Consider the following 72,089-nt stretch of genomic DNA (forward strand, 5'->3'; position numbering starts at 1 on the left):
GAAGAAAGGGGCTGAAAAAAAATTAAGAGAGCAGGTTGAACCTTAAGTTTATTGGTTTAACTTTCTAATTCTTAAAATTAAATTAACAGATAAAGACTTAATGACATGCCATTCATATAATATTACAACTGATACTGACTCTCGCGATAATGATTTTGAAAACAATGAGCCTCAAATTTCAAAAAAGGGTAATTTGTTGGCGCTTGTCTGGTTTCGCACCACCACCCCTCCTTTTTTTTTTTTTTTTTTTTGCAGGTGCTGGAAGATCTTTGTCTGAAACAGAAAAAATGAAAAAGAAAAAACACTCTAATTCACATTTGAATATTCCATTTTTCCGTTAAAAACGACGCTGCTTTTAACTCCATTTTGAAACTTTTTAATGACAGTTTTAAAACCATTAATTCAAATCGCTAAAAATATTTACCTGGTTTTTACAAGCGTTAAGAAATACAAAGAACAAAAAAACAATCATATATTATATATATACCTATGGTTTTGCTTAGGGTTGGGAATACCTGGGATCCCGGTATTTTGAACAATTTATAGTAGCCAAAATATTAAAAATGTCTAATACCGTTATTAAGGCATTCGAAATAATTTCCCCATTAGAAAGTTTAAAAAGTTTACAATTTTAGTTGATTTTATAAGAAACAAAATTCATCATACAAAACCCTAGTTTTGCTATTATAGCTAAAAGTATTTTTTTGCTCTATTAGACCAAGATTTTAATATGTTACTTTCTTATTTTTGAAAAACTTTGAACTTATGAATGTTAACGTTATAGTCTTATGTTTAAAACATTTCAATGAGGCTAACATTTTCTTTTCTTTCAGGTCAGACAACTCTAACGCATTGGTAAAAAGTCGCCTAAACACATGGTCAAGAAGTGCAAAGGTTATTTTTGTAATTTTTCATCTGTGTGTGTCAAAGAAACATTTTTTTTACGTTACTACTACATTATGATAAGCATAAAATATTTAATGAAGCTTTATTTGTTTATTTATCTTTATCAAAGAATGATGTCGAATGAACTTCAATCAAACTTTAATATGATAGGTTTAAAAGGAAAGCTAAAGTTTGAGAACACTTTATTGTATAACGCAATAAATAGTAAGTTTATTTACAGCATTTTATTTGTTGTTATGAAAATTTTTTGTTTTTATAACTTTCAGCTTTTATAAGGAATAAAGTTACAATGGTTTATACTAATATTCTTTGTTATTAATATTATTATTTAGTAAGCACTCCATTTTAGCAACTATTTTATATTATTATTTATCTCAGAAGCAGTATTAAATGTCTTTTCTGATGCCACCACTGGAGCGGTACGGATAGAAGTGATGAATCATTTGAAATATGCTGAAGATTGTAAAGACCGAAGTCCACTACGTGCAAACACCTGTAATGAGGCTAAATCTGCCAGTTTTAATCTGGCTGCAACAGATAGTGAAATTATGATATATTGTAAATTTTCTTGTTTCTTTTTTATTTCTTGTGACTTTTTTTTTTGTTATAATTTGATATAAACTAAAATTATAAATTATCTTATGTTTATGTAATGTTTTGTTTATATTTAATTTAAAAAATACATAACTTTTTTTTTACTTTAACTCAGATATCTAAAAACTTATGAATTATTAAACAGTATTTTTGTCATCACTTGCAGTGGCGGTATTAGCATAAGACGTGTGGGGCGAGCTGCCCCCCAACGCCCTCCTAGAACGGTCAAACGGCGCCCTCTAAAACATTCAAAAGATAAAAAATTATAAATTTAAATTAGCGATGAAAAACAAAATGAAAAACAATAAAAATAAGTACAAAAGTAAAGAAAGAAAATATTTTAAAACAGAGGGTTAAAAAAAAAAAGTCTAAGATCAAAAACTTAAAAACTATTAAACCCTTAAATAAAAAAGAATAAATAATCAAACGGTTAAGCAACGTTAACTTAAATCAATCAACCGTTCTAAAATTTCTTTTCAAAAGGATTTTAAAATGAATTGGATTTTTTTAATTTTAGGTTTTTGTTTTTTATAATTAATGTTTTTTTAATGATTTCTGATTTTCTTTGTATAAGAAACCAGTTATCTGTTTTGTAGTTGGATGGTTGCTGTTTTAACAAACCTTTCAAATTGATATTATTATTTGATTTTTAATCATTGTTAATTATTTAATATTGTTATTAATTACATGTTAAAAATTAGTGACTTAGGTATTTGCTTAAGATAATCAGCATTACTACTTGTAAGAGTAGTTAAAATATTTTTTTACAGAATATATATGATTGATCGATTGTATTAAATCAAAACAGTTAAGCAACCGTCGTAAATACTATCTATATATTGTTATGTTAACTATTATGGACTAGCAAAAAGCAACCCGTAATACGGGTTACGGTCGGTCTATTAATTTATAGTGGCTGTTTTCCACAATTTATATTTGCGAAACCTTAACTAATACCCTTTTAGAAAAACGCCTTTAAATTGAAAAAATTAAACCATCTGTAAAATTAAAATAAAAAGTATGCGGAGGTAAAATAATTTACCAATTATTTATCATTATATGAGTAATTTACAACTGACATAGGTCATATCAATGTAAGGCAGAACCATTTTCCTCGACATTACTAAGTTGAACGCAATACGTTTTTAGTTACTGACACAAAATAATATTTCATCATGCTTTAAATTGACGAAAAAGTAAAGCTAAATTCTTGTTATATTTTTTATAACATGAACTGTAATTAATAAGATTAATATAAAGCGAATGTAAATTATACATGAGTTAATTACTTTTTGGTATCCCCTTGATACATGTTTCTTTAAAAAAGGAAATTGTCTTTTAAATGTTAAATGCACACAGCTTAATAAATTTATTAAAAATAACTAAGCAATTGAGTACAAATACGTGTCTAACAAAAAAAAAGTTAATTTACAATCAAACATGTGTATAAAAAATTTAAAAAAATATGTAAACTTTGATCTTTTATATTGCATTAATGTGTCATGACAAACCTAAAATAAAAATTGTAATAGATAAGTAGACATATCTGGATATAAGAGCCAACTTGTCTTAACTCCATTTTTTGCGAATGAGTAAAATACAAATTTGATATTTATGTCGCATATTCCGTCTGGGCCATACGGCCTTCTAATCGTTATTTATTGCGGTTTAACAGGAAACCCACATTAAATTAAGTCTTAAATCCATTGTATGAGCCAAAAATTCTTAAAATAGGTTTTTTACTATTCTATCACATTTACCTACCATAAATGTTTTAAATTGGCTTTTAAAGATTACGTTACGTTCATAGTTTTGAACGTGACATAATTTCATGTTTGTAAGCCAAGCTGACCGCACCCGGGTCTTGTTAAGTCTGTTTAACACAGACCATTTTTCAGGGTTGCCACTCAACCTGGAAAACCTGGAAATAGCATGAATCCCAGGGAAAACCTGGAAAACTCAGGGAATTTTTTTTTTTCTTTCTAAAATCAGGGAATACTCAGGGAAACTTTTTTCCCCCATTTTTGTAAAATAGTTATCAAATTATTTACAATAGTTTAAACTATTTAAAATTCATAATGTATATTATAAGTAATTTTTTATAAGATTGTAGAATTTATTTTAAATTTAGTTTTATTTAATCTCACAATGATGTTTGAGACTGTTTCCACACTTTTGGAAAATAAAATAAAAAATCTCAAAATAACATCATAAAAACATTGAAATAAAAAATCTAGAAAGTGACAGCCTTTTCAACCCCTTTCCTTTCTCTTGTGCTTTTTTTCCCTTTTTATCTTAACCACAACCCTATTTGTGTGATGTCCTTTTTGGATGAACCCTAAAAAAAATAACATAAAAATGCATTATATTCAATTTTATAATTTGTAATCATTTTATCTATAAATATACAATATGGTTGTAAGAAGAATACATTTTTTTTAGAGTTATAGTAATAAATAAAATGGATCAAACATTTTTTTCAAATGATTGGCTTACTTACCCAGAGTATAAAGAATGGCTTGTAAAGACTAATGACAATAAATTTGCTAGATGTAGCAGTTGCTGCAAAACCTTTAACTTGTCAAATATGGGAGTTCAGGCAGTGAAAAGTCATAATGAAGGTAAAAAGCACCAAGTTAATGTTTTAGCTAAATCCAGAAGTCACTTTTTCAAACCTGTTGTAAAAAATTCTACTATTACACCAACAGTACCCCTGGCAGTAGGTCAAAGAACTTTAGAACTTGTTGTTGCTTCTAATGAAGAAACAAGATCTGAAATTAAATGGGCTCTTGCAACTGTTATGTATGGATTGTCAAACAATGCTTCTGCTAATATGAGCCAATTATTTACTAGTATGTTTCCAGATAGTAAAGTTGCAAAAGGACTAACATTGGGAAGAACAAAAATAGGGTATTTGATTAATTTTGAGTTAGCACCATATTTTAAATCGTTACTTCTTGAAGCCATCAAAAGTTCACCATGTTATGTTGTCTCGTTTGATGAAAGTTTAAACAAAGTTACACAAAACTGTCAAATGGATATTATTGTTAGATTTTGGAATACTCTAGAAAACCAGGATAATGTGCGATATTTGAATTCAGTTTTTCTTGGACACTCTTCTGCAGCGCATATACTAAAAGGTTTTAATAAAGAAATAGAATGTCTGGACTTATCAAAAATGATCCAAGTATCTAAAGATGGGCCTAATACAAATTGGAAGTTTTTTAAAGAACTTTCTATATACCGAAATGAGTGTGAATTAAATTCTTTAATTGACATTGGGAGTTGTAGTTTGCATTCAATACACGGAGCTTTTAAGATCGGTTCTGAGTCTACATCATAGAATTTAAAAAGTATTCTTAAGGGAGCATATCAAATATTGCATGATACTCCTGCTAGAAGAGATGACTATAGCAGTGTCACTGGGTCAAATCGCTATCCATTAAGTTTCTGTTTAACTAGATGGATTGAAGACCAAGTTGTTTCAGATCGTTTAATTGAAATACGGGACAACATTGTAAAATTAATTAGATTTTGGGAAAAATTATCCAAGTCCAAACAGCCTTCCTCAAAAAGTTTTTTTAACCCTTTGCGGTCCAATGTCCCGTGTGACGGGACATTATGAAAATGTCGTTGCGGTCTAATGTCCCGTGCCACGGGACATCTACTATGTTGATGTTTATACAGAAAAAATTATCTTTTTAAGCTAACTTGGATAATTTAATAGGTTCAATTGGTAATATTATAGTGTGTTTTTAACTTTGTGCTTTTCAGTAACATTTTTTGAACGTCTAGCCTTACTTATACTCTTAGAAATTTTTATAAAAATTTACTTACTAATGGCAAGGAAGCGTTTTACAACTGAAGAAGTATTGATGGCATTGGATGAAACAAGTACTGAAAACGACAGTGAATACACTTTTAGTGAATCTGAGACTGAATTCTCAGAGATATCAGAGTCAGAGGAAGATATTGAACTGAATGAAATTGATGATAACGAACCTGCTTTAAACATAGGATGGATAAAAGTAGTGCAAGATACTCCTGCATTTGAAGCATTGCCATTCACAGTAGCAAATGTAGGCCCTCAGCATTCAATAAATTTAAGACGTGAACTAGATTTTTTCAAGTTATTTTTTACTGATGAGTTACTTGCAGATATTGTAACTGAAACTAATCGTTATGCTAAGTCAAAAATTAAAAATAACAAATTGAAATCTCATTCTATTTGGCATAAATGGAAAGATGTGACACTTGAAGAAATTCATGCTTATTTTGGTACTATTTTGAATATGGCTTTGAATGAAAAATCAAGTATAAAACATTATTTTTCTTGTGATTGGCTAAACTACATGCCATTTTTTTCAGCAGTTTTTTCTCGAACTCGGTTTCTTCAGATACATTGGATGCTGCATGTATCCCCACCATCAAATTCATCTAATGAACTGAATAAACGTGCAAGGAAAGTGCATCGTGTTGTATCAGAAATGAAAAGTTCCTGTTCTAGAAATTTTGTCCCATCTCGTAATATTGCAATTGATGAAAGTACTATTGGATTCAAAGGTAGAGTTGCATTTCGCATGTACAATCCACAAAAACCCACAAAGTGGGGCATTCGTGTTTTTGTTTTAGCTGATAGTGAAACAGGTTATATTAGTTTCTTTGAACCGTATTATGGTAATTGCACTACTGAAAGTTTGGCAAGACCTATGATGCAGTTTACAAGTCGAATCGTGTTGCATTTGTGTGATGAGCTTTTAGAGGTTGCCCAAGGTAGTGGTTATCACTTATTCACTGACAGATTATATACTAGTTTTCCTCTTGCACAAGAACTCCTCAAAATGAGCATACAAACTACAGGAACAATAATGAAAAATAGAAAACAGTTACCTGAAGATATAAAAAAACTCAAATTAAAGAAGCACGAAGTTTCTGCATATGTACACTCTTCCAATGTTATGGTTTTGGCATGGCAGGACAGGCGACAAGTTCTGATGCTGAGTACTTTCCATGATTCAACAACTGAAGTTGCAAAACAAAGAACAAAACAAGGTATTGTAGACATTGATAAACCAACTGTTATTGTAAATTATTCGAAACATATGGGAGCTGTTGATCGAGCTGATCACTATTGTTCCAGCTATTCATTTCTACGCAAGTCTTTAAAATGGTGGAGAAAAATATTTTTCTGGTTGTTGGAAGTTGCAGTTGTAAACAGTTATATATTGTTCAATAAGTTTTGTGAAAGCAATGGTAAAAACAAACTTCGACACCTAACCTACAGACAAAACCTCATTGAGCAATTAGTAGGAACAGTTCGTAACATTCAAGAACGAAAAGGAAGGCGATCATCACTAGATGATAATGAGCGCCTCAACCAAAAGCCACATTTTATTGCACAAGTTCCAAGTAATAATGCCAAAGACTGTTTAGTATGCAGTGACAGAAAAACACAAGGTGGTAGAAAAAAAACCGTGTACTATTGTAAAACCTGCACTAGAAAACCAGGACTACACCCTACTGATTGTTTTGAACTTTACCATACAGAGACTGAGTTTCATGTAAAATAGGATATCCAAAGTCAATATTGCAATTTACTTAAGAATAAAAACAAGCTTGTACATATATTTGTTTTTTCTTTCTTGTTTAGTACTTGCACTTAGGTCATAGTGTTTTTGGCAGAATAAAAATTAAACAATTTAGTGCTACACTAAAAACCTATTTTTTGTAAAAAATAAAGAAAAGCCATGGGTCAAACATATATTTTCTGTTATATTTAAGGTCAATAAGTAAAAAAAAAATTTGGACCTGATAGGCAAAAAAAAATTTTTTTTAAAGACCTCAAAGGGTTAATGTTCAAAAAGCGTCGAATGACTTTTTGACTGTTTCAAAATTACAATTTTTCAGTTATGTTGCCAGCTTGTTCAAAACCTATTTGACACTCTATCAGACCGATCAACCAATGATTCCATACATGTATAATGATCTTAGGGAATTGATAACAAATATTTTAACTTTATTCATTAAACCATCAGTAATTCAAAGTTGCAAAAACGGTAGTGATTTAAAGAAATTAGATCTCTATAAAAAAGATAATTTGCTACACAGGAAAGATGTTATTATAGGTTTTGCTGCTGAAGTTTCAGTAAAAGAACTTTTAAAAAAAGATAAAATCACTCTAAATGAAGTAAAACAGTTTAGAAATGAATGTGTTTTATTTCTCACAAAAACCATGGAAAATCTGTTGAAACGCATCCCGCTAGACTCTGCAATCACAGCAAATGCAAATTGTTTTGACCCAATCAAACTCAAAGCATCATCAATCGAGTTTAATCAAAATAAACTAAAAAGGTTGTTACATTATCTTGTTAGTTTAAAGATTGTATCTGCAACACAAAGTGATAAAGCCATGCTTCAGTATTCTATACTTTTAAGAAATGACATTAAAATAAATATAGAGAAATTTCTTAATTTTGATAAAAAAAACACTCGTTTAGATACCTTTTTTTTCCATCAACTGGATATAGTCAAACATAAGGAACTTTCTTATATAATCAAAATGATTTTAACTGTAAGTCATGGTCAAGCTTTTGTAGAAAGGGGTTTCAGTATAAACAAATCAATTCTAAACGAAAATATTCAGTCAGACTCAATAGTTTCGCATCGCATTATAAGAGATCATATGAGTTCTCAAAAAGTTCAAGCTGACACTATAAATATCACAAATGCATTAATGTTATCAATAAAGTCAGCCAGACAACAGTACCAAATGAGTTTAGCAGAGAAAATTAATTCAAGGAAAGAGTGTGAATCAAACCACCAAAGAGCAATCTTATTAGAAGAAATTGAAGAAGTAGAAAAAAAAAGAACTTACTTGTAACAGCATGTTGTACATTAAACAAAGATTTTATTCAATCTGTTGAAGATGCTGACAAAAATAATGATTTAACAATGCTTAAAAAAGCAACTGCTTTAAAAAGAAAATGTGATGAAACAGAAAAAGAATCAATGGAGTTAGATTCAGTTTTAGAACTATTAAATGCAAAGAAGAAACTTATTGATATAGTTTCTTACAAACACTGTTTTTTGTGTTCAATTTTAGAATTGACAAAAATATCTCAATTGTTTATTTGTATTTAGTACATTTAGAATCTATTTAAATTATTTATTTATATATAAAGATATATATATATATATATATATATATATATATATATATAGGGTTTTCCAGGTTTTCCTTGTCTAAATGCCAGGGATTCCGGAAATAATATGGAAAACTCAGGGAAAACGTAGGTAATACAAAAAGCTAAACTCAGGGAAAAACGTTTTTTACTCAGGGAATACTCAGGGAAAACTCAGGGAAAAACTTTTAAAATTATAGTGGCAACCCTGTTTTTATATATGCCCTCTTTGTTTCAATAGTTTTTAGTAAACGGTAATTTGCTACCGTTTACTAAATATTCATTTTGTTACTCGAAATTAAATTCTCTTAAATATTTTAACACTAATAAAGGACCTCCCTTCCCTGTTTTTTCCTTAATGGTAGTCAGGAGAATAGAGTTATTTTTATTAAGAGTAATCAAGTTTTTGATGAAGACCTTTTACCATAATAATAAAATGTAAAACAATGATTTACATGTATAAGAATTCTTTCTTTTTTATATATATAAGAATATAACATTTATAAGAATTTTTTCTTTCCTCAAGTGTTGCAAATGCAAACTAAGCTAATTAATTAGTTAAACACCTTATAAAATTTAAGTAACTCGATATTTGACAAATGCGCAAAATTACAGTATTCTCCATGTTTTTAAAGGTTCTTAGTTGCGACACCCCGTTTAAAAAGATCCCCTAAGTTATGTACAACAAATTTAAAAAGAATTGAACGAATTGCATATATTTATATCATTTTAACTAACAAAAATTTACAACAAAAGGTAATCAGGTTTTTTTTTATAAATCTTATAAATGCATCAATCGTAAATCTTAAAGAAAAAAAAAAAAAGGAATTAAGATACAATAATTACAACAACAACAAAAAAAACACCACATAAAAACTGAAAATCGTTTTACTTATTTATAGTAACCTATTTTGACATGGCAGTTAATTATAAACATTTATCGAAAATGTACCTATAAAATCTGTTTCAAAGTACAAAAAGATCAACAATACTAAAAAAAAAAAAAAATCAAATTAAGATGTAAATTGCATTTTTAGCATGTTGTCTTGGCTTTTAGTAAATAAATAAAAGCAGAAAGTTCCAATAATGAAACTACCTATTATTCATTTTTAACAATAGACACCAACGTGAAGGTAAGCCAAGCAGTCTATCAACACAAAACATCACAACAATAACACATAACAATAGAATATTTACACCCTTGATCCTAAAATCTAGCGAAAATAACAAACTAAATTAAAATATGGAAGACAAAATTAGAAAACCAATTTAAAGTTAACTATATTTATTTTTTTACTAAACATATTAATACATAAAAGTATATTTGTTTTTATATCCAATATTAGTTATTCAATTACTTAAAATTTCGGACATTAAAACACCCTAGATTTAAAGATCAAGGTTGCATACTCTCTCATACACATGCTAAAAATTAACAGACATTATTATGTGTTTCCAGAACAACAAAGGTGGGCACTTCCGATAAAAGTTCCGATAATCGATAATCGATAATTATCAGATTAAGAAAAAATTATCGATTATCGGACTAACCTAACTATCGGACTATCGATTATCGGACCGGCAAAGTTGAACTTCCGATAAAGCGATAATTATCGGATCAAAGAAAAATTATCGTAATAAAATTTTTTTTTAAACTATCGGACTAAATTATCGGACCGACTCAAAACTATCGGACTAAATTATCGGACAGACTCAAAACTATCTGACTTCTATTTTTTAAAATGTTCATATATTTAATATTTTGCATTTCAAAATTGGGGTATTTTTCACGAAAAAGACGACATTTAGACAGCCTTCCGCGGCATTCTTGGACAGGTGGCGCGTAATTTGAACAATTTATAATAGTAACTCCGCTCTCGCTGGGTCCTTGCTGCATTCATTTTATCGTTCTGAGTATCACCAGAAGAGTCTGAGTGTCTCTGTGCTTTTAACAGCAGTTAAGTCTGCTATTATTAAAATGGACAGATTTTTTATCCCTTCTACAAGGCGGCCTTCTAGCGCCATGAGCCTAAGTGATGAAGAGCAAATCTGTGAAGGCACTACCAGCCGGGAAGTCAGCCCGTTAACACAGGAAAATGTCGCTTCTTTAGCCAGGACTGACATATCCAGTCAGGGGGACAACCAGATTGCCCGTAACAGCGGAACCAGCAGGACCAGCTTGTCCGAGCCCCTGCCCTTTGTCTTACAGTACATCAAATCCTACTTTGGACCAGGCAAAGGCAGTTTGAAGATGAAACGCAAGGCCACAATGTGCAACAAGGAGATCAGCTACGCAGCGTCCTCTTACAACAACCTCAAGGTCCACTACAAAACACAGCACCCTCTAGATTATCCGGCCTTCGTTGCTGCCCTGAGCGCCGGCTCCAAGCGTGGCAGACACTCTTCTGGAGCAAGGTATATTTAATTTTAATAGTTACAGGTTTCTTTAGTATAATATCTCCAGTATTAATGTATCTGATGTATAATATCTTCCGTATACAGGTATCTGTTGTATAATATCTTCAGTATACAGGTATCTGTTGTAAAAAAGACTTCAGTATACAGGTATCTGTTGTATAATATCTTCAGTATACAGGTATCTGTTGTAAAATATCTTCAGGATACAGGTATCTGTTGTAAAATATCTTCAGTATACAGTTATCTGTTGTGTTGTATAATAACTTCAGTACACAGGTATCTGTTCAACAGATACCTGTGTACTGAAGTTATTATTCAACAAATACCTGTATACTGAAGATATTAATAAGTAATAAGGTAATAATAACTAATATGTATGGTAATAACAACATTTAAAATAGTTTAAACTAATCTATTTCTTTCAAAAAGAAAAGAATGGATGAAATCCACATTCAAATAAATTTCTTATTGGATGAGCTCTTCTTAAATCAGGGGTCTATATATTGGGAAATACCCCGGGTGCAGGGGGGATATGGTCCCAGAACCATACACAAATATATATTTTTTTAAATATAAAAGGGGAAAAAAGTTCACAAAGGGGAAGGGGGGGTATGGTTTTTTATCAAATATATAGATTCCTGTCTTAAAATAGTTCCAATACTAATCAAATTTTAATTGATTAAATCTTTTCATTTTAGCAACATTTCTTACTCAATCTGGGCTGTTCAATAAGCAAAAGTGAAACTTTAAAATTAAATCATTGAATTTTTTTTATTTACAACAACGATTAGCCTACCTCTTCAAACTCCTCTTCACCCTCCTCTGCATCTCCACCCAGCAGGATCTTGCAGGCGGCAACATAGTTAGCACCATTGTCAGTTGTTGTGCTGATGACCTTAGTGGAGATGCCGAACTCCTGGTGCAGGTCGAGCATGACCATGGCGAGGTAGGCACCAGTTTGCTGGACTTTTATCTCCTTTATGCCCAGGATAGCATTTTTTCTGTCGAGGTTGACAGGGTCGATATAATGCACTGTCATTCCAATAAAGGCCCTGTTGTGGGCGCTCCAGCTGTCTGCTGTGGTCGCCACATAGCTGACTTTTGCCAGGAGATTGGTCAAGATGCATTTGGCCTCCTCTCCTCTCACGGCTATGTCCCTGCTGAGCTTCCTCCTGGAAGGGACAATGAAGTTTGGATTCAGCAGTTTCAAAAAATCCCTCAAGGCAGGAGAGTCTGTCAGGTGAGCGGGCACAATGTCTTTGATGAAGAAGTTATAGTAGAGATTAAGGGCCTTTTTCTGGTCAAGTTTCTCTTTCAAAGCGTACTCGATGCTGTTTTGTTTCTTCGCAGGAGGAAGGACCCCGCCTTCTGAAGTGTCACTGAAAAAAAAGAAAAAATTTACAACAAACCTATTTAAAGAGACTTTCTTACTATCAGTGTTCCAGATCTGAAACTTTTTGATATAGATCCATATCCGAAGTTAAGGATCCAGCTCTTAATCTAACCTTTTTACAAACATGTACAGAAAAAAATTGTTCCCTTTTCATATTAAATGGGAAATTCTGTAACATAAAACATGTGAAGTTGCTGATAAAAATTTTTTATCATGTAACATTTAACTTATTTATTGACCTCATCAGAGTCAAGGTCAGGGTCACAATCCTCCTGAATTCACTAATGAATTCAGGAGGATTGTGACCCTGACCTTGACTCTGATGAGGCTGTTGTCATGACCATCTTGGTAGAGGACCTCCTGGAGGAGTGGATGGATGATGAGGTCTGCAAAGAGCTGCCCAAGCACCGCCGCTGTGCAGCCCACACAGTCAACTTGATGGCAACATCAGACATTAGCAAGGTGATTTTTTACACTTAAGTTTTAATAGAATATTTTAAGTTAAGTTAAGTATTATTTAATTATTTGTTACTAACTCTAACTTATCAATTTTTAAACGTAATTTTAAATGTTAATATAATTTCTAAGGTGCCAGGCTGGAACTATGGTGGGAGGGCTCCCTTCACTAAGACAGATGGGAAGGCACAGGCATTGTGGAATTGTCAGAACAGGAGGACAGTGGCGGCCAATCAGATCAAGGAGGCCATCGGTAAAAAGCTTCAGACACCAGGGGTGACACGCTGGAACTCATACTACGATTCCTGTGCTGCTCTGCTTGAGGTGCTGGAGGACCGAGATATGATGGAAAAGCTGAATGCTGTAATGCTTAAGCAAAGCTTGCCTTATTTGTACAGTACTGATAAGGACCTGCTCGCTCAGTACTGCAAGATAATGAAACCGGTTGCAACATGCCAGGACACCCTGCAGTCTGAAGTGAATGCCTATATGGGCATTCTCCTGCCTACTATTAAGCTGATGAAGGACCAAGTAGCAGGCTTGAGGAGGGATAACAGCATTGTTGAGGGGCAGGCGTTGATAACATACCTGCTGGAGAACCCTCAAAATCCACGTGTGGCCTTGAAGGGGAGGTTTGAGAAGATGTTTGAGGATAAGGACCTTCTAGTGGCCACTGCCCTCCACCCCCATTTCAAGCTAAGTGTGCTTGGGTATCTTAACCCAGCCTTGAAAGGTGACATCAAGAGGCAAATCGTCAGACAGATGGTGATCAGGGCCAGCCCTGGAGAAGAGACTGGCCAGATGCAGAAAGAAGATGAGGAGGACCCCTTCAAGTACATGAGGGACGACGACGATCTGTTGGCAAGAAAGGGTGTCCTTGAGGAGGACATTGAAAAAGCTTACGATGAGTGGAACAGAATCAGAGTGAACAGTAAACTACGTGTCTCTTATGACCAGTTCCCCCTGCTCCGCAGAGTTGCCTGGTTGGATATGTTCCTCAAGTACAACACCCCCTCCCCTCCTCCGCAGCTGTGGAGAGGCTGTTCAGTAGTGGTTCAGATATCTTGAGGCCTAAGCGGTCGAACCTGACAGCCGACAACTTTGAAAAACTTGTTTTTATCAAGGGTAACCTTCCCTTGCTTTCTTAAAATAAATTTTTTGTACGTTTTCTTTTTACAACTTTCTAAAAATTGTTGGAAAAATTACCATTCTCTTTTTTGTCGAAACTTTCTAATGCAAAAATTTTTGTGGTTATTTTTTTTATATGCTGGACAGCAATTTTTCTATATACCACCATGGCATACTGCTTTGAGTGACAAGATAAACTATAACATGCATTTAGTTATTTATGTTTTTGATATTTTGAGATAATTATGATCGGAACATGCATTTTGGAGGTCAACATGTTAAAAAAAAACCTCAGAGGAAATTTTTTTATTCTGGAATTTTATAACATTAATACACAAGATCTTTCAAGAGAAGTGATAATTTCATCAATTAATTTTTATAAGTAAGATTATCGGACTTAAATTATCGGACCGGTAAATCTGGGAAATTATCGGACTTATAATTATCGGATTGGTCTTTTTTTGAACTATCGGACTATCGAATATCGGACCGGTGAATCTGGAAAATTATCGGACTATCGATTATCGGATTAAGAAAATAAACTATCGGACTATCGATTATCGGATTAAGAAAAAATTATCGGGTGCCCACCTCTGCAGAATAATTGAAAAAGGCTAGACAACACAACCTAGCTCTAAAGCATTAACACCGCCTGGCAACAAACGCTGCCAAGTCACACCTCTGCTATAAGTACACCGCTTGGCTCGCAAGGTTATCAATCTTGCTCAACATAATGCCAAGTCACACCACTTTGAAAACATGGAAACAACATAATTTAAACATATACAACTATAAACAAATATGGTTTTATACACATAAAAACACATTTTATAACAATATTAAATGACAGATATATTTATCAAAAACTATGAAAAAAAAATATTAAAAGAATAAATAAAGTTATACATACAAAATGTGCTCACAATCTACAAACAGTAAATTTTCGAAATAAAAATCTAAAGACTATAAATTAAGAACATTAGAAAATATAACATTATTTGTGTTACACTTTTCACCTACCATAGCTTGAATGAGATGTTTATCAATTTTGAAAAACAAACTATTAAATGATCTAGTTCTTGAACATGCAACATATAGTTGACCATGAGAGAAACACGGTATGTTGAGATATACCCCAACTCTATCAAATGCTTGACCTTGACTTTCATTAATTGTCATTGAATAAGCTAATCTGACAGGAAACTGACGACGTTTCAGATCAAAAGGTAAATTAGAATCTGATGGAGCCAACTAAATTTGAGGAACGAAAACCCGTTTACCACCAGAAACACCTGTCAAAACCTCCGCGTCAATATAATTATTTTGAAGAGCACAAACTTTCATTCAAGTACCATAGCATAACCCAGCTTTGAGATCTAAATTTCTAAGTAGCATAATTACACAACCAATTTTCAATTTTAAACAATGAGGTGGCATACTTGAAGGAGTTAAGCTGTTCAAAAACTCAATAGGAAAGTTATTTCTTTCATTAAGATCATCAGTATCAACTTGATCAGCACTTAAATATATTTTGACCTCACCCGGCAGACATTCAAGCACTTCTTCATTGATTGATAGTGAATCAACATTAGTTGGTGTTAAAATCACGCGTTTAGAATAATCATTTTGATCAGCATCTCCAAAAATCTTTTCAACAATCGATTCATTTTCTCTAATAATGCACTGATTTGGAATTTCAATGCAACCTTTAAAAGGATCCTCCTCTTTGACAGGTATTGTTCCATTTCCAAGTTTTAGTAGCCATTGGGAAAATTCACCTTCCCCATCTTATACTCTCATATTTTCAGTTAATGCAAACTTCTGCACCCATTGCCAATTCAAAGAACATTTTATACACGATTCTACCATTTCAGCTGGTTGTCCTCTTTTCACAACAGTCACCACCAAAAAGAATGGTTTTTCCTCTGGACGGAAAGTTGTTGTTACAAATATCTTATAACAACATATCAATTTCATTTAAGGCATGTTTAGGTATCATGGATGTTTCATCAAGCAAAAACAAACTAACTTGTCTTAAATAATGCCAGTGTATAGAGTTAGGAGTTACATTACACGTGCTATTATCCAATAATGGAACAGGAAGTTTGAATAAACCATGCAATGTAGATCCATTTGTAAGAAGAGTTGCTGCTATGCCAGTCCATGCAGCTGTAGCAGATTTAAAGCCCCAACTTAAGGTTTCAGCAATCAAATAATTATAAGTAAAGGTTTTTCCACTACCAGCTGGTCCACCCATGAAAAACAATCTAGAATGTTGATTTTCTACAATTGGTTGCTCATTTAGTGCAGCAAGGATAGCATTACATACATTTAATTGATTGACATTAAGCAACAGTCTCATTAGATTGGCTTTGTCAATAGATTGTTGAACATTTTCATCAAAATTTTCTAGATTTAATCCTATAAACACATCAATAACAGGCAGATTGTAATCAGCCAGCGTTTTACCACATTGATTAATAATCTTTTCAATTTAATCAAGAGAAGGTTGTTCAGCTATTAGAAGTGGGACTGAACGGTGAATGAAATCTTCCATCATAAAAGCTTTGTATGTATTCCAGAGATGAAAAGGATTGTCAGGTTCACAAAAGGTCAAAATAATTGAAAACAATTGTCTAATTTGCTTTGGCATATGTGTTAAAACCGCCTCAGAAATAGTATTCTGCCATTCAGTGTCATCTTGCAACAAACCTTTCAAAACACATGCTTCACGAAACGTTTCAAGGACAATACCATTAACAGTACGCACATCCTCCCAAGATGTTGCTCCTTTTGCTTGCAAAAGTAACAGTCTAAGAAAAAACAATTCTCCTGTTGGATTAACTTTATAAATTCTTACTATCACCTTATTACCACCACTTTGTCTAACCTTCCATTTACAATGTTTATCATTAAATATGAAGTGATAAGGAATATCTACATACGAATAGCAATGTGCTCTTTCATTTTCTGTATGCAACTTAAACCATGCCATTAGGTGCGTATCACGTTGAGCTGCACGATCTAAAGCCATTTGTTTTGCTCCTTCTCTAAAATACACTAATTGATTTTCAGGTAGATGAACTTTTAGGCGTATAATAGTGTGTGACATATGACTTATTGGATATTCAAAAATTTGCCACAATGCTTCAGGTGCACTAACATAACGACAATCTAAAAAAGTGTTTACTTTATCATGATTAATTTGTTCATTTATTAAAATATTGGCACAGTCATGACCTTTGTATATGTATAAATATTTAACAGCCTTAACAGACATGCAAGCTTCAAAATTAATGTGAGCTTGATATTTCTTTGATAACCATGGATTGTAAGGTACCACCCAGCGGGTATCTACATTGTTACCTTTAATATTGATAACCAAACCATTATCATGACGTCTATAGCGTGGATAACCATTATGAACTGCTACTGTGTTAGCATTAAATTCTTTAGGATAGTTTTTGCTGCACGCCCCATCTTTCATGCAGGGAGAATTGGGATTCAGTATGCCACATGGACCGTGAATCATGCAAGTTTTAACAACGTTATAAAGGTCTCGATTAATAATTCGATCTGAAATTTCTGCAGATATAAAATTATTGATATCATGTGCTGTTTCAAGCTTATCATCATTTGCAAAGTGAAGTAAAATATGAACGTGTGGCAAACCACGCTTTTGAAACTCAATAACCTGAACATGTGTTACAACTTTCCTTAATACACCGTGCTTAAAAATGTCATTAAGAAGATTATTTAATTTGAGTTAAAATACTCAAATAACCAAGTCATGTCTATCATTTGCTGTCTGAAGTGAAAGTAATAAGAAGGTCTGCTTTACCATACTTTTTAATTATAGCCATAGCATTTTCAAAGTTTTCTTTTAAAGCTCTAGGACTTCCTACATAAGTTGATGGCAAAACTACAACACGCCCTGGTCTAACATTAGGATCATTTCCATGGTTGTTTACATGTTCGTGTAACACATCGTACTACTCACTATATGGCAAAATAATTTGTATTGGCTTTTAGTGAATGATTAAAAGCAGTGATTTTTGATAAAATTACCTATTTACCATTTTTAACAATAGACACCAACATGAAGATAAGCCAAAGGTTTATTAACTCAGTACACACCATAAGTTAATATAATATGGATCTATAATATAACTTAAGTAAGATAACATTCATATATAACAAAACATAAGTAACAACATTACACAAAATGTTATTAAAATACATTATGTATTTTTAGAATAATCTTTAATAATAAAGGCTTGAAAACAGCTAGACCTAAAGCAGTGACAGTTTGACACTAAACACTATCATGTAACCCTCTGTTAAAAGTACTTCACTTAGCTGGCGAAGTTGACAAACCTTGCTCTACATATTTACCAAGTCACAGCACTTTGAAAATACAGAAACAACATAATATAAACATATGTACCAACTATAAACACAATCTGTTGAAATATGTATGTAAGGTTAAATATATTCCTTATATACATATTTAAACACATTTTTAAAACAATTATATAACACATTTTAACACATAAACAAACAATAAAAAAACACTTTACATTATTATAAAAACACATTGATAAAACAACTATAAAGCACTTATTACCACATACACATACATATCAAAAAAGCATATATGCAAACAATAAACGTGTGCAAACAAAAATTCTAAAAATGACGCAAGAAAATTTAAAAAGATTCAAAAACAAAATATATACTTACAAACAATACTCTTTACCTTCTTTTTTTTTTCATAAGAACTGTAATCCTCATAACAAAATTTAACCTTTACATACAATAACATGTGACATGCAATGTCAGTGTTGGCACAAAATTTTAATTTATTTTTCTAAATTTTCTAAAAAAGAACAAAAATAGTTAATAGCATCACAGAAATTTCAATGTAGTAATAACCATTTTATGGAAATAGCATTAGTATAATTTTAAATAACATCCATACATCTATTTTCCTTCTAAAAAATAAAATAACAAAAATAGGACTGCTAAAAGAAAAACTAAAACAAACAAAATATAAACGATTTAAAAAATTAAAATCCTTTCTACTTTTTCTGTTAAAAATTTAAATCCTTTCTACTTTATCTAAAAAAAATGTATATATAACTATTTTTATATATTTACTTCACTTATAATATGATCTTAACAACGATTATTTATCTTAATATGATTCTTTATGTAATAATATCTAAACTAATAATTAAATTCCAAAAGGAGAGAAGTTTTAACTCGCTTAAGAGATCTTTCTGCAATGGCCGCGTGCATTTAGAGAACTCGCTCTTTCAAAGCCGAGTAACTAATGACGAAACGACGTTAAACATTAAACGTTTCTGTAGGAATTATATTATAGATGATACAGACCAAAAACCTAGCAATGAAAATAAAAAACGAAAGTTAAGTGGAGCAGCTTCCCGCAAGTTGGCTAAGATGGTTCGTTTGAACATGGATGCAAGCAAGTGTCACAAACTAAAATCATTTTTAACTAAATTGTCAGATACTCAGTCAGTTACAAGTTGTTAAAAGTTGTAACTTACAACTTCTGCTGTAAATACGTTAGTGAGTGAAGATCAACACCTTTTTGAAAGTGTTAATACAGAAAGTCGTGAAACTGATACGCCTGCTGAAAGATTTCAACACTACTTCGAGCAGACAAACGATAATGATACCAGGTCTACTAATTCTAAAAATGAAGCATTTGATGAAAAAGAACTTGCCCCATATGTCCTGGTACCAGTTACAACTGTTCAAGAACCGCTTCTTCCTCAATCGGACTTCCCTTCAGATCCCGGATTTTATAATAATAAAAGTTTGAGCGCAAAGCTGATAAGGAAGTTGTGTGAAATAGGACCATGTCACCCTGGTCTACATAAATCTTTCCAATTTCCAACTGAAGGAGACCGGCCGTAAGTTCCAAAGATCTTGGTATACAAAAACTGTAGGAAAGGGAAATATAAAAAAGGAAAGAAATTGGCTTGTATTTTCACCTAGCAATCAAAAAAATGTACTGCCACGCTTGGTGGTTATTTGCTGATTTTATAGCTGAAAATTATAGCAAATAATGGTCTGCTACAGCAGCAGGAACTAATAAGTGGAAAAAAGGGATGGAAAAAATTGTTTAACACGAAACTTGCCACCAGCATCTAATTGCAATACGCCAGTATTTGCTAACTAAATATCGTATTTCAAATGATAAAATTGTTATATCTGGTTTAATTAGTTAAGAATGTCGCCAAATAGAAAAGAATAGAGAAGTCTTGAAACGAATGATAGACTTGACGTTTTTCTTAGCAAAGCAAGGTTTATCATTTAGAGGACACAGAGAAAATCAACAATATAAACTGGGTAGTAAAGGTACAATTAATAACGCTGGCAATTTTCTTGAACTGTTAACTCTATTATCCAAATATGATCTTACTTTGGACAATTATCTTAGGTATGAAAAGAGGACTCAACTGTATTTAAGTCATGATGTACAAAATGATTCAATTCAATCGCTTGCTTCTGAAATTTCATCCACAATCAACAATAAGCAGCACAAACAAATCTACAAATGCTACATTTTTTTTAGCACGGAATTACTTACTTGTATTATTTATGACAATGGCTCTCGTCCTGGCGCAATATCGAACATGACTTTATATGAATTTAAAAAATCGACAGAAAAGAGGTTTTACATTGTCAGTGTAATGAAACACAAAACAAGTTACTAAAGACCAACTCATACCGTTTTAAGCCATTGTTTATATTTGAAAGTAAAAAAGTATATAAGATTTATGCAAAATGTTAGATGGGGTATTAAAAACAGAAGATACCTATGTATTTTTAAGTTGGAGTGGAAGTTTGATTTTTTCATCAATTCTTAGTACACAATTTTCATCTTTTGGCAAAAAGGTACTCGTAAATCGTCTCTTAATCCAACCATATTTTGGAAATACACCACAACTTTGGTTCAAGATAAATATCCTGAACTTAAGCAAAATACAGCTTATTTGCTATGCAACGATATAAAAACAGCTGAAAGATCATATGCCATCATTGATAAAAGGAGCAAAGTTGAAGAAAATAGTAATTGTATTTTAGAGGTCCAAAGAGAAACAACATTTTGCTGGTGATCAAGTAATTTTATTGAGCTCAATTTTTGAAATTGAAATTTTTCAGAGCAGCATTTTTGGGTAACATTGTCTTAAGTCCATAAAAAATTTAATCAGTACTTTCTTGGTGATGTATTAGATTTTAAATAAGTAAAAAAAAAAATTCTTGATAATGTGCGTTATCTAGAGAAAAAGAAAAAAAAAAGATTCAGCGGATGATATGGACGCTAATCCTAAAAATTTTTCAGATTTCGGACTTGATAAATCCACAAGTTATATCTTTTCACCCAACAAACAAAGTGATATTATGCAAGCTCCACCAACTTAGTCTTTGCATTCTTAAACGAGAAATCGGGAAAATATGCCCAGGAAGATTTAATCTTAGTTAATTAGCATTTAAAACAGTTTATGAATTCAAACAATCCCATGATAACAAAAAGTGCAAAAATATTTGGAATCTCTGATGATATGGACTTTAATCCTAAAAATTGTTCAGATTTCGGACTTGATAAATACACACACACACATACATATATATACACTACCGTGCAAAAGTCTCCGCTCATGTGTAATATTTGCAAGGAACAGTAAATGCAATACATTTTAGGATGATTTTAAATATATAAAAAGAAAAAAATGTTAATATAAAAAGTTGATGAGGCCGAATCATAACTTTGCATACTTTTTCCTTTTCTTTTTGTTTCAAATAATTTTGTTTACCTTTGTTTTGTTGAGTTCTGCTGCTAAAAACATGGCAGAAATTTTTCTATATGAATAACCTTTTTCACGTAAAATACATATAAAGTTCTTCAGTATTCTTTATTAAATTTAAAACTGCACAAAAGTTTTAACCAAAATATTTTTTGTAAGCTTAGGTTTGACAGTAGCATGATACTTTCCGGCATGGTAAGGATGTTTTCAGTAATTTTAATTGGTTGCTTTTAATAGACTTATGTTTACATTTATACTTGAAAATGGCATTAGTATGCGCATTTAATGTCTTGAATTTAATAAAGAATTTGAGAAATGGTGAAAGTAAAGAAAGAATATTGTGAAGAACTTCGTGGCAAAATATGTATTTTACGTGAAGAAGGTTATTCATATAGAAAAATTGCTTCCAGGTTAAAAATATCCGAATCAGGTGTGAGATATGCTCTACAACGATTGCATGATATTGGTTCCAACAGTGACAGATCACGTTCTGGAAGACCAAGAGTTACATCACGGCAAGAAGATACGTTTATTGTTGTGTCCAGCAAAAGAAATAGAAAAATTCCAGCCACAATTTTAACAGCAGAACTCAACAAAACAAGGGTAAAGCCAGTATCAACTGATACTTTAAAAAGAAGACTAAGATCAGTCAACTTAATTGGACGCATTGCTGCACGTAAACCTTTGTTGAGGGCAGTAAATAAGAAGAAAAGATTGGAATGGGCAAAAATGCATAAAAATTGGGGATTAGAAGATTGGAAGAAAGTTCTATGGACAGACGAGAGTAGGTTCGAACTTTTTGGTACCCGACGTCGCGTGCATGTTAGGCGTTTACCTAATGAAAGAGTGCTTCCTCAATGTATACAAAGTACTGTAAAACATGGAGGTGGTAATATTATGCTTTGGGGATGTTTTGGCAATGGGTTAACTGGAGATTTAGTTAAAATCACATCTACCATGGATAAACACATGTACCATAATATTTTGGTTAAGCACGCGATTCCATCTGGTATTCGTATAATTGGGAAAGGATTCATCATGCAGCAGGACAACGATCCAAAACATGCATCTGGATTATGCAAAAATTATTTGAAACTAAAAGAAAGGGGAAAAGTTTGCAAAATTATGACTTGGCCTCCTCAATCACCAGATCTATCACCCATCGAAAAGTTGTGGGATGAACTGGATCGGAAGATCAGAGAAGCAGGTGAAACATCTTTTATTAATCAGCAAATGCTATGGGAACGTTTGCAAAAAGCTTGGAATTAGATAACAGCGGAAACCATGAATAAATTATTAGCCCGAATGCCAAGATTATGTGCTGCTGTTATACGCTCCAAGGGGTCTCATATTGATGAAAATAAAATTTAACATTTACAACTTTGTATATTAACATTTTCTTGATTTTATATATTTAAAATCATCCTAAAATGTATTGTATTTACTGTCTAATTTATTGTTTAATAAACAATTAAAAATAAACGCAATTTTCTTGCAAACTTTTGTTACTTTATTGAAATATTACAAATGAGCGGAGACTTTTGCACGGTAGTGTATATATATACATACATATATTTATACATACCTTTATTTATATATTTATATATATATACATACATATATTTATACATACGTATATTTATATATATACACACACACATACATATATTTATATATAAATACAAGCTAAAAACAAATTTAAAGCTAACACTAGCGAGTTAAATATATTATTACTTTTCTGCGAATTTTAATAGATAATTTTAAACCAAACTTTTCCACTATTGCTTGCACTCATACAGAGGTTCCAAATATATATATTTTTAATTTTATGCACTTTTCCATTTCATTGTTTACTCTTTAACGACTGAATCAAATATATTTTTGTCCACACTCAGTGCGCACTTATAATCCTCTAGTGACGTCATGTGCGCACTATTCCTTTAATCCTGGGCGGGGTGTCTATAGTGTATGGCCATATACTATAGACACCCCACCCAGGATTAAAGGATTCCTCTGGTGACGCCACGTGCGCATTAATCCTTTAGTCCCGCCCAGGATTAAAGGACTAGTGCGCACATGGCGTCACCAGAGGATTATAAGTGCGCGCTGAGTATGGGCAAAAATATATTTGATTCAGTCGTTAAAGAGTAAACAATGGACTTTAGTAACGATTTCTTTGATAAGGACAAAATGGAAGACGAAGTGTTAGCGCAACTATTAGCACCGTCTCAAGACATTGTAGAAGAGCATCAGTTTGAATTTCAAAATAGTATTAAAAACTATTTAAAAGGAAGAGAAGAAGAAAAGAAAGCAACCGCAGAAGAAAACTTATCTAACTAAATTAATTTTCGAGATGTCGAGAGTAAAAGTACTCCATTGCAACCAATAACAATAACTCCGAAAGTTATTAAAACGTTGAAAAAATTATTTATATGACGTCACATGCGCGCTCATCCCTGTTAATCCTATAATCTCTTGTGGGCGGAGCGGTCAATAGTATATGGCCATAAGCCCCGCCCACTAGGGATTATAGGACTAACAGGGATGAGCGCGCATGTGACGTCACATAAATAATATAGTGAGCGGTGAGCATGAGCAAAAATATATTTCATTCAGTTTTACAGCGATTACAATGGAATTCAGCGAAGGTTTATTTGACGACGAAGACTGTATGAATGATGAATATTTAGCAAAGTTACTTGCTCCAACGCAAGATATTGTAGAAGAACAAGAGTTTGAGTTTCAGCAAAGAATAAAAAATTATTTAAAAGGAAGAGAAGTTGGGCAGAAAGTAGAGAAACGAAGTTGCAGTAAGAATTACGATATCGACTTTACTATTTTAAGCGACAAGTTACAACCGCATGAAATCAAATCGTTAGAAGAAACGCACGAGAAGCTAATAAAGAAGGAAACCAAAGCAAAAAGTGAGATTTTTTATCAAAATCTTATTGTTGAGCTTTTAAAGTACATTGAAGAACTTTCTTTGTTATTTACTAAGAGACGTATTGCTAAACAAGGTACTTTTGACGTAGAATTAAACGAAAAGCTAATTAAGGAAAGGCAAAGATTAGATAAATGGAAGAATTCATTGATAAATGTTCCCAGTTCCTTTTTTCTGCAGCAAGCAATACGGAATGGAAATATATGTGTACTCCACTCCACATTGTTAGTTGTCTTGCTTGGATCGGCCCCTTCTATGGACTGGAAGGGAAAAAAGTTTTCGAATGTAATCATGAGGGATGTAACATGGGAAGCCATTGGCATTTTATTATACTGGTTCCTGCAGATAGTGCCGGAGTGCAGGTATCTACAAATAGAGCAATCCGCTCAAGATATTTCGCAGCAAGCTCAAAGGCGAGGTGCCCACCTCTCCAACGCATCCGAGTTTTGGATACTTCTGGAAATCCTAAGTCGTGTTGTGAATCTTGCAAACGACAAGTTGTATACAAATGCGCAGGCTGCTATGCTACAAGTCGGTCCTCAAGTGAGGCAGATTGCCCAAATTGCGGCAATCATATCAAAATCTACCCAATTGAGTCCGAAGAGCATCTTCGAAATAGTCTATAGTACTGCGCCATGCGATACCTTTACAATTCTTCATCATGTCCACAAAATTGTACCAACTGTGCCCAATGTTTCGAACACAATATCGATTCTCAAGCCGGTGCGAAATTCCATCACTGCTACGACGATCGTTTCAAAATTACCGTCCCAACCTATAGTGACTATCGCTCCTATCTTGCAAAAAAAAAAGAGATTCCGCCCAGCAGTTTAAAGAAAAAGGCGGTCAAGCAAAACGACCTAAAATTGATTTTGGCTCAGACGAATTTTGAGGTACGAGTTTATCCTGAAAAAACTGTGTATAGTACAATTACAACTAATAGGAGCGCGACATCAGACTTTTTAAAAGAGTTTATAAATAATAAAATAGTGAGCACTAGACATTTTTATAACATTTTAAAACATAATGAAAGTTTACGTAAAGCATATTTATCATTACCTTACCAAATAACTACACAAATAATTAATAAAGGTTTAACAATAGCACAATCTACATTTGAGCCTATATAATTCTAAAACTGTTAAACGACTGACTGGACTGTTTCGTGAATTATTGGAACATATTAGCATTGAAAATTATTTGCAAAAAGATACTTTACTAAAAAATATTTTTGATTGTTTTTTATTACGCGATAAAAAAAAAATTACTTTAGCGCTAATTGGTTACTCTAATTCAGGAAAGACTTTTATAACCGATACGATTTGCAGTTTGTTTGAGCCTTATGAAATTGGTGGCATATTACCTCCTGTAAATAACAACTTAAGCGAATTCTGGTTATCCAATTGTGTAAATGCATCTGTTAAACGTTGTGAAGAATTTTTAATACCTACTCCTTGCAATCGCTGGAGAGTTTAAGAAGTTATTAGAAGGTAATAACAGCCAAGTTGCTAATGTTAAATATAAAGAGAACTTAAATTTATACTGCACTCCGACGTTTATCACAATGAACGGTACAAATGTGTTTGACATAACGAAATTTTGTTCTAATGAGTTTGATGCAATTTCTAACCGATGTTATATTTATTCTGTTCAAACTGATATTAATAGCACACCTATATCACCTAGATCAAAAGCTGCACCCTACTATAGTATTTACCACCGACTTGGACGAATTGAAAGGATACTCAGGGGACGAGGAAGAAAATCAAGAACTATTGTAATAAACATGTAATTTTTTTATTATAATAAAATTTATTTTACAATATCTAGTCTTGCTATCGGAAATGCGGCTGGTACATAATAATTTTTATGAAACCAAGGTTGCACACTATTTTGTACTGGTCTTGAACCTGCTAAATGATTAACATCGAAAAAATAATTAATGTATTTTAATTTATCTCTTAACATATTGGTATTTTCATCAAACATCACTAATTTCGAGCATTTACTTTGCATTGTTTTGTAAATGTCATTAGGTAATCCAGATCTGTCTGCAGTTCTTACTATTATAGTATGTGATATTACGACATCAAAATCATACTCTACAGGTAAATTTCCAGCAGTAAAATTAACATTAGTTCCTCTGTTAACAATTGGTAACATGACATTATTTTCAAAATATTGCTGTGGTATAACTCTATCTGAATATTCATATTTTATATCTTTATTGATACCAATGTTTGCAGGTCTATCTGTGGAAACATTTGCTTAATATTGTTGTGCATGAGACATTCTATCTTCATTAATAGTATGTGCAACTCCTAATTTTACCATTGTATAATAAATATCACTAAATTGTTCTAATGGAAACATATCTGTAGTATAAGGATTAGCAGTAGGTGATGCTTGCCAATTAGTAGATATAATTTTGTGTTCATCATAAGTTTTAAAATCAATTCTGGGTTTAACAATATATCCTTTAACATAATCAAATCGTGGATAGCAATTTAATTCTGTATAACAATTATCTTGTCCAACTGGTGCATTAGCACTAATGACGGAGTAAAATGGTAATTCTGCGCTTTTATATTATGCATCATTTTTCCAATTAATTAATAACTCATTTCTTAATCTCCATGGAGAATCTATATGTAAATTATGATCCCACTTAAAATGTGCTATAGCTGGCTTTTTTCCAACTCCAAGTTGATGCCAAGCTGGATCATTAGCTGTTATTTGATCACAACCATATGCAGAAAATCCACTGTATACTTTTCTAGTTAAACCTTCGAATTCATTATTTCCTATAGGTGGACTATAATCTTCCCATGCAATTCTATCACCGTCATCTTGAAATATTGATAAATTCAATGGACTTTCTTCTCCCATTAATAAAAATTGAATAGGATAATCTGCAATATCTTTATGTTGTGGGTTAGCACTTGTAGAAGGTTCACTTACCCAAGCTCTTCCATTATTAAAAGTAACTGATGCACTTACTGGTTTCCAAAAGCCAACATTATATAATTTATCTCTTATTACTTCTTGAGAATGACAACAATTCAATGATTCCCAAGGAATATTACTATTAACTTGATTAGTATTTATATCATGCAGTTTATATACACTTGTAAATGTAATTTCAAATTCCTTATCTTTTTCTAATTTATGTAGATTTTCTAAATTGTCCATTAAAGGTTTACCGGATGCATTTTCTTAAGTTAAATTTCCTCTTTGAGATCTAATTGAAGTTTCAGACATAGAAGATGTCATTGGAGAATCATGCATATCAAAAGAAGAACTACTAGAAGAACTAGCTTTTCTTTTAAGAGTTTTTGCCATTCTATTAGGGGAATCAGTAATTGAAGGACTACTAAAAATAGGTTGATTGCTACCACCTGAAGCAAGTTGATTGATTCTATCGCCAACTCTTTGTATTAAATCTCCCCCCCCCCCCCCGTTATGAATAGCTTCTCTTATTAGTTGACTTAACACACCGTCCATCTCTCAAAACTTGAAGTAGTGGTTATTAATCTAAATCTTTGCCATTTTTGTAAATTATTATCATAAATTTCAATATGAAATGGATCTATTACTCTTGTCATACTACTAATTTGTTGATTTGTAAATATTTTTTTATTTTCATTACAATCTATGGGACATTCTAAAACATGCTTACCGCAATTCATTTTTTTGTTTTCTTTGGTTGTGCGCTCGCTTTTTATTCGCTTTTGGGGTTTTTTTTTGTTTGGTGTAAAACTGAATCAAATATGTTTTTGCTCATGCTCACCGCTCACTATATTATTTATGCGACGTCACATGCGCGCTCATCCCTGTTAATCCTATAATCCCTAGTGGGCGGGGCTTATGGCCATATACTATAGACCGCCCCGCCCAGTAGGGATTTTTTCTCCACAGTCAAATCATCAAACTAACCTTTAGGTGCATCAAAACTTCTTTCTATAACGAAATCTGGAGACGCTGAAGGTTCTCGGTTTGGGGGCTGCTCTGCCATTATCAGAATGATAACCGCGGTGACGCCAACTTTTTCTTCCGTTTGGATGTACGAAACTTCTTCTTGTCGTCAATACCATCTAAAACAGCAGCACTAACTGAAGAATCATTAAAAAAAACTGTAACTTATAGGTTTGTCTTCATTCCCATAATGCCGCTTGATACCCATACTAGGTAATTCATTAAAATTCAAAGGAATTTCTTTAAAGTTTTATTAATTCATACTGACCAACCTTTTTAGAAACACTACCCGCTTTAAGTAAAAGAATATCATTAGGTTGAAATAAAGGCTCGTACCTCATCCTTCTTAATCGCAAATAATCAGGTAATTCAATTGTAGGAACCGGTTGATAATAAGAATGAAAGTTCCATTTAACACTACCATTTGAATTACGACTAGAATTAGATTATCTAGAACTATTTGAACTCAAAGAACTCAAACTAAAAGAAGAACCACTCCAATCAGAATCGCCATATAAAACATCTTACAACATCAGCAATACGTGCAGAATTAGGATCTTTAAAATTCTTCTCATTAACACCAAATATCTGAGTATCCCAACTTGGAGCAACCTTCAAAACTTTATTAGGGTTAACCTTCTTATTTCTACTATGAGGTCCATTGGGATTAAAGCCTTGTGGTGTTTGAAAATAAAAGTCCTCCCCCATATGAAAATTTAATCGTCGTATGGCATCCACACAAAGTCCAAAACTCACAAGCAAATAAATTATAATCAATACATTCATCATATAAACTATGACATGCACTTTTACCACACCAATCAGTATCAACTAACACAAATAAACAAATGAACAGCAATAACTTCATAACGAAATAAACAAATAAAACAACTGCAGCATAATATACACACAAATAGGCGTTGCCAAACCCTTATAATACGAAATATTTACAAATTCCCAACGATCCAGCCATCCCTATATAATACTATAAGATATATAGCAAATCCACCGACGATGTTTATTTTATTAGGTTGCCGTTTATTTATATACTATTTTTTGCCTAAAAACTGAATCCAACCTAGGTAAGCTCAGCTCTCAGCTCAAATATAATCGGCTTATTCGTAATAATTTCATGACGTCAAATGGGCGGAAGCTTACGGCCATAAATTTAGATATGCCTCGCCCATTCGACGATTTTGTTACAAAATGGAATCTCCAGACAAACATTACTTAGTTTTTCAAAAACTATTTTGTTGTGATGCTCCAGCTTGACAATTTTTGAAGTAAACAATTAGCCTTAATGGATATGATTCTTGCGAGCGATGTAATATTTGTGGTGAATAAATTAATCACATACAAGTTTTTTTGGGGTCAGGATATACTCTGAAAAACTATGGAAACTTAACCTATACAAATACAAGTACTACCAAAAAACTTTATGCACTTCGGCTAAATATAATATACCTTTTTTTTTTTTAGATAGACATTTAGTTTATTTAGAAGTAACTAAAAAAATTTAATTTTTTCAGTAAAGGATAGAGATCCTGCAAAATATCAGAGGTTCAAAAAGCAATCATTCCAGAAAAACTAAGTAAGTTATCATGAAAATTGCTTAGTGAGTTTGCAAGACAACAAAGAGGGATACTGATCAGTTTAAATGCTGAAAAAGCTACCGAGTTCAAAATATTATATACCTGTAATATAACCAATATAACCAATATAATTATACCTGTACCTCTGGTACAGGTATAATTCCCTCAAAAACTACGCAAGTTTTCAAAATGGAGTACATCCGTAACAAGTCAACTATTTGAACTTTTGTTTTTGTGATTTGAAAATACCTATTTTAGCGCTTTTCTTCCCTGGAAGCCGTTATCCTTATTTTCCCATATTTAGTGAAAATTAGCAGAGTGAATTTTCTCATTTTTTCAAAGATTCCCCTTAAACTACAAGGAACATAATTGTATTTATTTGAATGAAAAATTTCTAAAAGTTCTAAATTTTTTTCTTATTATATCATAAATCAGCGTAGTATGATAAAAAGGTGGCTTGTAAACTAACTCTTACAAAAAATAGCATTTTATCTAGTAAAGTCCCTTGAAAAACTACACAATTTCCCCCTTAAATACTAAGTTATATTAGGTAAAATATGCCTCCACAAGCTTAATTTGATTAGCTAGGAATGGAGAGAATGTTTATACTAATCTTCTTTAACTAAAAAATGGTAAAATAGCTATAACTGGTACTTTTGTTTATTTTGTGCTCATTATCTTTAATCAAGTATGTATAATCTTTATTTTTAGTGTTTAAATAAAATAATAGTATGGGAAAACCGCAGTTTAATTTTAAGATTTCTGCTGGTAGAAAAAGAATTAGAACAAAAACAAAGCCAGAAGCTCGAGCTGAAGCAACGATTTACGAAAGGACATAAGAGCTAAAGAAAACCAAATATCAGAGGCAGTAGATTAGTGCACAGAAAATAAAAAATGAGAACAGGCAGCATTAAAAACAGGAAAGTTTCGTTTAATTAAAGATCGTTGTACAATAGACAGAAGATTAGATGGCAAAGTTAAGAATGTAAAAAAGAAACATTTGAGAGTGTTACATCCAGATGAAGAGAAGGAAATAGTTTGCCCACCACTCTCTAAGAAAGAAGTTTCTGAAATTATTTTGGATGTGTTGAAAATCAGAAGAAAGTTTTTTAAACTATCATCAAGTGCAAAAACAGCCCTACGAAACTGAAGGTAAGTTTTTTCTTTAAACAACTTTATGAACATCCCAACAGGTACAAGGGTACAGGTAGATATTAAATAGATGTAAAATGTTGAACCTTATTATCCAAACTATTTAGAGTCGGGAAATCATTTTGAAGAAGATAGCATGCTAAACGTGATGATACTGTAATTAAGAGGCAAGACTGATTTAAAATGAACAGAGCCCTAAATTGTACTAGGGAGATGTCTACAGCTCATCTAGGTATACATTTTTTTTCATCCCAGATGCCTTAGCTGATGAACTGATTGCTTTTAGTATAATGATGAAATAAAAAAACAAAAAATGATGGTGTATGGGTTGGTGATATTGCAACAGAAAGAGTTTTTAATCATGATGAAACACCACCGTTTGTGAACTACGGTGTAGATGGTACTGCCACTAGGTAAGTTTATGCTAGCAAAGGAAAGACATAAAAAAATGATTCGCGAAAACAGAGAGCTCATAACTATAAACTCATTTGTTTGATTATCAGGTGAGCCAACTAAACAAATTTTCACAACTAAAGATGTGAGCTTTTATAGTTTTATATTTTAAAAATATGAAATATAACATTTATACTTTTAGGAGAGGTTTTATTGTATCAGGAAATATTTGCTGGCTAAGGCACAACGAGCCAGATGGCACCACAAAAGGCTGTCAGTAACATCAAAAATTCGATCATCTCCACAACAGAGAGTAGATCGCAAGATAACTGTTCATTATCGGCTGCGTATAAGAAACTTGATAAACATCTCACCGAACAAGATATAGAGCGACCAGTTATGCTTCTATCAGATGGTCACTCGTCGCGGTTTGACTTTAAAGTTCTTAATTTTTTGCGTGAAAAGCAAATCGATTTATTGGTGTCTCCACCTGATACTACTGGAGTCACACAGCTACTAGACCAAGTACCAAATTAACACCTCCATTGATATTATAATAACACGCGAGATGAGCTCTTTTCCTCTTTCCAGACAATAAATCGAGAAAGGTTCATGAATATCCTGAGAAAAATGTAAAACAATTCGGCATCCGCTGCCAAAATCGTAGCAGTTGCTAAGAGAGTTGGTATAAGTAAGTATGGTCTTCATGTTGATGATATGCAACAGGATAAATTTAAAAGGCAACTCTCCTTAATGAAAAACTGATGTTTCTCTTCAATCTTCTACTCCAACAAAACAAGAAGTTCAACCTCAAAAGACGGAGCCTTGGCAGCAACTCCAAGATCACAATCGAAAGTCGCCCAAACAAAAGGAAGGAATGGTTCAGCCGAATATTGGAAATCAATGTAAGAAATGTCACAATTATTAATTGAGGAATCAGAAGTGCCTGTTTTACTTTCAGTAAATCGGGTTAAACCCAAGGAGGTTAATCAAACAAAAAACAAGGGTCACTAATGTGCCTAGATCTATGGAGGCTCAAAATGTGCTTTATAAAGTGGTTTCTCTCGAAGGAGGAAAACAGAAAAAAAAATCCTGATTCAGAAGAGAAAGAGAAACACAAACTCCAAGAAAAAAAACTGTTTTATCGTTGCAAACGACAATGCTCTTGTGTAGAAGAATGTCTTGGAAAATATTTAAAAGAGTGTTTGCAATGTCATTCCATTCTTAAATCTGTATGAACTAAAATGGCTTGTCGCATTGATAACAAAAAGTCAACGATGATTCTTCTTGAATCAGCAGCATCATCCTCTGATTCTTAAAAAAAAAACACTCTATTTTAGTTTTGATTCAAATATATTAAATCTTAATGACTCAGAGATGTTTTTTTAGAAGAAATGTTTGTTTATTGCATGTCTCTTCTTTCAAGAACCCCTGGTGTTACACGGATAAGACTTATAAAAGGTGCTAGGCCGATACTGCATTTATAGAATAACTTTTCAGTGGCAGATACATCTAGAAAACCACCAAGTTTCTGACAATGTTTAAAGAAAATATGCAGGTCTCAACTTCAAAATTTCGATGACGATTCGTCTGCATCAACATTTACCGCCGGTAAATGAAGTAAATTCCTCTTTATCGACATTATTTTTTAATCCCAGTAATAGAAGTAGAATTTAAAATTGATATTGCTGAAGGTGAATAAGTAGAAGATGAAAGAAATGATTAAAAAAAGCGCATAAATGAACTGGAAAAGAAGAACCACATATTAAAGGTTGATTTAGAAAGGAGTAATGAATTTCTAGGTGTACGTTGCATTTGTTTCACTGATCATATTATGGAAAATGATAAAGTTGTTATCATTATACTGGGTTTCCATCAATTAACATTTTAAAAGTTGTTTTAGAAATTTTAGATCCTAGTGAAAATGGAAGACATAATTTTATACAACATCCAAAAAACTGAAATAAGTTCATCCACCTTACGTCCAAGAGCATTAAAGCCACTTGATGCATTTATTTTAACATGTTCTGACACGTTTACGCATGAATTTCGATCTTCATTTCTTGTTTTTATACAATATTTCAGGAGGAACAGTCTCAAATACTATAAATTCATGGATAAGTTTTATGTATGTAGGACTTGGATCAATCTGCATATGGCCTAGTAAGGAGAAAGTTACGAAAACAATGCCGCAATCAATGAAGGAAAAGTTCCCAACTGTAAAGTGTATAATTGATTGTGTAGAGTTTAAAGTGGAAACACCATCTAATTTATTTACGGAAAAAATTATGTATTCAGATAACAAAAGTCACATAACAGTTTAAGTTTTAGTAGGAATTGCACCTGGGAGAGGATTTACATTCATTTCAAATACTTACCCAGGGAGTATTTCTGACAAAGAAAATGTTATTAAAAGTGGAATTTTAAGTCAAGCAACATGGAATCCAGGTGAAAGGGAAAAAAGTGACAGTGGCTTTACAGTGGCAGAATACCTCAGATCACTTGATGTTAATCTTGTTTTACCACCATTTTTAAGGGGTAGAGAACAATTTACTATTGAATCAACAGTTTTAAGTCAACAAATTGCAAATGAAAGAATCCATGTGGAGAGAATGATACAGAGGTTAAAGTATTGTCATATATTTGATTATGTTATCCCTATGAACATGATAGGTTCTCTAAATTAAATTATTTCAGTAGCTGCGTTTTTGTCAAATTTCCAAGATACAATTATCAAAAATTAAATTGAACAGGTAAGCTAATTTAAAAGCATTTAAAATTGTCACTGTTAAATATATCAAAACTCTTTAAGAACTCTTATATCCTTTTATTAAACTCATACACACACACACACACACACACACACACACACACACACACACACACACACACACACACACACACACACACACACACTGCATGCCAAAAGTTTTAAAACGAAAAAAATGAAAAAAAGAACATGATTATGATAGAAGTTGTAAAAAAATTTAAATTATTTAAATTTAAAAGTGTTAATTGTTACTATAAATAGTTAAACTCATACTTTGCTTTGCTCTAAAGTGTCTAAAGTAAAATCAAATTAACAGGCATTAACACTGCTTGACACTGAATTCTGTAAAGTAAGTTTTCTGCTCTCCGAGCAGCATTTCTTACATTTCAACAACGATTAATTTCATCCGGCCTAGATCTATTTTTTTCATTTGACAACTGTTTTCAAGTTGCCTATTAGCATTTACATTAATAACTTCGTTGAGCCTAATACTATCTATTTCAATTTCACTATTATCATTAAACATATTTCCAGTAATCTTACTATTGTTAAAACTGAATAAATGAACGTAAAGGAATCTTAAATATTGTGATCTTTTCTAATTAAAGACTTTATTTAAACTTAAGATTTATTGAAGTCCACATCTTTTTTTATGTTTATATACATAAGTCGTTTATCAAAAATATTAAACAATATTTATTTACATCAATTATTTTTAATTCAACAAAGAATCTAGACTGCAATGCACAATGGAAAAATATCATCCTTTTTTTTTTGAACTACTTTCTAAAGGAATTTTTTTATTTTTTCTATTCTGTTATTTTTTCTAAGAAAGAATATTTATTTAGATCAAGAGAAATAGAAAATATACTGAAATATAGGCAGATTTATGTTTATAAACTTTCATGTCAACAGATTACAGTCAGTTTTCCGTGTTAAATACATAAAGTATATATCAAATTTAAAATAAATCCAATTTAAAATAAAACAAAATGGTAAACTTACTCAAATCAGTATCAGTTACACTGTGTGAAGTAACTAAAAAACACTTCAGTTCTTTTCAATTGCTTTAAAAAAAAACTTTCAGCTCTTTCCAATTGCACTAGAAAATAAAACAAAACTTGCTTAGTTGAGTTGCCTAGTTTATAAGAATCTGAAAACAGATAAGTAAAAAACCAAGAACAAACAAACGTTTATTTAATAGAACTACTATATTTAAGCAAATTGAATTAAACAAAGAATAACGCCAATTCTCTTTAAAGGCTAAAAATAAAATTTGGCTTGCAGACCTTGCTTGTAAAACCATGTGAATAAGAAACACATTTAGAAAAGCCTAGTAACTCCTTGAAAATGACATGCAACATTGAAGTTTGAACGTTGACTGGACTAATTATTAGCAGATGTTTTAAAAAAAATCACAAATTTACATATATTCGCTCTTTTATATCGTATAAACCCATCATATGACAAATCTGAAACGAAAAAATGTAACGGATAAGTGGATAAGTAAATACAAATAAAAACACCATGAAGGAATCATAAATAAATATATCTGATATAGATAAGATGTCATAAGAGAGTAGTTGTTAAATATTGTTATTTCATGTTAGCTTTTAAAAAACAACTCATGTTTGTACGTCATGGTTCTAAAAATTCAAATTGAGATATAAACAAAATGTATATACGGCAAAATGATTTTTCTTGAGTGCCTTTTAGTAAATGATTAAAAGCAGTGAGTTTCAATAATAAAACCACTTATAATTTTTAACAATAGACACCAAAATAAAGGTCAGCCAAATGTAACAACATTAGTAACATAAATAACAACTTTACGCAAAATCTTGCTCAACACGTTTGCCAAGTTACACACTTTGAAAACTTGTAAACAACATAATATAAACATATATACTAAATATAAAACATATTTATTTAACTTTATATAACATAAATAAACACCTAATATAATATTTATAGACACAATAGATACATTTTATACTATTTTAAAAACACATTTATAAAACAATTATTTAACACATATTACCACATACAAATATTTATCAAAAACTTTTTAACTTTGAACATAATATAAACATATATACAAACTATCAACATATATAACTTAAAATGCGCGAACAAAAAATTTAAAAATAACATGGAAAATCTAAAAAGATTCATATAGATTCATATATAAAGACATACTTAGTAATAGAATATCAAACTATAATCATATTTAATTTAAATCAAATACTTATTGAACAAAAAACAGATAGAAAAACTGCAATCCTTATCACAAAATTTAACGTTTAGCAACAATAACATGTCAATGTTGGCTCGAAATTTTAATTTATTTTTCTAAACTTTCTAAAACAGAACAAAAAACTCTATATATAACCTATATCTGAAAAAAAAAAAAAAAAAAAAAATATTGCACTGATACTAAGTAAAAATTGTTCTAAAGATATGTGATACAGCTTTAGCAGAACAATATATCGTCAGCTCGGAATACAAGTGTCGTATTCGACATTTTTGAAAAAAATGACTTACATATGCGAACTACCTATTTTTTGTGGACTTATTTTACAAAAAATTATCCGATAGCTCAATTAAATTTTTTTCCAATATAGTTCAGTAGTTCATATGTCGTAAATGAACTTTTTATACGAGACGCTCGAGGTGCATTTGTTGTACTTAGCGTAGACCAATAGTAGCGTTCTATTTGCTCACGTGACTTTAGATTTAACTACGTATATTCCGTTCATTTGTTTACTTTTAACATGTGTTTTTTGTAAATAAAAATAATACATCCCATTTGTTTTTTAATATTGAATTGTTTTCTTTTCTTTTAATTGAATCGAAATGTTCAGTAAATAAAAATTATTTCTCGTAATTAAAAGAACTAAACAGTATTTATAAATATATCGTTTGTTTGTAAAGATAAGTAACAAACACGGAATATTTCATAACAAATTTGGAGTATTTTATGGCTTCTGATGCTGATAATCCGATACCAATAGTATTGGAGCTAAACCAGCAAATGGAGGAAGAAACTCCTGGATATGTAGTGGAAGGTCCTACTTATTCATCTTTTTCTACTACTATAATTTCTCCTAGCAATGAAAAGCAAATATAAAATACTTGTGTACAAAGATTTCATTACAATACGTCTTGTGTTCAAATAATTTTAAAGAGATCATTATTTTTACATTCTAAATAAGCTTTTGAAATTTCTTTCATTATTATTACCTTTTATTTATTTTTACATCAACTGTATTTATGCATTGTTTTTTTATAATACTCTAAGTTACTGTTTTAATAACAATAATTTTTCTACTTTTAACAAGCAGTTTGATAAATAGTTTCCAATACAATAGATTTACAGCCCTCCTACCTTATTCAAGTTACTGTCATCTATTGAAAAAGCCTCTGGAGTAGAATTGAAAGTCATACAAATGTACAAAGACGACTTCAAAAACTTCAAACTTGCTTCAAAGTCTTTAAATTTCCATAAAGTGCCTTTTGCAAAGGTAAAACTAATGTGTCATGAAAAACATCTACCTTTTCATATTAAATTCAAAAAATCGTTCTTTGGTACGTTAATTGAAGAAATATTGGTAAAAGGTACCCCTCAGAGAAAAAATAAGCAGAAAGTTAAAGTTCTGAAAGAATTTCCTCCATTAAAAAATGATTCAACACGTTTTTTGCTCTCAGATAAAAAAAATTAATGACCTTGAGTCAATGGTAAAATATTTTGTTAGCGATGATCTTGAATTTTATAATACTCTTTTTAAGTCACAAAGCCTGAACATTTAATTATATCACTTTGTAAAATGTTTTCATAAACATTCTATATATTTATTTCTTTGTTATAAAAAAAAAGGTACAATAATGAAAAATGGTTGTTTTTTAAATTTAAGGTTTAACTTATTTATATCATTTTTCACAGACAAATTAAAAGATATGTGTGATAAATTAGCTATTTTATTTTTAATTATTCAAAAATAAGTAATGTTAATAAAAATTGCTTAATGTAAAAAAAGAAAAAATTGTGAATATTTAGTTATTTATAAATTGAGTAAATGAAACCTTACATCATACTCAATTTATCAATAAGTATATTTGTATAAGAAGCTTATTAATTTTTATATAAGGAGCTTGAAGATTGAAAACTGTATATTTCTGAATATAATGCCGATAAATTGGTTACCGGGAATGAATTAAAGAAAAAAAATGCGAGAGACAGTCAATCTAAAATTATATTAATGCTATAAGTCATTGTTAGTTACAACATAAGTAATTTTAACCTTAATTCACCTACTATCAAATTAATTGCATCTATGACAATTGTATTCCGACAAATTGTACTGATTTCGAAATACATTTGTCGTATTTGAAAAATCGTGCTCAAAGTTACAGGGGAAGTTTTTTTTTTGTTTGCTTTTTTGACAATTTAAACAAAAACTTATATTGATTTTAGTCAACTTTGTTAAATTTCAACTTGTAATTAAATTTACATAAAGAGTTTTTTTACTTTAATCTTTGAATGCAAAATTCTCAATTTAAACAGTGTCGTATACGACACTTGCATTCCGAGCGGACGATATATCGTACCCGATTTCGCTCAAATATATCGATGTATATCGTACCCGATTTCGATCAAATATAAAATGATACGCATTTTTGATAAATAAGTAGTATTGAACTCGAATTCGAAACTTAAAAGTAAATGCGTTTTTTTCTGGTATCAACGGCGGTATGTTATACGCGATCAATACTCCGAGTAATTACAATACTAGATATGCCGACAGGGTCACCTCACGGAGCGTGCAAACGCTCACTTTAATACGCATAGACATACTAATGCTTTAAAAAATAAACAAGCATTTGATGAAATGTCTAAGCAAGACTCGAGTATCTTTAAATCGATTACAACAACTGGAAGAATTGGAGTTACGCCGATATCTTGTAGTAGTAATCATCATGTTAATAACTAAACCTTATTTGGACTTGGACGGATTTTGTACAACGTTAACCATGAAGGATGCAACCGTGGCCTTCAGAGCCATTTTGTTGTGCTGCTACCAGCACAATCAAACGGAACCCCATTTGTCGAGCTCAGCCAAGTTGCTAGACAATATTCTCTTCAGTGTCACAAAAGAGGAGTTTGTTCAAATTGCGGAATTTTGTTTAACAGCGATCTACATCAAATTAATTCAGCTTGTAATCAAGGACGTGGATGTAGTTTTGTGCACTGTGAAGGATGTTATACAGCATCTAGATCAGCCAATCCTGCCGTAAGTAAATAATATACAAATGTAAGTTAAGTATGTTATTCTTAATTTAATCATAAAATAATATTTTAGAATTGTACAATATGCTGCAATCATTTCAAAACATGGAATATTGTCAATGAAAATCATCTTCAAAATACTCAAAAATATATTGAAATGCGGTATCTATACGAAACGACTCCCTGCGTATCTAAATGTGGCAATTGTGCACAATGTTACGAGATTTTTTATTTTAAAAATAATGTTCTATATATATCTCAACACCTGTGCGAATACTATCAACTTTCCATCGATTACAACAACTGGAAAAATTGGAGTTACGCCGATATCTTGTAGTAGTAATCAGCATGTTAATGACTTAACCTTATTTGGACTTGGACGGATTGTGTACTACGTTAGCCATGAAGGATGCAACCGTGGCCTTCACAGCCATTTTGTTGTGCTGCTACCAGCACAATCTAACGGAACCCCATCTGTCGAGCTCAGCCAAGTTGCAAGACAATATTTTCTTCAGTGTCACAAAAGAGGAGTTTGTTCAAAATGCGGATTCTTGTTTAACAGCGATCTACATCAAATTAATTCAGCTTGTAATGAAGGACGTGGATGTAGTTTTGTGCACTGTGAAGGATGTTATACAGCATCTAGATCAGCCAATCCTGCCGTAAATAAATAATATACAAACATAAGTTAAGTATGTTATTCTTAATTTAATCATAAAATAATATTTTAGAATTGTACAATATGCTGCAATCATTTCAAAACATGGAAAATTGTCAATGAAAGTCATCTTAAAAATACTCAAAATTATTTTGAAATGCGGTATCTATACGAAACGAATCCCTGCGTATCTAAATGTGGCTATTGTGCACAATGTTACGAGATTTTTTATTTTGAGAATAATTATTTGTTATTTTATTTATTATTACATTACATATATAAATATTACAATTTATTTTTTTGAGAATAATTTTATATATATATATATAAAAAAATTAATATATATATATGTGTGTGTGTGTGTATATATATATATATATATATATATATATATATATATATATATATATATATATATACAGCTGCGGACAAAACTACGTGAACGATTGCAAATAGTTTTTTTAAATGAAATTATCAATGTCTTAAAATTAGTTTATAGTTTAACACTATATATGGTCGGATAGAGCGTTTTTTTAATAATTTGTTTAAAATTAAACATATCTAAATGTTCAAAAAGCATCAAATATTTTGCGCGACAAAACCACGTGAACGATTTATAAAAGCGTCATTTTTGATGCAAATTATATTATATTCACATCGAAATCAGTGCTTTTAATAATCGTTCATGTGGTTTTGTTATTCTAAGAACTTACAATCATTTAATTTTCTCAAGATTATTCTGTTTAACATCAAAAAATTTAAAAAAATTAAACTATAATGGTTCGTCAAACTGATTCAAAAATTGAAAGCTATGTTTTGCGTTTGCGCAAAGAAGAAAAATGGTCCATTGGGCAAATTGCAGCTCATGTGAAGATGTCAAAAGGTGGAATACATAAAATTATACACCGAGAAAAGAGCAAAAAGATCGTTAAGAAAGGTGGTCGTCCACGTATTACGGATAAGCGGTAATATTCCTTTAATTTTATTTTTTTAAATATTTAATCTTAATAATATTAATGTTAATGTTAATTTTAATGTTTAACATTTTATTTTTAGTACTGAACGAAAAATTGTGCGAAAATCTCTTGAGAATCCACATTTGACAGCTTCTGAAATTCGTCTGCAAACAGGCATGGAAAACGTTAGCACACGAACGATTCAAAGGCGTTTAAACGAAGGAGGTCTTTATGGGCGCAGACCTGCAAAGAAACCATTCCTTAAGCCCAGGCACGTCAAAGATCGCCTACAGTTCGCTAAAGATCACTTAAACTGGACGGTTGAAAATTGGAAAACAGTTTTTTGGTCGGATGAAAGTAAATTTAACATGGTTTGCAGCGACGGTCGAGGTTATGTTAGGCGGTCGAGGTTATGTTAACTGTAAAATTTGGGGGTGGCAATATAATGGTTTGGGAGTGTTTCTCCTGGGCTGGAATTGGTCCGTCGTACCGTGTAAACGGTATAATGGACCAACTACAGTACAGGGAAATATTATCTAATCAAATGTTGCCACACGCTTTAGAAAAAATGCCTCACAATTGGGTTTATCAACATGATAATGACCCTAAACATACAGCTTTGACTGTAAAAAATTGGCTCATAAATAATAGCATAACGGTTTTGAAGTGGCCTGCCCAATCTCCCGACTTAAATCCAATCGAAAATTTATGGATTGAAGTTGAGCGACGCTTGGGAGGTCGCAAATTTCAAAAACCGGATGAACTTTTTCGAGCTGTACAGTATGAATGGGAGGCATTACCAAAACAGTTACTAGAAACTCTTGTAGAATCTATGCCAAGACGGTGCAAGGCCGTTATCGATTCTAAAGGCTATGCAACTAAATATTAATGTTTGTTTTTTTTTAGAATCTATTATTTGTTGATGTTAGTAGAATTATTCTTTTACGTTTGTATAATCGTTCACGTGGTTTTGTCGCGCAAAATATTTGATGCTTTTTGAACATTTAGATATGTTTAATTTTAAACAAATTATTAGAGAATACACTTTACACAGTCTTATAGAGCAAAAAACGCTCTATCCAACCATATATAGTATTAAACTATAAACTTATTTTAAGACGTTGAAAATTTCATTAAAAAAAACTATTTGCAATCGTTCACGTAGTTTTGTCCGCAGCTGTATATATATATATATATATATATATATATATATATATATATATATATATATATATATATATATATATATATATATATATATATATATATAAACAATATCTAGATAATCAAGATAATATCTAAGCAAATAACAAAATCACTGATCTATATAACTGGATAGCGCATCTCCTAAGAAAATAGCGTAATTTTTGAAGCCAAAATAATTTTGCCAGCGCCATATTAGGAAGACCGACGGAGAAAAATTATTTAGTTAATATATTGAAAGGTGAACAAGCTATTTCTTTATTTTGATGGTTTATCTTTATATTTTTTTATATTTAACATAGGATGAATGTAAGGAAAGTTATTATTATTTTTTTTTCAAATAATGATAATTATTTTTTAATAAAATAATTTCAATATTTATTATATAAATGTCAGGAGAAAACTCCAAAAAGCGAGGGACACTGTATTTTGCATTTGGTTGCAATAAAAGAAATCATAGCGACAGTAAAAGAAGTGATAGCGATGGAATCTCTGATGATGAATCATCTTTAAAACGAAAGTTTCCTAGAACATTTTATAGGTGACTTTCTTAATTACTTTTAAAAATAAAAATATTTTAAAATTTATTGACATCTGTTAGTTTGCTTGCAATGTGAAGAAATGGATTTAAATAATATCAGTTGTGCAAAAAGTATAACAAACTTAATAAAATATCAAATGTTATTTTTCCTACTAATTTTATTCAGATTTCCTTCAAACACTGAAAAAAGAAAAGAATGGACCATCAAAATACACCGCCTAGAATGGAGTCCAAGTAGTAGCAGTTTGATATGTTCTGATCACTTTTTAGAAAAAGATATTGACAGAACTGGACAAACTGTTAGATTAAAAGAAAATTCTTTTCCTAAAAGATTTTAAAAACTTCCAGACTACTTAAAAAAGGTATATAATCAATTATGTTTTAATGTATTGTACAGGTTTGTTTGATATGTACCTTTTAGTTCTTAGTTTCCTTATGCAGTGTGCTAGAGGGTTTATAACACAACTGTATGGTAAGCAGCTAAAACATGTAATAACCATTTTGCTACTGTATGCTTTTATTTTATAAATGCTGCATGAACTATTAGCTTGAAGTTTGAAGGTTGTATTATTACACAATGGAAACATGTATGCATCAGTACCGGTTGCATATTTTGAAACCCTATACAGGCTCAGCGATACCTTAGAATAGCGCAATCTGATTCGTTGGTTTTGAAAGAGAGGCTTACGCGCGTTTGTTTAAAAAAAGAAAACATATGCCATGCTTCAGAATTTTTGAATTAAGCAGTCATGTTTGGCAAGTAGTTTTTAAGCGTAAAGTATTATATTGTTTTTCAAGACAGCAAGTCTAGTGAAATCTTGGCGAGTGTTGCAGTTTTTTTTTGTTGTAAAAATCCAAACGATAAATTAATTAATCAAAAGAAATCTACGATAACAAATGTTCAAAGTTTATTATTCTTTTTAATGAAATTAACTTATTCTTATTAAGAAGAATTTGCTTAAAAAGTTATTCTAATCATTAAAATAACTTCTTAAGTGCTTTGATCAATCAGATTGATCTGTCAGGTATGATTATTGTATTTGATAATATGATTATAGTTTATTTTATTCTTAATGATAACAACTAATAAATACGAAGAAGTATAATTATATAGTATAACAATAAATTTTATTATTAATAACTAACAATTTCAATCTCAATTCAGGGTGGTCATTTCTCTTAATAAAAGATCTAAATTCTCCTGAAATATACTTGATTTTCAAAAATACTCCTACAATCTACTAATTTAAGCTTGTTTTTTGAACTTAAAGTTTACTTTCGAACATTCAACTTTAACTTTCAAATTTTTAATTAAAATTGTTGAATAATATTTAAGTTCAGTTAAAAAACTTTTAAAATCCTCATAAATAATCCTAATTTTTTGTTTTCATTTTTCCAAGTTTTTTGGTAAAATCTCCTGAAAAGTCCTTTAAAATCTCCTCAATTCTTTTAATTTTTAAACTCAAAAAAAAGTGTAGCCTTCTATTTCAAATAATAAAACTCAATTATTAAAGATAATAATGATAATAAATTAAAGATTATCACAATATTAAGAAAATTAGTTCCTAATAAACAAATATTATTCTTAAAACAAAAGTATATTTAGTAATAGTTATAACTTATATTAAGTAATAGTTTGTTCACATAATACATTATTTCTAATGTTAAACAAAAAAGTATAAAAAACCAGCAATCCAGTTAAAACAAAAGTTACTGCAAACTATGACTTTGTTATTTTAATTATTAAGTTTCGATATTATAAATTATAACGCCCCTCGTCCCTAAGTTATGTGATTACAAATTTACTTAAATTGATATCCCTAAAAGATTATTAACTTTTGCAAGTTTATTTTCCTTTTAGTCTATATATTTATAGTATAAGAACGAATTCCAGGGTGATTCTTGTTAAATCTTGAAGCTGGCAGTGGCTTATTATAATTTAAAAATTTTTTCAACACGCTCCATGTATATTAAGACCCAACGGTTTATTAACTTTTACTTGTTATCAACAAAAAAAACAAAACTAAAAACTAAAAAAAAGCATCCAAGAGTAGAGACAGATAAAGTAAAAGGATGCAACTTTGCTGAATGAAGAGTCAAGTCTGAGAGCTTAAGTTTTACTTTACAAAAATACTATCATGGTCACTGCTCCACAACTTTTCAAGTCTTCAGTCAACCGTTTCTTGATCTTTAACAATACTCTTTGTTTTCTAATAATTCTCAACTTAATAGAATTTTTTTAACTTAAAAAGTAGAATGAAAATGAACTTTGTTCGTTTTATAATAGTATCCAGATTTAGCAATGACTGACGACAGTAAAGCCGAGAAAGATGCTATAAAAGTGGTATGGCCAGGTACTCATCAGTCACTTTGTCAGTTTCATGTAGCACAGGCTGAGTGGAACTGGCTTTTGAAAAAAGAAAATAGTGTTCATGCTAAAGATAGGCAAATACTTGTGAATCTATTTAGAAAGGTATCATTGTATAAGAAATGTTTTAATTATATTTGTGTGTGTGTGTGTGTGTGTATATATATATATATGTATATATATATATATATATATATATATATATATATATATATATATATATATATATATATATTTACACACACATAGGCAGTTTATATTTCTTTTATACACACACACACATATATACATGAGCGATGTATAAATCTTTTATACACACATATATATATTAAAGTAATATATATACAGTGGCGGCTCGTCATTAGGGGCCATAGCGGCCCGGCCCCACTTATATTTATTTAAGATAAAATATAAAATATTTGGTAATGTAATTATGTGTATATATATATATATATATATATATATATATATATATATATATATATATATATATATATATATATATATATATATAAATATGCAACTATTAGCCTAAACTATTTGCAGACAGGTTTTATAAAAATAAATAGTTCTAAGTTAGTTCTAATTTTAAACTATATTAATTTATAAGTAATATGTTTATTTGCAATTTATTCAAAGTATTGTAGCGTTGTTTTAATTCATTGCCAATAGCGGCTGGGCCGATTTTTACTGGCCCTATTTATTATGTTTATATTAATATTATTTTTGATGCGCGCGCAGAATTTGTTGTGCTTTCAGATGGGACGAAAAAACGCACCGCAGGGCCTCATTGAACTGGCCCTTGAAGAAAAGAACCTTAAAAACATCGCTAAGTTCAAAAATTTCATCCACCATTTTTAATTCTCGATTTAAAGCGTAAATTATATTTTCCGTGAAAATTCACGGAAATTAAGAAGCAATGTTGGCTATTTTCCGTGAAAATGACGTATTTCTTAGTGAACTAATCGACGTTTAAAAAATTTAAAGAATATTGGAGACAAGTGTTGTATGTAGTATTTGTGTATGAGTATTTGTAATATACTGACAATCGATTAATGTAAGATTAATTTTAATATTCATTGACATATATTGTCAATCAAAGTTAACAAAACAAGTATTTGTGCAAATATTTGCTTTGTTTTTAAAAGGTTTAAGTAATTTTCGCTAAATAAAAACTTCGTTTGCTTAAAGATTAAACAAACAAAGTTATATTAAAAAATCTTTGTGTTTAATAGATAGCATAAAAATTTTACCCTATCTATTAAACACAAAGAACCTTTAGTATAACTTCGTTTGCTTAAACTTATATATATATATATATATATATATATATATATATATATATATATATATATATATATATATATATATATATATATATACATATATATATATATATATATATATATATATATTTATATATATTTTAATTGATTTTTTTGCAATAAATGTTCGGTCAGGTCATAATGATCACCCTGCTACTGGTAATATCTAGTCCAGTACAACCATGCCACGTGGTTTTACTAGATGTTACACATCCTGCTGCCTTTTAGAGTTTGCTTTTATAAGTAAAGGTAGGGGAAGTTAACTCTGATATAAAATACCCCTTGCCTTAGAGTTCTTGGTTGAGGAGAAGCTAGAGATGGTATCTCAGAAAAAGTACTCATGTTAAACATGTTTTAATTGCACCTGACTACTGTCTTGTAGAAGTACTTCTTTTGAAAAAACTTTAATAAGACCCTTCTTTATTTATTTGGCTGCCATAGATGTAAACTTGTGTTACATCATTTCCTGCTTATGATGATGAGCACTGGATAAATATTAACAGTGCCATGTTCAGCATAGATGATGTCTCTGCTAGTGCTTTTTTGTGTGCAGTTTGGTGAAGGATTACATTTAAAAGATCAGGCAGGCCTTGAACATCGTTTCTCCTCTGTGACAGCTTTTGGCTAAATGTGACTGGTGATTTTTGTTCCTAACAAAAGTCAGTTGTTTACAGCTAATAACTATCACAAAGTTGTAGATACCTTTTGTTGATTTATGGAAACACTTTTACTGAGTCCTCTAATTTTCATCTTCCTGAGTTAATGAGTCATAAATCTTATTTACAAATCATTACAAAGTATCTGCTATGGCTAACTCTTAATTGTGCTCACCATTTTAGTTATGTTTAATAGATAGGATAAAATTTCTATGCTATCTATTAAACACAAAGAACTTTTAATGTTACTTCAAATTGGTTAATCTTTAAGCAAACAAAGTTTTTATTTAGCGAAAATTTCAACTCCTAATTGTGAAATTTTACTAAGCAAAGTTTAAAACTTTTAATTGTGCTCACCATTTTCTTACACCATATTCCATTCTCTACCTTTATAAATATCTTATTTGTACCACTATGGAAGACAATTGTCACATTTGGGCGTGTTCTTCTAATGATTCACTTTCTCTTCTAGACAAGGTAAAAAACGTTCAGCAAGCTATCTTCTTTTATTCCACCAACTGTAACTCAATCTGACATTAGTTGTCATTTAGCAAATTTGCATATACCTACTGTATCTGTTCCTTTGCGCGCTAAAAATCTTTATTCATCCATTATTTTTTTTTGTGCATTAAAGGTTGGAATTCTCTTCTGTTCTCATGTTTTCCTAAATCATTCAATTTGTAATTTTTTAATTGCAAATCGTATGATTTAGAAAAACTTGAAAACAGGAGAGAATTCAACTTTTTCTTAACTTTTACTTTATCTTTTCTTGCATAAAGTTTACTTTTTTACTTTGTTTTTGTCACTACCAACAATGCAAGCAACACTATTTAAATTAGTAATTTTTGACAATAACCTTTGGCTTTTTTTTAGTTTAAAAATGAGAACTTTTGAAATGTCTTTCACACTATTTAGTTCCTAAATTAAATAGCCCTAAATTTAATTCCTAAATTAAATAGTGTCAAAGACATTGCAAAAGGTTTCATCTTTTATATATATTGCAAAATGTTTCATTAAAGAACAATCTAGAGAAAAAAAAATTTTTTGTTCTCTAGATTGTTCTTGTTAAAAAAGATAATGAAAGAAACATTTTACAAATAAAAATTGAAATTCCTTTGGAAGGTGAAAACCATGGGATAGAGTGAGACATGATTAGAAACTTCTACAAAATAGTTGCTTGATGCAGTTTATGCCTGCCCAAAATGAATACTTTTATTGATATACTCTCTAGCTTTTACTCAACAAGAGCCCCAAGGCATGGGTGTTTTAAATCTGAGTAACATTTCTTTCTTTTATTTTTTACATTCTTCTGAGTAACATTTCTTACATTCATTTCTTACTTTCCCTATGAAGGCAAATCATACAAGGCATAGCAAATCATACAAGATATAGACCAGATCTTGCCTTTCTCAGCCCTTTACATCTCTTATCTCTCTCAGTCCTTCAACTCCAAAACATGAACTTTGATGTTTGCAATGGAGAGATGATTTGAGCTCTGTACCACCAGGAGTCTTTAGTCATTCTGGAAACACTTGGATTCACTTAAAAACAAGTCAACTACAGCAATATGATTATTGTGTATATTATTTGTGTATAAGTGTCTTCTTTTCCACTTTTTTTTTTATTATATGTGTTTGCGAAAATTTGGAAAAAGTTTGGATATTCAACCTTTTTGCAGTGAGGTCTGTTTTGTTGCAATAATCATTTAAAATAATTAAAATGGTGTAGGCAACAGGGTGTGATACAGATAGCAATGATGCATTCCTGTCAAGCGATACTAGCCATTATTTATAAGGCTCTCCGAAACACCATCTCCATCTCCGAAATCACCATCTCTGAACCACCATCAGTGAGTATAGTGTGTCCTTGATGATTGAAATATAATACTAAGTTAATTTAACATAAATCCTAAACAAGGAAGTAGCAACAATAAATTTAATCACAGTTTACAAACATTTTTAAATCATGTCTCACTGATGATGTTTTTTTAACAAATATGTATTCAAAATTTATATCCATAAAAGCATATAAAGTTTGTATGAAGTCAATTGTTTGTATTTCAAAATTGGACAACTACAATTAAACAATTTATGATTTTGTTGTGTGTTTATCAAGAGTTTTTTCAAATATCTTTTAAGATTTTTCTTTTATATTTTTGAAGGCTATATTTTAAATAATTTTCAACAATGCAAGATATTCTAAATGAAAAATTTTGTGATTTCAATGTTGCAGAAAAGGCTGTGATGCATTACTGCAATACCTATTTTCACCCAATAAGATCTTTGCTATTAGAGAAAAAAATATGAACTTATCTGATCTAGATCTTATTCATAAAAGGCAATAATTGTTTTTGATTTGTATTGATAGTAGTAGTATGTTAAAAAATATTTTAAATGAATAAAATAATTTTAGGTGGTTTGTTCCTACCCATCAAATGGCAAATGTAAACCAAGGGAATAATTTATCTAATTCATGCATGACGTTTTCAATTCAACCAGTGGTATTATGCAATTCCACTGTTAAGGAAAGATATAATACAGCTTTGAGCCATTTGCAGCCTTTGGCATCTATCTTGTCTGAATTTACACCAAGTAAGTTTGATTTAGCTATTAAATGGCTGGAATCAGTTTGCCAACAATGCTTATCTGGAGAATGGGAACTGCAGGTAAAAATAATAAAATCTATAATCAATTTAATAAATAATAAATAAATTAAAATATTAAATTCTATTTAATAAGTTAAAGTTATACTTGCACAAGGCTGGGGCCAATATAGTCAAGGAAGCAATAATTTAATTTAATTTTAATTGTAACTCTCTCAACTCTGAAATTTTTTGAAACATTTATTTTCTTTATGTGCAATCCATCATGACTTGTAGTCATAATGCTATTAAAAATTTTGTACAGGTTCAACAGCACCATTCTGAAGATGATGTTATTTCAGAAAATCTTTTCCAGACAAATGCTGAAATATTTCCTGAAAGTTCTTCTGCAACATTAGAATGTGTTTTGCCTGTTTCACCTCAAGTTTCTCTACAAACAAACTTTGTAACTACATCAAACATTTCCCAAACAATTACATCTGAGACTCTTTATGTTGAAAGATTGCAGAAAAATGTTGAAATATTTCCTGAAAGTTCTTTATCTGCAACATTGGAATGTGTTTTGCCTGTGTCACCTCAAATTTCTTTACAAACAAACTCTGAGACTACATCAAAAACTTTTCAAACAATCACTTGTGAGACTCTTCCTGTTGAAAAAAGGTATACCACTAGAATTTTAGAAGACATTGACATTGTACTACGTAAACCACAGCGCTTTCCCCCAGGTCGACCAGCTGTAAAAAAACAGAGACTTTTTTACAACGTAACAAAACCTCTTGAGAAACTTGGCGTTTATGAAAAAGATTTTATTCGTTTAACTTGGTTCGTCGAAGATTCTATTGCAAAAAATTCATTAGAAAGTGGTAGTAAAATCTCAAGTGATGATCTTTCTCCTACTGTACCTTATATCATTAATGATAAAAGAGCTAATTTACATGAGCTTAAACAATATTTTGATGAGTCTGCTTGGGCAGAAATTGAAGTACGATGTAAGAGCACTTCATCCGATAGTTGGCCATGTTATCACTGTCAACAAATTCAATCAACCAACAAACTTCAAAAGTGGATTCAGTGCGATCACTGTTTATATTGGTATCATTACTATTGTGTTGGTATTTCAAGAAAACCTAAAGGTCACTGGTTTTGTATGGATTGCAAAACCTAATTGAAAACCTAAAATATATATATATATATATATATATATATATATATATATATATATATATATATATATATATATATATATATATATATATATATATATATATATATATGTATGTATATATAAAATTATTATTTTACTAATATATGTATTAATAGTAAAATGATAATTTAATATATTAGCGTGAATATAACTTAACGATAGATACTAATTATAATTTGTTTTTTATTTTAAACTTGTTCAAATTTAACTCTAACATTTTTTAGACTTTTAAGCGTTAATTGATGTATCCTGTTAATTTTGTCACACCAAAAGAACAACGGTTAAACAGAATTTATATGTGTTTTTTAAATAAAATTCATTTATGCAAGGCTATAACTTTACTAACATTTTATGTACCTGTTAGTCATTAGTTACTCTCTGCAGTAGTGCTGGAAGGTTTGATAACATAACTGCATGGTAAACAACTTTAAACCTTTCATTCATTATATGAAAGACTGTATAAAGCTGTCTTGACTATTAGCTAAGCTCTGTGACATAAGCGCAACTTAGAGGTTCCTTCTAGAAATGTTTTATTTCTATTTTGTTATTGGAATGGTTATAATGTATGCTTTATAATGTATACTAAATATATATATAATATATAAGTTTTATAAAAATTCTATTATACTAAATTATGTATTTAAGTGTAAAGTGAATAGAATAATTCTTTAATAATTGAAATTCTCGTAATATGAGCTAACTTTATTATTAATTTAATTATCACAATATGTGATTGTCAATCATGTTGTTAGGATAATGAAACTGCTCCAAAGGCAATAAAAATAAACTCTATAAACTATAAACTAATAAACTATAAACTATATTATCATATAATTATTAGACTATAAACTATATTATCTTATATATCTATCAACAAAATGTAATAAACTATAAACTTTATTATCTTATTGTGCGACTTTAACTTAGCGCTTCATCAAGCAAGCCTTTTACCTATTAAAATTATTTCCAAGTATCTATAAGTAAAACTTTCCCTTTTATTAAGGAAGTTTTTTTTCTTATTTTTTCCATATTAAAAAGCCAGGGATTGTCGACCGTGTTTTATATATAGATACGTAGATTTATGTTCATTTGCTCAACCAAAGTAGTTAAACTCCCTCCAATTTCATGGGGATCCTTCTCCGCATACACATTTTTGCACCACAAATGTGTGTCTAAAAAATTTAGTGCATTCAAACCAAACACTATTACTACCACGTTCTTTACAATTTACTTATTTCTCCGTGAACACACTTGCAATATTTGCTTACCACTTAAATTGTCGAAATTACTACATACCGTCTATCCTTAGACATGACTAAAAAAGTGTCCTAAATAAATTAAAAAGCGTGTGCAATATGGTTTACATTTATCTTTAATCTATATTCGACATTTGGCATTTTTTTGTAAACACAGCCAAATGCTTTTAAAAAATCGGTAAGTTTTCAAAAAATATAGCCAAAATCATATGGAATTTGTTGCAAACTGCCAATATTGATTATAATAAATTTTGTTACTAAGGAAAATATCAAAAATTCAAATTTTCCGTGAATTTTCACGGAAAATAGCCAAAATTGCTTCTTAATTTCCGTGAATTTTCACGGAAAATAGCGAAAACTCCTCATATAAAGTTCCGTGAATTTTCACGGAAAATAGCCAAAATTGCTTCTTAATTTCCGTGAATTTTCACGGAAAATAGCGAAAACTCCTCATATAAAGTTCCGTGAATTTTCACGGAAAATAGCCAAAATTGCTTCTTAATTTCCGTGAATTTTCACGGAAAATAACACTAAGCGATTTAAAGAGGGAAGAATTTACTGCTGCAAAAAGTCATTAGGAGTATAAATTAATAGGAATAAAAACATGGCAAACATGATATTTAAAATAATGTAACAGAAATTACTGGTATAAATGTTGGTCTGACATAAACATTTAAAGAGATTTAGGAGACAGTTAGGTGAAAGAAATTAATTTTTAATAATTTTCTGAAACTAGATCTTCTAGGACAAGTCATTTTATTCTATAATTATAAACAGGAATAATAAAAATTATAAGTTCATTGATTAGTTTGGAAAATTGATTTTAAAATATCATGGAAAAGTTTTTCATTTCTTTTATAATCAACTATCTTGTACATTTTATAATTTTGTTTAGTGAACTAGAATTTTCAGGTATATATTGTTTTATTTATTTTTAAAAATTTTAAAGCTTGTTTTCTTTTTTTTTTTACAGGGAAAAAAATTGTGACTCAACCATATTACTAATGATCTTGGTTTGTGTATTGTTTAGCAAGTTTATATATTGTGACTCGAGAAAGCTTAGCCATTTCTACGAATATAATAAGAGCTACAAACTGTTTGCACTTTTGAAATTCTTGTTCTTTTCTCAATGAGGGATTGCTAAAGTTTATTTTTTTCAAATAGCTTATGTATTATATTTTGTTGCATAATGAATCAGTCATTGAAAATTATTTACATTTTTTGGTGGCAGTTTAGTCATTCTACCTTTTAAGTTGCCAATTAGGTTGACACTGAACCAGAGCCAATATCAACCATGATGATAAGCATTAAACACAAGTTTTAAAGACTAGATTTTCAAGTAAAGATTAAAATTAGTCAATATTATTATTAGTTTGATACAACAAACTTACAAACAGCTAAACAACAGAAGATATAAATAACTTTTTTTTTTCAATTACAAAAACTCTACCACTGGTGGTACTGTTACATTTCATAATACAACTTCAACAATTGCTGCTTCTAAAAAGGCACTAATTGAAAATATATTCAAAGTTTAGATTATTTAAAAATGTTGGACATTGACTGTTACCATCGAAATAAAATAATCAGAATATTTTATTGAAATTTTTATTTTTTTATTTTTTTTGGGGGGGAAGGGTTAAAGATAAAGCCAAAGAACTTAAACTGTAAAAATATTCATGTATTGTTGTGTATGCTTACAAACAGATATGAAGTTTTTATTTTTATTACATAAAATCGTTAAAGCATCTTTGACAATGTAAATAATCTTGAGAAGTTTACTATTATTTATGACTGACATTGTAAATGTTGTATTTAAGAATTATGGATTTAATTAAGTATGAAAAATATGTATTTAATTAAAAAAAATATGTTGCATTATGAAAGAATCCTTTAAAAAACATGTTTAAAAAATTTTTAATGTATCTTTTCTGTTTTTCTTGACCTTTTCGTCATTCTCAGAAAACGTTATGTGAATTACATGTTAATCTCTGATTAACATGTAATATTAATCAGAGATAGTTAAATGTATATGTAATGTTACATTCTTTATTATGTTATCGAGTGTTAATTAAGATTAAGTGCCCTTCTTGACTGAACTACTGTTGATAAAAATTTTTAAACCATGCGAAAGTCATATTCTAGTTACAATATAGTTTAAAGTTATCTTATTACAATAACTTAGGTTCATCAATAAGATAATTTAACATGAACAAAATTGATAGTTTGTTCGCTAAACGTTTCTCGTCATTGGGCCTTCAAGAAATACTAGAAATCAAAAATCTTGGGGCATACCAACCAAAAGGTGTTCGTATAACTCAAGTTGATGGTAAAAAAACACGAACATTTTGTGTAGCATGGTTTGAAAAAAAATCATGGTTAAGTGTGAGTGATGAAAAAAATTCGTTGTTTTGTTTTTATTGTGTTTTGTTTGGTGGCGAGAGCTTGTGGACAGAAAATGGCTGTAAAGATATGAAACATCTCTCTGAGCGAATACAAAAACACGAATCCAGTAAAACACATATAAATAATTCGTTGCAGTTTCAAATGCTCGGAAAGACAAATATTTTATCGACAATTGATGCTGGATACAGTCTTAGCATAAAAAAACATAATGAATTAGTTGACAAAAACAGACAAACATTATCGAGGATTATAGATTGTATAAAATTTTGTGGTGTACACGAATTGCCCTTAAGAGGACATGACGAAACTATTGACTCAAATAATCGAGGGGTATTTTTAGATATGGTTTCATACACAGCTACATTAGATAGTGTGTTTAGCGATAATCTTAAAAATTCAAAAATAACAAAAAATACTTCGAAAACAAACCAAAATGACATTTTAGAATGTATGTATAAAGTATCCATAGAAGAAATTAAACGTGAGATTGATAAAGCAAGATTTGTTTCCTTGCAAGCAGATGAAACAACTGATGTATCTTGTCGTTCTCAGTTCGTCATTATTTTGCGTTATTTAAAAGGTTATCAACCAGTTGAAAGATTTATAACATTTATTGATGTTAATGATAGAACTGCTATGGGTCTTACAAATGTATTAAAAGAAGAATTGAATTGTTTTGGTCTGAAAGAAAAATTAATTGCACAGGCTTATGATGGTGCAGCAGTTATGAGCGGATCAAGGAATGGAGTCCAAAGTCTCATGAAAGAAGTTTACCCAAATGCCCATTATGTTCACTGCTATGCACACCAATTAAATTTAGTTTTGAAAAAAGTTTGTTCGTCGAATAAGCGAGAAAGAACATTTTTTTCTACTTTAAGTGGATTTGGCGTGTTCTTTACGTCCTCGCCAAAACGAAATGATTTACTTCGCGAAATTTCTTTAAAGCAGATACCAAGAGTTTGCGAAACACGATGGAATTTTCGTTCAAAAATAGTTACTTGCATAAAAGAAAACAAAACAAAGATTGTGGATTGTTTTAATAAAATCATAAACGATGAAGGATGGGATGATACAAGCGTGTGGCAATCTGTTGGGTTCAAAAAATGTTTGGAAGATTTAGAGTTCAACTTTTTTTTATCTTTCTTTTATTCAATTTTAAAACATGTTGATGTACTTTACAATATATTGCAATCAAGTAACAGCAACACTATTACAATCAAGGAAGCTTTTGAAAAATTTGAGTTATCCATAAATTTTGTGCGAAATAGCATCACTGATGAAGTTCCTGGATCGATTCTTAACGATTGCAAAGAAATACCTGAAAACCAAATGAAACGAAACACATCAATTGAACTACTAATAGAAGATGCTAAAGATGCTTGTGATAAAGTTATTTTCGAAATTAGCGACAGGTTTAGAAGCATTGAAATATTTAAATCATTTTCAATTTTGGATCCGAAAAATTTCAATTTTAACAGACAACATTTTCCTCGGAATCTTATAAAAAATATTCTAACAAACTATCCAATGCTGAGTGAAGTAAAGTTGATGTCCGAATTAACCGTTTTGTATGAAAATGCTTTTTTTAGTGATGTTGGCAATATTAATGCCCTATCCCAATTTATGCATAAAAATAACCTGATTGAAACATTTTCTGAAGTATCAAAGTTGATAGAGATTGTTTTGGTCACACCTGTGTCTACAGCTGATGCTGAACGGTGTTTTAGTACTTTAAAAAGAGTTAAGACACTTTTAAGAAATTCCACAGGTGAAGATCGGTTGAATGCATTAGCTGTACTATCAATACATAAAGATTATTTACAGGATATTGATCAGTTTAATCAAAAAGCAATTGAAATGTTTTCTCTTATGAAACAGAGAAGAGCAGAATATTTGTATAAATAATATGCTTAAATCTTTGTTTTTAACATCATTCTTTATTTCAAGAGATATTATACCTTTATAAAAATTATAGTGTTAATCGTAACTTTTTATATTTGTGACTTACTTCTAACTAACTAAAAGTTTTTACCATAAAATTAAAATAAAAAAAAAATCTAAAGAAGTAATATTAAAATCTGTTCAAATTATAATGCAGCACTTTCAGGGCAGCTTTTACTGCTTTTTACGAAAGTTCAATTCAATGCCATTAAATACTTATGCTTTATTTTGGGAGTATGCTAGCGCTTAACTCTGTCAACCAATCGAAAAACGCTAGCGACCAAAGACTTTCTAACAAACACCGAAGTATCAATTACGCTGACAGCATATCGTTGCGATATTTTTCGGTTAATATTTGCTGGCCCCACCAAAGTTTAATGTCACCGGCCGCCACTGTATATATATATATATATATATACATACATATATATACATAAAAAAATTAAAATATATATACATAAAAATATTAAAATATATATCTATATAAAAATATTAAAATAACATACGACCCTAATTCCGAGGGTTGAACATATATATAAATATTTTTTTTTGACTTTGAGTTTTTCATTTTAGTTAAAATGATAATTATACTTTTAAGAGAAAAAAAAAAAAACTTTTGCCAGAGCTATAAATTACTCCTGTAAACCATTTTACTCCCCTAAAATGGTTTTTCCAGTCAATATATATACATATAGGACTCACTTATAATAATTTATTTTATAGGTAGTCTATGCATTGACTGAGGAAGACTTAACCATTGCTGTTAACAGCATTCTAAATTGCAATCATGTTAAATTTATTGAACGATTCAAAAAATTTTTTAAAAGGCGAGAAGAATGGACATCATTTGATAGAAAAAAGTTTATTACTAGAGGGCATCATACAAATAACTACTCTGAGGCGACTCTAAGGATTATAAAAGACATTGTTCTCCAACGTTGCAAAGCATTCAACATTGTTGCTCTTGTTGACTATATATGCTTTGTGTGGGAGGTATATTGTCAAGATAGACTTTTAGAATTTGCTCATAATAGAGTACCTTCTGCATCTAAAAAAATTCTTAAAAAACTTAAAATTAACTTCCATGATTACATTCAACCCATTGATGGTGTTAGTAACTGTTACACTGTGAAAAGTGTTACAAAACCACTGGAACTAGAATACGAAGTAAACATAGAAGTAGGTTTATGTTCCTGTTGTATTGGGCAATTTGGTGCTTTTTGCAAACATCAAGCCATGGTTCAAGAAACTTATGGTGGAATTTTTCCAAATTCTCCGGCTACAACCCCAGAATGCAGATATAAGTTGGGAGTTTTAGCACTTGGAGAAGACTGTCCTCCACCTGAGTTTTTTCTCTCTTTAATGGAAATGAATGTGTACAAAGAGACACAACACAATTCGTCTCAGCTGAGTAATCCAATTACTACATTTGAAACTAATTCTCTTTCACCAGCAGAAAATACACTAATAAATTCAATTGTGAAAGACTTTGATTGTAATCAACAACATACAGTATGGTCAGAATTTTACATGCAAATGAAGCGATTAGAAAATTTGTGTGCAGATAACAGTTTAGCAATAACATCTGTAGCAAAAATTAATACCAAGTTAAAAAGTGTTCTTAGCATCCCTAAAGCTGTAGATACACTGTTATGTATTAAAAGAAGTGCCACTGTAAAGAGTAAAAATATAATTAAAAAAATGCCACTGTAAAGAGTAAAAATATAATTAAAATACAACCAAGTTCAGTTGGCAGACGAACCCATGCAAAATCACGCAGTCTAAAAAGAGTAGCTGTTGGTCGTCCTCCTAATGGAGATAAAATAAAAAGAAGAAAAAAAGAGAGAAACTTGGGGAAAAATATAAATAGTAATGCAGCAAATGCAAAATCACATGGAAAAGGACATTAAATTGTTATTAAATATATGATAGTAACCCTTATATAAATTATTAATGAGTTGCTGCATTTGAACTGGTCATATTTTATGTACACACACACACACACACACACACACACACACACACACACACACACACACACACACACACACACACACACACACACACACACACACACACACACACACACACACACACACAGATATATATATATATATGTATATATATATATGTATATACATATATATAAGAAGACCACACTGGATGAACGATCAGAGTAACAAATTTGATTTTTTTGAGTTATTGCCCTTTTACTGTAGCCCTCTATTCATACTTTGTCTGCCTGAAGTGACTAATTGAAAAACAATTGGAGTATTGAGTTATGGTTTTTTAAACAACATAAATGAACTACATGATATTTTGAATCTTAATAATTGATTTTCTCAAAACAGCAAAAGTGTGACTGATCATTCTAGTGTGGTCTTTATATATATATATATATATATATATATATATATATATATATATATATATATATATATATATATATATATATATATATATATATATATATATATATATATATATACATATATATATATATATATATATATATATTAATAAAATTGTTATTACATATTATATTGACAAAGTAATAATAATTATTATATTGATAAACTATATTATATAATATAGCAAACATTAAATTTGATAATACATAAAAATAGTTATTATATCAAAAAAAAAAATATATATATGCATCCATATATAATATATCTATATGTACTTCATTATAACTACGATGCAGTTCTTTTTTATTAAAGTTACTTAGCTAATTAACTTGTTTATGTTTATTTAATTCTAAATTCGTATATATTTAAAAAATATATATATAATTGTTTTGTTTAACGAAATTTATTTTACTTTTATCAAACGCGCGTAAGCCTCTCTTTCAAAACCAACGAATCAGATTGCGCTATTCTAAGGTATCGCTGAGCCTGTATAGGGTTTCAAAATATGCGTACCGGTTGGTTATTCTACTCATCTAAGAGACGTACGAAACCATGTCGCTACTTCTTGAAAAAATTTGCTATCGCGATTACAATTGGAATATGTGTGATTTAAAAGTGATCACTATTCTCATGGGAATGCAGACAGGGTACACCAAGTACTGCTGCTTTATCTGCGAGTGGGACAGCAGAGATAGGAAGACCACTATATAAATAAGAATTGGCCCATTAGAGATAAAATGGAGCCAGGTAGTAAAAACGTCCTGCGTGTGCCATTGGTTGAGCGTGAAAAAGTTCTTATGCCTCCACTTCATGTAAAGCTGGGGCTCATGAAAAAGTTCGTGAAGGCACTAGACAAAAACTCAGATGCTTTTCGGTACATATGCAACATGTTTCCAGAGTTGAGTTATGCAAAAGTGAAAGAAGGTGTATTCATAGGTCCACAAATAAGGAAGATCATAGCAGACAGTCACTTCGAAGATTTACTCAGCAGAACTGAAAAAAAACATGGTTGGCATTTAAGTCTGTTGTAGCCAATTTCCTAGGAAATAATAAATCTCCTGACTATGTAAATATTGTGATGGAATCACGCTATGAAGGCCGATGGAGTGCAGCAATGTTAGCCGGATGCTTATTGCTGGATGCTTCAGCGCAACATGCCAAATTGTCAGCACAAACGCAAGTCTACAGCCAAGAAATTCAAACCAAACTAACTTTTAATTTAAGGAACTTTACGTTATACCTATGTATTTTACAAGTGTATTATATCTTAAACTATGTGTATTTATGTTAAGTAGTACTCTATTCAGCGATATATGCTCTACTGTAACTTGCCTGCGAGTTGTTTGCTTTGATACAATATTCAACATATATAAATGGTCAATGCCAAATATCTCAACAACGGTGGGTGATAGAGACAAACGGTTTCTATATTTGTAATCAGCATATCTTACTTGTCTTAATACAAGTGTTGGTTTCCAAGATATTTTCCGAAAGTTTTTTTTTGTTGATCAGTGTTATATACTGTAATCCTCATAACAAAATTTAACTTCTACATACAATAACATGTGTCATGCCATGTCAGTGTTGGCACAAAAGTTTACTTTATTTTTCTAAATTTTCTAAAAAAGAACAAAAATAGTTAATAGCACCAAAGAAATTTCAATGTAGTAATAACCATTTTCTGGAAATAGCATTAGTATAACTTTAAATAACATCCATACCCCTATTTTCCTTATAAAAAATAAGTTAATAAAAATAAAGCTGCAAAAAGAAAAACTGAAACAAACAAAATATAAAAGAATTAAAAAATCAAAATCCTTTCTTCTTTAAATCCTTTCTACTTTACCTAATGAAAGTTTAAATCCTTTCTACTTTACCTAATAAAAATGTATATATAACTATTTTATATACTTACTTCAATTATAAGATGATCTTAGCGATGATTATTTATCTTAATATGATTCTTTATGTGATATATCTAAACTAATAAATAAATTCCAAATCTAAACTAATAATTTTATTCCAAAAGGAAAAAAGTTTAAACTCGCTTAAGAGATCTTTCTTCAATGGTGCTGTAACTTAAAAAATATGTTCTAGAAAAAATTTTATTTAACATATTGACGCACATAACGTAGGTGTGTATATAATTAATGTTAAGCAGTATAAATTATAAAGATTAAAGTTGTTTTTTTCTCAATTATAGGAATAAATTGTTTACTTCATAAGGTACAATAAAAAGGCCGATTTTGGCATCGGTAAACCATCGAACAACAACATGAAATACAAATCAACATTTTGTGAAATAAACTTATGCAATGATCGATGGATGAAAATTTTGGAAAACAAGTTTGATGTAGTCGACGGGATGAAATTAATAAACATTAATAAAAAATTAATTAAAAAATTAATTGAAAAAGAAATGTGTAGACTGAAATTTAAAAGAAATTATATTACAAATAAAGAACAGAAAAAGCTTGAACGGTAAGAAAAAATAACATTTTTTATATTTTTATATGTATTTTTTTATATATATTTTTATAATATTTTATTTATATAATATTTATATATATATATATATATATATATATATATATATATATATATATATATATATATATATTTATAATATTTGGTCTAGGAATTAATTCGTGCGGTTTGACAAGGGATTACGAAACTAGCCTAGTGTCTCAGCGTTTCGTTTAGCCACGCATGCGTGCGAAGATCACTGTTATTGTGCATCATTTTCATTATAAATCATTTGATTTAAGTGTAAACAACACTATTTTTAATTTAACTGATAAGGTCGATTTTTGTTCCTGATAAAGTGTTTTTGCGGGGGATTCTTCTTCATTACTTTAACATGAAGAAAAGTGCTACCGAAAATCATCGTGTTTTGGTTGAAGTTTATGGTGACCATGCTCTAGCTGAGCGAACGTGTCAGAAGTGATTTGCACGGTTTAAAAGTGGTGATTTTTGTTTGGAAGACTAAGAGCGACCAGGACAGCCGAAAAAATTTGAAGATGCAGAATTAGCAGCATTGCTCGATCAGGATTCTTGTCAAATGCAAGAGGACCTTGCAAAATCGTTAGGAGTTGAACAATCAACAGTTTCCAGACGCCTCAAAGCCATGGGTATGATTCAAAAATTGTCTCATTGGGTTCCACATGAATTGAAAGACAGAGACGTGGAAAGAAGAAAGACCATTTGTGAATTGCTGCTTGAAAGACAAAAGAAAGGGACTTTTGCATCGAATCGTTACTGGTGATGAGAAATGGATTTATTACGAGAATCCTAAACGAAAAAAGGCCTGGGTAAAGCCAGGTGAACCAGGCCCATCACAACCCAAACGGAATATTCACTGTGCAAAGGTTATGCTGTGTATATGGTGGGATATGAAAGGTGTGGTGCACCATGAGCTTCTGACACCTGGTGAATCTATTAATGGAGAACGTTATTGACGACAATTAATGCATTTGAAGCAAGCTCTGGTCATAAAACGACCAGATTGGGGTAACAGACATGATAAACTCTTTTTCCAGCATGATAACACGCTCGACCACATGTCGCAAAACCTTTCATAAACTATTTGGAAAATGTCGGATGGGAAGTGTTACCCCACCCGCCGTATTCTCCGGATATTGCTCCTTCTGACTACTACTTGTTCGATTGCATGAATAACGATTTGATTGGACAGCGCTTCACTTCTTCAGAAAATATCGAAAAATGGGTCTCTGATTGGATCACTTCTAAGGACGAAGCATTTTTTCGACACGGAATTCGTAAATTGCCGGAAAGATGGGGAAAAGTAGTGACTAGCGATGGACACTATTTTCATTAATGTATTTAGCCATTTAGTTTTTGAAATAAACCTTAAATTTTCAATTAAAAACCGCACGAATTAATTCCTAGACCAAATAACTTTACAATAATAAAACGGTGTAGACGAAAATCTATGTAAATTAATTCATTCCAGAAAGATAAAATAATTATTTTAATATTGAAGTAATTAAAAATGGTTTAAGAAAGAATCGAATTCAATATCTGTTTGCTTATCTGTTTAGATGACAACAGTATTATTGAAGAAAGTAAGTTTTTAAAAGGAAGAAAAAATACTTTTTAATGTCTGTTTTATTTTTGAAGTAGGTTATATTGTAATCTTAAATATTTTATAATCAAAAAATAAATCTATGTTAAACTACACCAGGTTGTAAAAAATAGTTATAGTTTAATGATAAGGTTGTAGACAGTTAGAGCCGATTGAATAGATCAAAGATCGATTTAATCTACTAAACCTACTACCATAGTGAAAATTTGCTATAAATTGTTTTTTTCTGTTTAGTTGGCAACAATGTAGAGAGAGATAGTAAGTTTTAGAGGATTGATTTTTTAAAAATGTAACTAATATGTTTTTTAAAATAACGTTGTAGACTTTAAAGTAAAATAGTAAGTTTTTACAATTTTTACAATAAGCCCAAGAACTTAGGTCCTACTTAAAATTGTCAGTAATAAAGAGAAGAAATTTAAAATTTTCAGTAAGACAGCTTTTTATTATATTATATCAAGTAAATTTAATTAAGATTTATTTTGTTAAGTTGATAAAGAAAGAGTTGATAAAAAAAGAGCTAATAATAAAGGTATCAGTTACATTAGTTAAATGAGTTTCTTTTTAAAAAGTTAAGTAGATATTTTAACGTCCTATACATTTAAGTGCTTTTTTTGTTTAGATACCGAAGTCAAGGCAGATTTAAGTCAGTGTTTTTGCTATTACATATTCGTTAAAAGAAATTTTTTTATTTGTAATGTAACTGGAGTTTTAAAACTTGAAGAAATTTAGCTTTATTTTATTTTATCTTTTAGGAGAGTTGGAAAAAAAACTAAGCATAAATCATATGATTATGATTAGTATAGTTAAATAAGTGAAGCATTTATATCTGTACCTCAAAAGTCCAAGGTCAGTTGTCACATTGAAGAAATTGTCCAGGAGAGAGAAAATAGTAAAATAATTAGTTGGCTTTGTAAAATAGTAAATAGTAAAATAATTAATTGGCTTATTCTTGATGGTTAAATTTGTTATTTTTTCGTGTTTTATTTAATTTTTCTTGAGGCACATTAAGTATTTTTTTGAAAAGTATTAAAAATAAAAAATTAAAGTGAAAAGCCATTTCTGCACAATCAACCTTTGCCTTCTGAGGTACAGATATTAAGATCTAAAGTGTATTTTAATTTATACTTTTGGTTTAGTTTAATAGTCAATTTTAGTTTTCTTTTTGTTAGTTTTAGTTTCAGTTGTCTTTTTTCTTACTTTAGACAACTTTATGGAGGAAATGAAGGGATTAGGTAAAAAAAATTATAATATATATGTAAATGTAAATATTATATTATGAATTATTTTGAGGTATATTTTTTTGTGTTTAGTGTCAGTTAGAAGCACAACTGGTAAGGCTGTGTTTTAAATTTTATATATTTTTTCTGGAGAAATATGTGCTATTGGTGAAAGAATTATTGAATTTAATATATAAATATGACATTTTTAAATTTCGCATTTCACTCATATTTTTATTAAAATTAATTTTTTCACAAGTTCAAACCTTCTTAATTTACTTTTTTTTCTTTTTTTTTTCTCTAAATATTTTTAGCATCCTCTTCTACCTGTGAAAATGGTGAGGTTATTGCTTTATATTTTTATTAAATAAAATTGCAACGATTGCAAATATTTTTAATTTTTATTATATTCTTCTAATTATATTTTTGGAGCCGTTAACATTCGAGCGCTATAATACATATCGCTCCTAACACCCAGGGCCTCTCTCGGAGAGGTCTTTCAATAAGTGGTGCAGCAATGGCGGTATAGATGAGCCATCTCTTAAATGGAGGGCTCATCCATACCGGGGTGTTGGGAGACACCGAAGAACAGCAACCAAAAGGTTTTAAATGTCTTCTATAAGTGAAGATATTTACAATTTTTTAGTTGCTGTTTTTTCTTCATTTATTATTGTTAATATTGTAAATTTAGGTAACCTTTAACAAGTAAAAAATTTGTATTAAGTGTTACATAATGCCATTTGTTGCTAATATAATTATTATTTATTTGCTTTTAGAGCTTATATATGAAGCCTACAGAGTTGACAGGACCCAGCATCCTGGACCCACCAGCAACAAATCATATTTACGTTAGATCCGGTTTGGGGGCAAAGATGATCCAGACAGCATTTTAACAATTTTTGTGAAAATTGTTATTAAATTTTTTTTTTCAAGTTTATGGCGGCAGGGGGAGGGGCGGCATACGCTCCCTCCAAAAAAGGCAATTTTATACACCACTAGATACTATTTTTCAAGGTATTAAAATATTATATTCATTTTTTATAATTTGCTCATTTTAGTAAGTATTATAATATTTAAAAGAATGAAATTTTGATAGGGTGTGTAAAAACTTACCCACAACATAATACCCAACTTTAAGATTGACCTGTTACACTCACTAGTAATGTAGCATAAAATAATTACCAACGTGTTATTCATAAATATTATCAGATTCATAACAAAAGCACTCTTTTAAGTAGAAAAGTGTTTCTTTGTGAGGTGTTAGTGATGGATTAACACTCCCTCTGGAGCCCTTGATGCGCCATTTACCTAGAAAAAAAGTTTAAAATTAGAGTCCATTTTTACACCTATTTTTTGATTCCAAGTTATAGATTTTTGAATAAGAATTGATAAAGTTATAACAATTTATGTAAAAAAAAAAAATTTTTCACCACAGTTTTATCAAGAAACACATATATCGAAAATTTGCTACTAAAAACGTCATAACTTTCTATAGAATTGTCTGATTTTCGTAATTTTTTCACCTTTGAAATACTGTATTTGAAGGCTTTCTAATGATATATAACATTCTAGTATTTGAATAATTTTAATAAATCAATTCACGTAACTATTTATAGATTTGTTATATGACGCATTAATACAATTTAAAAGATGAAAGTTTATATTTTTTACAAATTTGCTATACGCGTGTTTGATTGACTTTTTTACTTTTTGTTAGATACGTATTTGTACTCAATAAAAAATTACAACACATTATTTCGTGTCATTAACCAAAAACGCGTTATGTTGAATTAAGTAATGTAGAGGAAAATGGTTTAACCATACTCTGATATGACTTACGTCAATTGTAAATTACTAAAATAATGCTGAATAGTTGTAACTTAATTGGCGCTAATTTACTTTTCTACCCCCTATTTTTATTTTTGATTATGATAGAGAATTTTATCCTGATTAAGAATCGTATAAAAACATAGACCTAAAAACCAAAGGAAAGTTCTCTAATTTGATGTTGAAGTGTCAAAAATATATACCAAAAACGCTAATATTCGCCATCTTTTTTTACAACACTACTAAATTAATAATTAATGCCGTAAACATGAAATTATTCATTAAAAAAAACTTTATAGCCCTGATTTTATTTCGGTAAAACATTATATGGAGAAATTTGTTATGTATTTTCCTTTTTTTTCAAAAAATTTCGAATTTCAATAACTTTTTTTCTTATTTTCAGATTATATAGATTTTATTAAAAATATATTAATGATTTTAGATAAACAAATGTTACTATATACAAAAATATTACTCAAACGGGATATTCATCTACATAAATTCTGACAAATAATCAGGAATCATTTCTCGATTTGTGGGCCCAAACATAGCTTTAAATTTGGCTTTACTTCTTTGCCACATTGACTCAACCCTGTTTGTTGTAACACTTGTTGCGAGATCAACAAAATGTAAAGTATGGTTTACTGTACCATGTTGAAAACCTTGCGCTGCTAAACCTCGGTATGCTGCCCACATATCGCTCCATATTTCAGTTCCAGGACGAATCCATTGTATGATGATGGATAGTAAGGTTGCAGCATCGCGGTGCGCTACAGGAATGAGTAACCCTTCTTTAGTTGCTATATCGTACCAAAAATCCATTGATCTTCTACAATTCTACCTCGGTTGTATTTCCTTCTTGAAAAAAGTCATTCATTTATTTCCACTATTGAACCTGGTCCTCCTAATTGCACACGGTTATTAAGGAAATAAGTCATCAACACTTTTATTGCTACCAATTTATAAATCCTTTTGAATGTCTTCTACTGAAAGGCCATGTCTTTTTCCGGCGCTACGAGTCCAAATATAGGTAATACCTATTATTTGCATGCATCTCCAAATCTTTCTATCAACATTATGGCTATTTTGTTCGTTGCACTGGATGTTACATCGAGGAAAGATCATATTGATAGCAAGTAAACCAAACTCCCTGCACCAACGGATACACTCGTTATTATTGTTTTTAAACCTGCGACCAATTTCCGGTAAATTAAGGTTATCAAACTCAATAATAGTCGGTCGTCTAGATTCGCCATTTTAATTTTAAAACAGAAATAAAGAAAAATTTCTTATAGAGAGAGTCTTTTATAATTACATTTTGTTTTTTGCAAATTTTTTACATCGGAATTTTCATGAATACTTTCCGAATTTTCATGAGAATTTTAATTACTTTTAAACACAGAAACCAGGCGGCGTAATTAAATAGTGAAATTTTAGTGTTGTAGCAAAAGATGGCGGCGCTACTCGACTTTCGCACCCCCCCCCCCCTTTTTTATGATTGATTCTGATAAAGAATTTTATGCTGATTAAGAATCGTATAAAAACAAGGGTCTCAAAATCAACGGAAAGTGCTCTAATCTGAAGTTGAAAGTACAAAAATATACGACAAATCCCTAATATTCGCCATCTAGAAAAGTGACTTTTTCTGTTTTAAAAGTTATCATTTTAAAGTACCAGTAACCTGGTTTTTATATATTATAACAAAGATTTCCAATTATGGAACGATTTGAGAATTCATTCATATTTCAATTATCACGCAAATTTGCTTTGACTGAGATTATTACTTTGTTGTCTAAAATATCTTTTGAAATTTTTATCAAAGAAGTTGAAAAATTCTATTTATTGTTATATACTAAAATAAATTTGATAGTATTAAATTGTTTATATTAAAAATATTTATATTTTAAACTTGTTGACCTTTTTTTTCACATACTTTTAGCTAACCCCCTCGTAAAAATTTATTATCATCATGTCTGTCGTATTAAAAGGAATGTTTCGTAAATAGATTTATATTAAGTTCGTTATCATAATTATCATGGCCCTACACAGACCAACAATTAACGATTTTGACTCTCTTACCTTAACAGAAATAGGAGCAAAGTTCAAATACAATTTAGAAGCTACAATTCGTTGGTGCAGAACTTATGGTTTACTCGTTGAAAGTATGAATTGTAGTGTATGTAACTTGCCCTGCACACAACAAGTACATAATAGATCAATCGATCAAATCATTTGGAGATGTCCAGTTAAGCGCTGCAAAAGAACCTTCAGTATAAGAAAAGGCAGCTTCTTTGAGAAATCCCATCTACACTTGTGGCAAGTATTAGGCTTAACATACGTCTGGAGTAGAAGTGCGGGTAAGAGTCGGGGTTTATCAATTAACGATATAAGGCAAGAACTAAATATTGGAAGTGATGACACGATTGTAGATTGGAATCAATTTTGCAGAGACATTTGCGTCTCATATTTCCTCAACAACCCTGATCCAATTGGCGGTCCAGGATGTATAGTTGAAGTAGATGAATCTGTTTTCTGTCGAAGAAAATATCAAGTTGGTCGAATAATCCCGCAGCAGTGGATACTTGGTGGGTATGAACCTGCAACAAAGAAAGGCTTTTGGCGCTACTGCAGTTTCTCCCCCCCCCCCTTTTTTTATTTTTGATTATGATAGAGAATTTTATGCTGATTCAGAAAAATATAAAAACATGGACCTGAAAATCAACGGAAAGTGCTCTATTTCGAAGTCAAAGTTGAAAAAAATCCAACTAAAAACCCTAATATTCGCCATTTTTTTTCAAAACGCTTTCATTTTTAACGAAAGTTAATTACCGTTACATTGCGCAATAAAAAGACCTGGTTTCCATCAGCCTTCGCATTACTATTTTAAAGTGTTATAACGAAAGTGTAATAAACGAAATGAAATTAATGGAAGATTTCAAATAAAAGTTGAACGTAGAGTGTGGGAATGTAGACAAACTGATGAATAATCATTATTGTATTGTACGCTGGTTTTTTTTATTAAAAAAAACGGTTTAAAGATGACATTTTCTAAATTTTACATGTGATAAAACAACTATGAACTAAGTTTCAAAAGTTCTTCTTTTAGGAAACAAAACTGCTAAATTCTTTTTTAAAATTCATTACAAAAGTACATTACTTGCAATAGTTTATTCTCTAATAAATCAAAAAACGGCTATTTTCATTGCCACGAAAATTGCGCGAGATAAACATACTTTAACGACTTTTTTTAATGTAAAAACCATGCTATAAATGTATTGCTTTTGTCAGCTAAAAAATCATTAACTTAATATTCTCAAAATGGCGAATATTAGGGATTTTAGTGGGATTTTTTTCAACTTTGACTTCGAAATAGAGCACTTTCCGTTGATTTTCAGGTCCATGTTTTTATATTTTTCTGAATCAGCATAAAATTCTCTATCATAATCAAAAATAAAATAAGGGGGGGGGGGGGGAGAAACTGCAATAGCGCCAGGCTTTATAGTTCCTGTCCAAAATCGCGATGCCGCAACATTGATTCCAATTATACATCAATGGATACTTCCTGGTTCTATTGTTTGGAGTGACATGTGGAGAGCATATGATATGCAAGCTCCTGCATAATTACATGGGACCGTTAACCATACCCTCAATTTTGTAGATCCGCAGACAGGCGTGACACCAAACCACGTGGAAGCTATGTGGTGTCGAGCCAAATCTAAGTTTAAATCAATGATGGGACCAACTAACCGCGAAATGATAGCTGATTATTTATCCGAATTTATGTGGATGCAGAGATTTCCCGAACATCGGTTTTTTCACTTTTGGGATCAGGTTGTTACAGCATATCCTGTTTGACTGCTACCATTTATAGCTTTTTGTGTGCATCGAATGTAACATACACTTATAGTTCATGCCGAGGATCTTGTATTTCAAAAACGGCTATTTTCATAGCCACACAAATTAATTAAAAACAATTTTGCAAAGAATATCTAGGAATCCCAATTTTACTACTTGATGAAAGTTCTTTTCAATTACCTTTTTAAACAATAACTAGCTGGCTAGTATCTGGCGCTCCCCGGGATAAAAAAGAAAATCGCCAAAAAATACTTAAAAAGATATTATAGAAAAAACACAATTACAACTTTTGCTACAGATACTTGCCTCCTAGGGGAATCCTAGTTAATAAAGTACCTCCCTTAGGGTCAAAATTCAGGGACGAAAAGCAGCCTATGATCTTCTGGTAAAATGAGGGATCTGTGCAAAATTTGCTGTGATTCGGATCAAAACTAGATTTGCTTAAAGTACACGCAAACTTTAGGCTGCATATGTTAGGTAACAATTTTTACTAAAAAAATAGTTTAAAATTCTGTTATAAAATTAAAATTAACAAGAAGGAATTACATGTTTCAAAAGAGTAACATGTTTTATAGCTCGCCTGTCTGTCTGATTACAATCGAAAGTGCATTCGCGTCAAAAAACACTTTCTTATAGTAAAAACCAGGTTAGCATTGTTTTGCTTTGAAAACAAAATGAATCGTAAAGTTAATTTATTCAAGATGGCGAATATTAGGGATTTGTCGTATATTTTTGTACTTTCAACTTCAGATTAGAGCACTTTCCGTTGATTTTGAGACCCTTGTTTTTATACGATTCTTAATCAGCATAAAATTCTCTATCAGAATTTATCATAAAAAAAGGGGGGTGCGAAAGTCGAGTAGCGCCAAAGATGGCGAATGTTAGCGTTTTAGGTATATTTTTTTGACACTTCAACATCAAATTAGAAAACTTTCCTTTGGTTTTCAGGTCTATGTTTTAATACGATTCTCAATCAGGATAAAATTCTCTATCATAATCAAAAATAAAAATAGGGGGGTAGAAAAGTAAATTAGCGCCACTTAATTTACCTCTGCATACTTTGTATTTTATTTTTACAGGGTATTCTAATATTATGAATTTGAAGGGGCTTTTTTAAAAGGATATCATAAAAGGTTTCGCAACTTTAAATTGCGGAAAACAGCCACTATAAATTAAATAACATTCCGACCTTAACCCGTATTACTGGATGCTTATTACTAATTATATCGAAATGTATAAACTACCAATCTCATATGTATTCGAAATACGGAGAGATTTCATAAAAATTGCATCGGCCTCCACCTGACAGTTGAACATTTCTAATCTTATGAGTCATAAAATAGGCATATCTTATTTTATATTAAGTTCGGGCTTTATTTCGGGCTTTATGTCTCGGGCAGTATTTTGGGCGTTATATTAATTTGTTAAAGAATTAAATAACGAAGCTCTCATAATTAAGCCACTGTCTGAACATACTTTTTTTTTCCAAATCATATTGGCTCACTTTGGGATTTATGTAAGCCATAAATATAAA

General features: G+C 30.6%; 1 protein-coding gene, 1 long non-coding RNA gene and 4 pseudogenes across 4 annotated transcripts; 4 read left to right on the top strand and 2 right to left on the bottom strand.

Annotated features, from left to right (window-relative positions):
* The first annotated feature begins 3,857 nt into the window (after positions 1 to 3,857).
* LOC149889209 (uncharacterized) lies at positions 3,858 to 8,534 on the top strand (annotated as a pseudogene).
* Positions 8,535 to 12,804: 4,270 nt separating this feature from the next.
* On the bottom strand, positions 12,805 to 19,059 carry LOC149889210 (uncharacterized; annotated as a pseudogene).
* A 9,484-nt stretch (positions 19,060 to 28,543) lies between these two features.
* Positions 28,544 to 33,136, bottom strand: LOC149889211 (uncharacterized). The gene is made up of 3 exons (XR_016453012.1): positions 30,566 to 33,136; positions 28,772 to 30,524; positions 28,544 to 28,706 (listed from the first exon to the last, which is right to left on the bottom strand). It is a non-coding gene; the product is annotated as an uncharacterized LOC149889211 (long non-coding RNA).
* LOC149889212 (uncharacterized) lies at positions 31,154 to 33,286 on the top strand (annotated as a pseudogene).
* A 75-nt stretch (positions 33,287 to 33,361) lies between these two features.
* On the top strand, positions 33,362 to 34,654 carry LOC149889213 (uncharacterized; annotated as a pseudogene).
* Positions 34,655 to 46,788: 12,134 nt separating this feature from the next.
* Positions 46,789 to 51,515, top strand: LOC149889214 (uncharacterized). Of its 3 annotated transcripts, none has more exons than XM_090087998.1 (3): positions 46,789 to 46,807; positions 50,144 to 50,396; positions 50,638 to 51,515. In XM_090087998.1, coding segments are annotated over exons 1-3 (1,116 nt in total). In that variant the 5' UTR covers positions 46,789 to 46,805; the 3' UTR covers positions 51,499 to 51,515. The 3 variants fall into 3 exon arrangements, with proteins under 3 accessions (XP_089944124.1, XP_089944123.1, XP_089944125.1); XM_090087997.1 differs by lacking the exon at positions 46,789 to 46,807 and adding an exon at positions 47,183 to 50,068; XM_090087999.1 differs by lacking the exon at positions 46,789 to 46,807 and adding an exon at positions 47,183 to 49,580.
* Positions 51,516 to 72,089: the final 20,574 nt, after the last annotated feature.

Source organism: Hydra viridissima, unplaced genomic scaffold, assembly GCF_058129835.1.
Source record: "Hydra viridissima isolate aposymbiotic clone 2 unplaced genomic scaffold, HvirCarnegie_v1 scaffold_5, whole genome shotgun sequence".
Lineage (NCBI taxonomy): Eukaryota > Metazoa > Cnidaria > Hydrozoa > Anthoathecata > Hydridae > Hydra > Hydra viridissima.

What these genes read in the sequence shown, in the direction of transcription:
- LOC149889214 (XM_090087997.1), top strand. Translation starts at nt 50,034, where the DNA reads ATGAACTTATCTGATCTAGATCTTATTCATAAAAG. An exon ending in CTAGATCTTATTCATAAAAG is followed by an intron (nt 50,069 to 50,143) that starts GCAATAATTGTT and finishes AAATAATTTTAG; the next exon opens with GTGGTTTGTTCCTACCCATC. An exon ending in CTGGAGAATGGGAACTGCAG is followed by an intron (nt 50,397 to 50,637) that starts GTAAAAATAATA and finishes AATTTTGTACAG; the next exon opens with GTTCAACAGCACCATTCTGA.